The 51,610-nt window shown below is 32.2% G+C and overlaps 5 protein-coding genes and 1 pseudogene across 12 annotated transcripts in view; 4 read left to right on the top strand and 2 right to left on the bottom strand.

Annotated features, from left to right (window-relative positions):
• Positions 1-461, top strand: part of LOC129877660 (uncharacterized) — an 8,586-nt gene extending 8,125 nt beyond the window's left edge. For all 3 annotated transcript variants that reach the window (XM_055953182.1, XM_055953181.1, XM_055953183.1), the window contains one exon: positions 11-461. In XM_055953182.1, the coding sequence (XP_055809157.1) occupies positions 11-210 (200 nt within the window). In that variant the 3' untranslated portion in view covers positions 211-461. The remainder of the gene's footprint in view (positions 1-10) is intronic.
• Positions 462-2,440: 1,979 nt separating this feature from the next.
• On the bottom strand, positions 2,441-8,398 carry LOC129877451 (B3 domain-containing protein At2g36080-like). 2 transcript variants are annotated; one of them, XM_055952953.1, is made up of 3 exons: positions 7,672-8,396; positions 6,716-7,002; positions 2,441-2,918 (listed from the first exon to the last, which is right to left on the bottom strand). In XM_055952953.1, the coding sequence occupies exons 1-3, from the start codon at positions 8,276-8,278 to the stop codon at positions 2,868-2,870; spliced, it is 945 nt and encodes a 314-aa protein (XP_055808928.1). In that variant the 5' UTR covers positions 8,279-8,396; the 3' UTR covers positions 2,441-2,867. The 2 variants fall into 2 exon arrangements, with proteins under 2 accessions (XP_055808928.1, XP_055808929.1); XM_055952954.1 differs by lacking the exon at positions 2,441-2,918 and adding an exon at positions 4,616-4,747 and having other exon boundaries at positions 7,672-8,398.
• Positions 8,399-25,850: 17,452 nt separating this feature from the next.
• On the top strand, positions 25,851-33,521 carry LOC129876422 (uncharacterized). Of its 3 annotated transcripts, none has more exons than XM_055951866.1 (4): positions 25,851-25,953; positions 30,021-31,011; positions 32,183-32,457; positions 32,606-33,521. In XM_055951866.1, exons 2-4 carry the CDS (start codon positions 30,026-30,028, stop codon positions 33,349-33,351), a joined length of 2,007 nt encoding a protein of 668 aa, XP_055807841.1. In that variant the 5' UTR covers positions 25,851-25,953; positions 30,021-30,025; the 3' UTR covers positions 33,352-33,521. The 3 variants fall into 3 exon arrangements, with proteins under 3 accessions (XP_055807841.1, XP_055807842.1, XP_055807843.1); XM_055951867.1 differs by having other exon boundaries at positions 25,881-25,953; positions 29,988-31,011; XM_055951868.1 differs by lacking the exon at positions 25,851-25,953 and adding an exon at positions 25,954-26,044.
• Positions 33,522-34,149: 628 nt separating this feature from the next.
• Positions 34,150-38,032, bottom strand: LOC129876556 (uncharacterized protein At5g41620-like; annotated as a pseudogene).
• A 2,596-nt stretch (positions 38,033-40,628) lies between these two features.
• On the top strand, positions 40,629-47,171 carry LOC129877469 (secoisolariciresinol dehydrogenase-like). 3 transcript variants are annotated; one of them, XM_055952974.1, is made up of 3 exons: positions 40,629-40,956; positions 45,362-45,401; positions 46,297-47,171. In XM_055952974.1, exons 2-3 carry the CDS (start codon positions 45,364-45,366, stop codon positions 47,093-47,095), a joined length of 837 nt encoding a protein of 278 aa, XP_055808949.1. In that variant the 5' UTR covers positions 40,629-40,956; positions 45,362-45,363; the 3' UTR covers positions 47,096-47,171. The 3 variants fall into 3 exon arrangements, with proteins under 3 accessions (XP_055808949.1, XP_055808951.1, XP_055808950.1); XM_055952976.1 differs by having other exon boundaries at positions 44,997-45,401; XM_055952975.1 differs by lacking the exon at positions 40,629-40,956 and having other exon boundaries at positions 43,516-45,401.
• Positions 47,172-49,408: 2,237 nt separating this feature from the next.
• LOC129876722 (short chain aldehyde dehydrogenase 1-like) lies at positions 49,409-51,356 on the top strand. Its single transcript, XM_055952211.1, has 3 exons — positions 49,409-49,540; positions 49,709-49,980; positions 50,585-51,356. Exons 1-3 carry the CDS (start codon positions 49,497-49,499, stop codon positions 51,121-51,123), a joined length of 855 nt encoding a protein of 284 aa, XP_055808186.1. The 5' UTR covers positions 49,409-49,496; the 3' UTR covers positions 51,124-51,356.
• The last annotated feature ends 254 nt before the right edge of the window (positions 51,357-51,610 follow it).

Raw genomic sequence — 51,610 nt, 5'->3', positions numbered from 1 at the left:
TTATCCGTAGCTGTGGCTGCAAGAGGCGGAATGGAGACACTACGACCTGCACTGCAACGAGTTTACATGACGAGAGCCTCTGCATACAAAGATGCACTTAAAAGTTTCATACAAGGATATCAAGAAGGTATCCAACAAACCATGGAGAAAGCTAAAGACTCAAAATCTTCCGAAGACATTGATCCATCCAATTCCAAAGGACCAACTTGAGTTCTAGTGGACAATTTGTGAGTTATCTTTTGCAATACCAACTGCAACAACTTGTTCGATGTCCTCCCTTGTTTCTGTCGAGAGAATCACATTAGTGAGTATCTCCATTTCTAATTCTTGTACATAACTAGAATGGCGGTCATACAAGGAATGATATTTACATGAAAAATACTCGGGTATGCTACCATTTTCTGGGCACTGCTTTATTTTTCTGTATTTCATTGTACTGTTGTTTAAAGTTAGTTTGTCAATGTTCTGCCTTCGTCTCACGCCTGAAATTTTCTTAGATATTTCTAGTATCTATATACAGATGCATTGCTTATTCGAACAGTCTTGTTGGTGTACCGTGTATTGCTTGAAACCATGAGGTAACTCCACCTCTATATGCTTTACAGCATTGTTTTTGTTTAAATTTACTATATCCATTGTGGGTCTGGTTAAAATGTAACACGGAAAGGGGGAAGTGGTTTAAATTTAATATTTCTAAGACTAAGAGCGTGTTTGGATCGACTTATTTTAAGTGTTTTTAAGTCAAAATAACTTTTAAGCACTTTTTGAGTATTTGGGTAAATTAAAAAAGTGCTTATAAGCACTTGGTTTTAAGCTAAAATGACAAAAGTAAGCCAAAAGTCATAAGTTAGAATTTGTAACTTATGGCTTTTGACTTATAAGTCAAAAGTCAATTCAAACAGGCTCTAAAGCACGGAATCTTGCTTGGTTTGAATCATTAAATTGATGCAATATCATTTTCTTATTGTAAGAGTGGGTTAGAATATTGTCAGCTTATATGGACTTGAACGATTTCATCTCATTAGCTACATTTTAGGATTGAGTTAAGTCTAAGTGTCATATTTTACATATGTACTATCAAAGTTAGGTTTGTCCCTGTTTGGGCTCCCGTGTTATGTTGCCCACGTTCCCATTTGGCCGTTTAGGCATGCGGGGTGTGTTGGAGTGGGTTAAAGTTTTAGATTGGTTGAGGAACAACTATGATCTCCTTATATAGACAAATTTAAACAATCCTCCTCTGATTAGCTAATTTTTGGAGTTGAATTAGACGCAAGCGTCATATCTATACATGGTATTGGAACTAGGTTCTTTCCCATTTGGGCCCCCATTTATATTTTTCATGCTCCAGTTGGGCCTGAGCGTGAAAGAGGTTTGGTTGGATGATAGACCGGTGGTTTGGTTATATAGACTTGGACAATCCTCCCTTTATGAGCTAGCCTTTGGATTGAGTTAGACTCGAGGGCTATATTTTAGAATTATAAACAATTGTGATGATAACATAGTTTGTTCAAAAATAATTACTTTAAATCATATTATTATCAAAAAATGGGTGAGAAGACTTAGGGTTCAAATTTAACAAAGAGAAAAAAGGGACTGTGATTTCTATTCATTTGTCTAAGCATTGGTGACAAAGTTATCCGATACTCATATTGGTAGAGCAATTTCTTCTTATCTATTTGAGTTGTGTGGCAGAATTACTCGACACTTATATTGATGACAAGTAATATGTATGTAATGAAATAATTTAAATATGCACAAGATAATCCCGACACCACCATTACTAATAAAGTGGAGGGGGGGGGGGGGGAGGCTGGTTATTGGCGCCTTTGGTCCTTTGGGGTAGCTAGTGGCGCTTCCTAACGGACTGTCTAGAGTCCGACGACTTTCTTTGCTATCTCATCGACTAAATTGTCAGTATCAACAATCGACACAAAGTTCAAAATTTGGCCCCAGCATAAACTAGTTTGCTCAGTCACAAACTTGCTAAAGTTAATTTCGATAGAATGTTGAGCCTCCAAAACTTGCTTCGCACTGTTCGTAAAGTTTGATGGAAAAGGTCTTTGTTAATAATGTATCTTGTCAATTTTTACCTTGACAGACTTCTTGAGAATTGAACTTAAAGAGTTCATAGGTTAGATTGACTATTCTTTTCAACAGTTTTTCATAGGAATCATCAAAACATGTAGTAGTAGTACATTGAACACACTGTTGAACAAAATGAATTCTTCCATAGAATTAAAATCAAAATGTGAAGAAAAGCTGTTCAAACAGTTAGTTGCCTTCAATAGATGTCAAGTAATATTCCTAAGACACTATGGGTCTGTCACTGACAACAGAGTACAGCTGCCATCTTATCCAAGAAACTAGTCTCCACCATATTTCTTCTTGGTGAAGCCCTAGGAAAATCTTTACAGTAGTAACCCCCCGCCCACCCCCACCCCCACCCCCCAACAATAACAACAACAAAAAAGAAAGAACTCCTTTATCTATATGTTCTTGTAAAGAAAAAATAACAAGTATGCCTCCGTCTCAAATAAGCTGGAATCGACAAGATTTTTGCAAACAAATGGCCCAAATTATTTCATTTGAGCTTTTGTTTGCGTCAATCTATTTTTGGATTGGCCCATCTCAGCTGTCCAACTACCCAACCCCCTCAAGAATACCCTGATGTCTCTTTCAAAATTCCAACTTCTTTTCATTTACTTTCCCCCTGGACTTGGAGATGATATGCATCACCCTTTTGGGAGAGCAAGTAGCCAGAAAATCTGGGATTTTCCCTTTTGAAATTTCTTTTTTTCTTTTAATTGCTTGTTTTTTATATTCCAAGTGGCCCATAATGGTCAATGCTTATGTCACATCCACAGATCTTATCCCTGGTGATATCTCATATGGTTGACATCTCTCGAGTAATCCATATCCTGTTACAACGACCATACAGTATAATTATTAGCAATACCATAAAAGAAAGGTTTGATATTTCAAGAAACTAAAAGAAAGAAAAATAGAAGTGTAATGATTGTAGTGTGTGCATATGACCATCCCTGTCACACTCAAGGATGTGGCCTAGTGCTTAACAAAAAAGGTTGAACACCATAAGATCAAGTAACTCTGTTCTAGTTTTGATGAACAGAGTTACCGGATATATGTTTTTTTATGGAAGTTGATAAGTATTCTGTGAAATTAATTGAAGTGTACACAAGTTGATCCGAACAACACGATTATTAAGATAAAAATAAAAAATGACCATCCCTATCTGGGCCAGTGGTTATTTGGTGATAGAGATAGCTATATATTGAATACACCATGAACTTGGATTGTGGATTAGTATTTTGCTTCATGTTAAAGGCTTGGAAAACGCCATGCACTTGACTTTACCTATGCATCATTAAATGGTATGCTATACTTGTAATCCTGGGTGGAGCTAGGGTACCAGTAGGAGTTCTTTCAACTCTCTTTGTTAAAAAATTACAGTGCATATACAAGGTCAAAATTAATATTTTACCTATATATAGTAGGTGTGAATCCCTTTAAATTCTTTGGCATGTTCATTTATTTATATTTTGAATCCTCTTAGTAAAAGTCTCCGCCGCTGTGTGTACTTTTCTTATTACTGATAAGACAACAATAATCCTTGGACATCTTAGACTTTCTTTAATATTACCTAGGTACTACAAGAAGGTTCGAATTATCTTTGCAAAAACGTTGTATGATGTCACTACCCAAGCTAAAATAATACTCCTTCAATTTCATTTTATGTGACACTGTTCGACAAAATTTGGAAATCAAAAGAAAAAATCTGAAACTTGTAATCAACATATGATAATAATTATGCGAATATATATAAAATTATGTTATTTAAATATTTTCAAATATATAAAAAAGAAGGGTATTTGTTTTGAGCATGAGTTATAAAAATTAGTGTCACATGAGGGAAGTAGACATAAGTTTTTGATATGTTAGGTCACAATGTTTGATTTGGTTCCTAAATAGAAGTCAAGACTCTGGTGGTGAGCAGAAAAGTTGAGACTATAATATGAGGCTTTGATCCAAAATATCTTTTGGTTTGGTTGAAGTTTTACTTCAATTTGCCTGCTATGGTAATCAGGACCACAAACCAAATTAAAGATAGTATATGCCCACTCTTCATAATCATTTTATTCCCAATGTATTTTCCTTTCACACGACTCCAAACATGTGATAAAACACAAAAGTATATAGGAAGGAAAAAAAAGAAAAATTCCTCTCATTTGTACTTAAAAAGGAAAGGAAAATATTAGAGAATAGGGCTAGCATGTAAGGTACGAATATGGCAGAATCCAGTAATTTTGATAAAATTTTATATATTTGTAGAGAAATTCAATAAATATGCATATATAAAATAAACTTCAAATCTTTGATGCGCTTCTTTGCCAGAAGCCAGTTGAGTAGCATATTTTGTTTTTAATATGTATAGAAAAAGAAGGTCAGTTATACTTGGAAAAAAATGACCTTAAAATTCTTATTTTATCGCTAATAAGATAGTTTATAATTATATGATTCTTACCTAATATGTTCAATCAAATAATATCACATAAATTAGGATAGAAATTGTATTATTATTTTCATTAGACCCCCACAAGAGAAAGAGAATAGAGGAATATCTCACATTAAACCAAAAACATGGGAAAAGCAAAACTCACAGGGTTGCTAAGGAGTCCTCTAGAACACGCCTATTAGTATTTGTCCATATCTACTTCTTATCTTCTTTCTGGAAAAAAATAGTTTCGAAAACGACACTATTGAATAACGTACATATTGTTCATTTAAAAGCTTAATAAATATGTTTTTTTAATCGTTTAAATCAAATATTATAGTTCAAGATGCTCATCTCTGGCAAGTCTGAAAAATTTGTCCTCAGATATGGCTACAAATAAGGCACGAGAGCTAAGGATTTCTTTATCGTATACAAAAACTTAGAATTTAAAATTTATGAATTTTAAATTTATCATTAAATTTATAGCTAATTTGATAATTACTTTATTTATATATATTTAATAGAAGTCCTAACTGTAAAAATTATAGTTTTTTCATTCATATTAGTTGTCTATTTTCTTTATACACACTTAAATTATTAAAAAATATATTTTTACTAATTTATCATTTAACTTTTTTTAAATATATTTTATTATATGCCTATCCATCAGTATCAAGATTAATAATGGAGAACTTTTTTGGAACTTTACACACTTATTTACACTTTTAAAAAAATGAAAAAAAAAATTATCTTAATTTATAAATTAACAAGTCATTTGGGACAGTTATTTTGGTAATGCGGATAAGTAATATGAGATGGAGGGAGAAAAATTTAAGCAAAAGTTACTTCCGTCCCATATTAGTCATCTACTTTTTTATTTATACGCTATTTAAGAAATTATAAATAAGGATAATTTTATTAATTTACCCCTTAATAAACATTTTTATAACTTTACAAACATGTCTACACTTTTAAAAAATAAAATAATTGGAAGTGTTAAATGAGAAAAATTAATTAATTCTATCTCAATCTTATAAATAATAAACAATTTGAAATAATTATTTATAGTAAACTGGACAACTAATATGGCACAGAAGAAAATAGATTTATACTTTCTATGTTCACTTTTACTTATTTACCATTTCAAATAAAGTTATCACTTTTAACATATTAAAAAAAGATAATTATTCATATTATAATATTATTATTAATTACTTATTCTCTAAATAATTTTTTAAAATTTAATATTAAATATCAATTAACAGAAATAGTTTGATATGTATCCAAACAAAACCTATTTATAGTGATGGTGGAATTAGAAATGAGGAAGAGGAGGTCGCAGTTAGCTAGTTGAGCAAAAAAGATGGCGCAAATTCCAAAACAGCTTCATGATTTCAACTAGCAAAATTGATTGCTGCTTCAAAAGTAGCACATTACTTGTTCAACTAGACTACTATTTTTATGTTTCTTGCCCTTTTGTCATCTACTGACCTATTTACAATTTAAACTAATACAACTGTTAGCTAGGTGCATTGTATTTTAAGAATTAAAAATATTACGTAGAGTAACTGTACAGTATGTACACATCTGTCTCATTAAAGGAAACAAAATATCGCTCAGTTCATATTCAAACGCATAAAAGTTAATATTTTCATTAATAAAAGAAAAAGGGTTAAAATATGTCATTGAATTATTAAAAAAAACTCATTTATTTTGATTTATTTATGTCATTTCTGTCTGAAAAAGGACTTATCCATGCCATTATTTGAGAACTTTGAAAAAAGACTTATTTATACCATCCATTAATGATTATCTCATATTATTTGATCACTAATAGAATTAATTATTATTTTTTATTTTACTCCTATAATTAATATGGCCTTTTGAATGTAAATAATTTTCAATACTAATTATTTTTATACTTTATGTATATTACATTTCAAGGTGGGGGTTAGGTCTGCGTACACTTTACCCTTCCCAAATCCCACATGGTAGGATTATACTAGATTTGTTGTTGTTGTATGTATATTGCATTGATATAAATAAAGGGTAAAATAGTAAAGTCTTTCAATGTATTAATAATTTTTTAATTATTGTATAAAATTAAAAGTGACCATTTAATATGAAACGTAGGTAGTATCACTCAATTCATATTCCAACTCATAAAAGTTAAAATTTTCATTAATAAAATAAGGAGCGTACCGTGTTATAATGATGGTTATTATTATCGGATGAAGCTGCAGGAACAATATGAGGATTGGAATAATGGACTTGGTATTGGAAATGGTGTTGACCAGCTTGACCCTGATAGTAATCCTGACCTTGTTGGTAATGATTCGATGATATTGAACCATCTGGGGTCGATGATTCAGACCACGAAGACGAGTCATCGACCTCGCACTCTAGGTTCACCCCGAACAACCGTACTTGTTTCCTAGTGTTGTTTCCATTTGCTGCTGTTAATTGGTTGTGCATTGGTACTCCTCTACCTATACATTAATCAAAACCAAATCAATCAATAAACAAAAAATCATAATTGATCAAGTGAGATAAATAAATATGTATGAAAGACACAAGTAATGTATTTAATTATTGATTGACGTACAAATAATCATACTAAGTTAGACTTGGCCTTAGATTTTGAATTAAACTTTAAAAATTTATTTGGTCATGAAATTTGATTCTTCAAGTGTTCTCAAGTTTCCTCCAGTTTTGAAAGAAATTTCACTTTTTTTAAAACAAATGCAGATTCAAATATAATTTTAAGTTTCAAAACTCAATTTTTTAAATTTCAACTTCAATATATACGGTGAAACAGGAGCTAACACATGGAAAAAAAAGATGCGTGTAGCAATTTTTGGGAGAAAATTCACTATCACTTGTAAAACTTCAAAAAAAAAATAATCTAAATTGTATACCCAAACACAACTTTAAATTTCAAAACGTAAATTTTCAAGTTTCAAGTTTTAACTTTAAAATATACTACAATTTCGTGGAGTTAACACATGGAAAAAAATCCAAAAAAGGAAGATACGTGTAGCAGTTGTCTGCATGTTGGTGCAGATACAGTTGCAAAATCTGAAAAAAAAAAAAAAAAAAAAAAAAAAGAAGAGAGATTTTCAATGCGAAATGTATGTGATGAAGAAGAAAAACAATACCTGCGTGAAGAAAGTCAGTGTGGTATGGAACACCTGCCGACGGATACCGATGCACCTGACCCCACCCACCACCACCACCTCCCGGCGGAGCAAAGATGGTTGCAGAGGCGGCAGCAGCACCATTCTTCCTCCTCCAGCCAATAAATTGCCGGTCACCGTCTACCCGATGTCGCTCAAACAAAACAACATCACCGGCATCTAATTTCTTCTCCTTCACGAAACGACTCCATCCTTTAGTCAATACATAGCTCTGGCTACTATTCCAATACGAATAACGAAACTTCCATAATTTCCCCAATTCGTCTTCGAAACTCAGTAAAAAGCCCTTTTCGCCTGAATCATTAATCGACTCGTTAAGAGGAAAGTACTTCTCCGCGTTCTGTTTTGGGATAACTAATCGATTAAGCTTCCCGACATCGCTCGGCGTTAATGGCTTCTCGAACAAATGTTCTTTTGGAATTTCAATTTCTTCTAATTGGTTGCTGTTTTGCTTCGGAGGAGACGAAGAATTTCTAGATGATTCTTCCATGAAATAGTAGTGTTCTTGTTGTGCACCAAAAAAATAGTTCTGCTTGAAGTTTTGTGAAGAGAAGTGGGTTATGGACATGTCTCACAAGAAAGAGATGGAAAGATAAGAGGAGAGAACAATGGGGTTATAAATGACGTAGGAAACGTTAAAGAGACAGGTAGGAAGGCTGTTTTTAAATTTAATTTTCTGGAAACTCCAAAATAATTCGCAGCCCTTGTAACCTTTCTTTCTTGCAGCCGTTATAACCTTTCTTACGGCCTATGCCCTTCGATTCGGATGAGTACTCTATGATGAATATTTTGTGTGTATTATTGGATAAATTTTTACTATATAATAGTTTGTGAATCACACAAAAAATATAAATTGTACTAAGCAAATTTTATACGATAGACTCGACTTAAAAGATATTGAGAAGATTGATTTCGGACCATTCGTGAGGATGATCACCCTCAAAAATATTTATATAGTTAAATTATTTTTGAAATAAATAACAACAACAACATATCCGATGTAAGATAAAAGAAATTGATCAGATGGTATGCAGTCTCCATCTCCAACCTTAAGGTTGTGGGTTAGAATCAATAAAAAAGAATTAAAATTAATTTCATTAGTGAAATTTGAAAAGAGTAAATGTGCATACACACTTTACTCTTATCTTACAAAGGTAGAGAATACATCCGTTTTAATTTATGTGATTTAATTTGACTTGATATGAAGTTTAAGAAAAAAAAACACTTTTTAGATTTGTGGTCTAAAATAATAAGATATGTAGTATGGTTATAAGTCATTTTATTAAAAATAAATATATATTTTAAAGTTAAATTGTTATTGAATATTGAAACGTATAACTAAAAATAAAAATGAACCATATAAAAATAGAAAAAATAGAGGGAGTAACTTAAAAGGATTATAATGTGAGAATTATAATACCAAAATTAAATAATGATATGATTATTGAATATGCTTTTGGGGGTGGCTTAATTTATTGGATAGAAAATTCGTTAGAAAAAGTATTATTTAAAATATGTGTTTAATTGTATAATATAATTTTTTGGATAAATTTTAGATCTTCTTAAATGATCTTACAAGAAGAGCTTTAGACATATTGGTTATTTGATTGTATTATCTTGTGATATGTAACTAATTTCGAAATTACTTATATCGTTAATAAAATTTTAATCATATATATTTAAAATTGAATAATCTCATATTCAATCTCTTACTTATTAATTTTTTTTTGTCCCATTTTAGTTGTCATTATAAGATTTTGCACAATTCTTAAGAAAACATTAATTAAAAGTATAATTTGACTAATATATCCCTTATTAATTTTTTGTTATTTATCTATTTATGTGTGGCTTAATTCTAGAATAATTAATGTTAAAAATAAAGTTAAAAAAATATAATTAATTCTCTTTTAATTATTTAAATTAATAATTATTTTGGAATAATTATATTTAATATATATGACAATTAATATGAGATTTAGAGAATACTTTTTATCCCATTAACCAAAGGACGTCCCCTAATGTTTTTAGGTGTGGAACCAAAGGACCCCTTATTTTCTTTTTGTAGTATCAAGAAATTAATTTCACAAATTAAAGATGAAAATGAGAGTGAGATATGCAAGTACAACAGTACGTTTGTTCAAGTTATTTATGTGATGAGAAAAATCAATCATTGTATTCAGTGCAATTTAATTTACTGTTCAGCAAGTACCTTTTCTATTTCTAAAAATAAGCATAATTATTTTGATTTTTTCATGTTTATTAAAAAAAATACAAAATACTCTATCATTTACTAGGGAGAAGGGGGGTCATTTGGTAGGGTCATGGGTGTATACAAATAGTTTTGAATAAGGTGTATCACTAACCTCGCTATTAGCAATATTGATATTAGTTACACTGATATTATTATGTATTGTTTAATTTAATGTATTTTAACTAACATGCCATGCATAGTTTCTAAAAATAATTATTGGCTAAATTAACCTCCATAAATACAATAAAAAGGATGTAGAATTTTTTTTGAGTAATGATGTCTTTAATTATGATAATATTTGCATTAAAAATACTTTTTTTTGCATTAAAAATACTGCATTGCTAATGACATGATTTTTCATGTATTAGTTATATCAGTGGCATTAGCTATATTGACCCAAAAATGGTCACTCAAATATCGCTTTCATTTTTTTTTTTTTTTTTTTTTTTTTTTTTTAGCAATACACTTTCAATAGCTTCTCACAACAAAGAGATACACAGAAGTTGAACTATGACGGAAGCAACATGATGGGGAAACAAAGGTTCTTGAATTGAGTTGGCAAGTCAGAATATCGCTTTCATTGAAAAATTATATTATGCATGTATAACTAAAACTTGCATTAGTTATATTTAAATTCAAAAAGTGTATCAAATAAGATATTAATAATATATATAATTAATTATTTATCATTCGATCAACTCTTTCTTATCATATATTAGTTATTTATCTTTTATTTTATATAAAATAATATATAAATTTTCTCGTAATTTATATATATATATAGTTATTCTTTTATCTGATAGCATTGGATTCATGAACATGAGATTTAAGTAATTAGAGATTCTTTAAATTAGCAGAGTGTAGTAGTACGTACCAGTAAAAGTAGATGGATAGAGAGTCGTATAATTATATTATTTGGTAAAGAAACAAGCCAAACAGGGACCATGCTCCTATGTTTGCTGGCTTGTGGGTAGGGGGCCAGCCAGCTGACACCTGTACCAAATCCTACTAATGCAAACGGCAGGCCAAACTGATCACAAACAGGGGGTATGCTTCATTTTTTTTTTTTAATTGCATGGGGGTGGGGGTGGGGGTGGAGTAGGAGTGGGAATAGGCAATACTTCCTACCAATAAAGTTTGAATTCCTCACCAGTCTTTGATCTCTGTATATTAGAAACTCCAAAAGGGATTAGGAACATATTGTGTCATAATGTACAGTATTCGTGTTGTATTGTATCTTTCTCCATCATTATATAATGACACATATTTATAATTTGAATGATAATCTATAAAAAAAAATCTAGGGTATGAGATAGAGATATTATGAAAAGATAGGATAAATGATAAAATAGAATTATTAAATAATAAGAAAAGACAAATGAGAACAAATATTCTGATAACGATGTGTCGCACCAAATCGATCGTTACACAAAATGAGTCTTTTCGTCATTACCTAACAACAAATTTAAAGAATACAATATAATAGAATTTAAATAATAATAATCAATACAATTATTATATTTAGACTAATCATACAATACAATACAACGAATAACAATCTTCCAAACAAGGTGTGAGGGAGAATCTAATAAAAAATAGAGATTATGAATAGGTTTTCTATAACCACATTTACATAATCAAGCATAAAAAGATAAATTTAATAGAACTTCATTAGTTATTTTGTTAAACGTTGATTAAATTCAAAGAATCAATAATTAAACCGATAAATAATCTTGAAATTATTAAAAAAATTAATCGAACTTCATTAGTTATTTTGTTAAACGTTGATTAAATTCAAAGAATCAATAATTAAACCAATAAATAATCTTGAAATCATTAAATCAATAATTTGATATCGATAAATTAAAAATATTTTTTTTCAATTCAATTTATATGCACACCCTTGCTGGCTAAACGAAAAAACAAAAAGAAATAAAAGGGAGTTTACTCAAGTGAATAAAACTTATTTGGGCAGGTAGATTCCAAAATGCCTTTTTTCTTGGTAAGAGACGACTATTAGCAAACAAAATTAGGAGAAGTTCAAGAAAGATAATGTTTGCCATAAATAATCATAAGACGATTCAAAATTACACGCGTTGATCATAAAGCAAAAACCTGGTACTACCCACTAGATCTACTTACACAAAATAATTAGTAACTCTTCTAGTATTTTCCTGCAGAAATAAAATAATAAGTCAACAATTTTCAAAGTTTGACTAAAAAAATTGCCTAAAAGAAACACATAAATGGATATTACATAGGGGAGTATTCGGAATTTTGCAATGATGGGTGGTTTATTATGAAAAATTGAATCTAAGATATAAATTTGATCAATTTGACGTTTAAGTTTTTATTATTGAAAATCATAAAATGCTACTAATAACCACTTAGAAGGGTGTTATTCAATTTTTGAAAGAAAAATAAAAATAAGATATTTTGAGTGTGAGTTCACACATTTATATTTTAATATTTTTTTAAAAATATAATACTACTATATATGATTTCGAAAAGAAAGTATGAGTTTACGTGAATTCGATGACCCCCTCTACATATAATATACATAAACTATTTTTTACTTTTTTAAAAATAAAGTGACTGTTTTTGAAAAATCTAAGTGACTTTTAATTCCTAAGAAATATCCTTCAAATTTTTATAAAGGATCAAATATTGGAATTGCAGTGGGTAAATTTTGTCACGAGTCACGTGTATGACAGCAACATGATTGACATTTGGCCTTTTCCTAGTTCTATAATTAATACTCTATGATAATGAAGCAAATAAAAAGGAGAAATCCCTAGATCTACTTCACTTTCCAATAAGCACAAGGAAAATAAGTAAAGAGATAAGATATTGTCCAATAGGAACAAAAAATTGTATACTGCATTTTCCTATTTGCCTTGTTGTTTCAATTCCCTCCTCTTGTTTCTCTTTGTCGACATATTATCCTATTCACTATTCGATTCGTCTCAAAATAAATATTATTTTCTCCGTTCAATATTAGATGTAGACATTTAATTTTATATGATGATTAAAAATTTATTAATTCATTAAAAAACTTTATCATTTTATCACTTATTTATATCAATGTAATATACATAGAGTATAAAAATACCTAGTATTAAAAATTGTTTACATTTAAAAGGCCATATTAATTGTAGGGATAAAATAAAAAAAATTAATTAATTGTATTTTAATTTAGTAAGTGATCAAATAATATGAGACAAACATTTTTAGTAAGATATCAATCTAATATGGAACGGAGGGAGTATTTTTTTTTAAAAGAAAAGACACTTATTTTAAAACTAAGCAAATAATATTTTAAACTATTAAACATTGTCAACATGTATACTTTATCATCCACTCGCAAAATATGTGCTACCAACTATGTTGTTCGAACTTTCAAAAAAAAATATTATACTCATGTTGGATTATTCAAAAATTCACTATAAATTGAATTCAATACTATATGCATCCAACATTATTTTTTGTGGTCTTAACATTAAAAAAGTTTATACACAAATGCACAAAAAGTTTTAAGAATTTTTCCCATTATATTTTGCGTGTTTGAGACAAATCCCACCTCAATTTCCAGGTAGATTCAGATACTCAACTTTTTTGGCCCTTCAAAAGGGTAGCCAAGTTGTTTTTTTAAAAGTACATGTTGGGAACAGACACAAATATATATAATTGAGGTTGTTGGGGACTTTGTTCATATCTTTACGTATATATATAAAAAATTATAAAAGATCAAACAAAACAATTAAAACTTAATAATATTTGTCCCATTTGGATTTTGACCTACTTTTTAGTCAATATCAAACTAATTTATTTCAGTCAAAATAACTTTTTGAACGAATCAATAATTCTCCTAATTATAAGTTCAATTTATTTAATTAACTCAAATTTAATTTAACTTGCTCATTTGAAACTCGTAACCGTAATCATTTCGATCATCAAAATGTATGCATATTTCAGATGCTACATGTCCTTCCTTTCAACATTCTATATTTGATTAGTCAGAAATCACCTTCTTTCATCTATGGCTCCAATTCATGAGCAATTTATGGAATTTCGAACTTATCATAAATTAATATGAATATTGAATGGTGTCCGTAGATAATATCCTATCGAGAAGATTAGTGTAGTTAATTGGTTTTCAAAAATATATTTATATTGACTATGTATATTATTTAAATTCTTTAAGGATCCATTCTTTTATCTACTCTGTGTCCCATTTTGACAAGTTGTACCTTTTACTTTACGAGATTTTATCTAACGCATAATACAACAACTATATATATAAGTTATAGTAAAAGTTAAAACGAATGTCTAGTATATACTATTATAGTGCTATTATCAATCGTAATAGAATCTAAATGAAACTTTTGAGTGTCCAAAATAATTAAGATATTCATATATTTATGAGATAAGTGTAAAAAATATATTTGAACTATCATTTTTTTAAGTTTTATATCTAAACTATTGGGAGTGTGAGTTTCATATCTAAACTATCACTTATTAATTTGAGAAACTCATCTCTCTCTTTTATTACACTATCATGATGTGTGTACTACACCCTTTCTTTTATTTGAAAAACATTGTCACATCACACTCCACATGGACAAAATATTTCACTTTGACAAAAATTAAATAAATTATTAGTATTAGTTGAAGTTATATATTAAAGTATTACTATCCAAAAAAATATATATTATAAATATTTTTCTTACCCCACTCCACCACTTTCTCTCACTTTACCCCCTTCCCCTCCCATAAATTTTTAGTTTATCTTTTAATCTTTGTAAAAATTTTAAAAGAAATTCTTACTTCATCCCCCGTTCCCCCTTCATATAATAATTTAGATATTATTTTAATTTTTTAAAAAAATAATTTTATCTCACCCATCTAATCCTTCACTTTAAAATTTTTCCTCGTTTTGTTATATATATATATATATATATATATATATATATATATGTATGTATATGTAATATCTTTTACTTGCCGCAAGACTTTTTTTAAAATAAAATTTTTATTTTTGTTATATTCAACATGCAAGTAGAAAAAAAAATTCTAAAAAATATATCTACATAGCTAACACAAAACAAGAAAAACATAATAAATAAATTAGGAGCGGGGAGTTAGACGGGGTGGGTAGATTTTTTTTTTTTTTTTAAAAATAATAATAATATCAATTATTTTAGGAAGGAGTGAGGGGGGGGGGGGTTAAAAAATATAAGTGCGGGGGATTGTTGGGGTGGGGGTGGGGGATAGGGTGGATGAGGTACGGGGAGGTGGTAGAGTTGGGTTTAAAAATTATTTTAAATTTTACTTTTTTAAAAAAATATTATTTTTTTGAATAGTAATACGTTGATCTTTAACTTTTAAGTAATATTAAAAGTTTATTTTATTTTGTTAATGTGAATATTTTATTAATATGCAATGTCATGTGTCAAAGTTTTTTCAAATAAAAGAGAGAGTGTATTACATATGTGTTTTTCAAACTAATAAGTAATAGTTTAGGTATGAAACTCACACTCTTAATAATTTAGGTATGAAACCCAAAAAATATGATAGTTTGAATATGTTTTTGATATTTATCTCTATATTTATTGTATTTGTTGATGTTGTTTGGTCGTGGAGCAGGTCTAATTATTACAATTATAAAAATATTTAATTATAGGTAAGGAATCTTCCATGTTATACTTATTAATTCGTTGAGAACGTTTGTGCTTAAGAAAGAGTTTAATTAATTATTAAATTAACTACTGTCTAAATACCAGAGAAACATGACAACCTCATGAGATATTTGAGGAAAGTGAATACTAATCTCCTTCATGGTTTTACAATGTTACGAATATTTTTCTTATTTGGATTTTTTATAACAATTCTTTTAATTTATTTATTATCCACATGCATGATTATGTCCTCCCAACCCTCCAAGTGTACGCACATCATTTTCACGCCTATTCCCACTATTCCTACCCCCACCCTCACTTTCCTAATATTTATCTAGTTTATAGATACAGTAAAACCTCGATAAAGTAATAATCTTGCTAAATGAATTATTATTTTTCGGTTTCGACTTGGATCGGTTATATTAAAATAATATTTTTGCTAAATGCATTAAATAATAATTAAAAATATTAGTATTAAAGGCCCCAAAAAAATATAAAGTAATAATTACTAAAATACATCAAGAATTTATATATATTTAATCAGTCAATAATACTAGACCAATTACTATTTCTAACTTTTTTCTTTTATAGTTAACATAAAATCTCTTCATATTCTATATACATGAATACATACATATATTTTTAAAATAATATTTTTACTTACACACCAAACACACATACAATAAAATAAAATATAACTTTCAATTTTTTTGAATATTCAAAATAACAACATTTTCCTCCCCCACACCCTTCATATCTGGACTTCTCCAATTTCCAAGTAAAAAAACCATCAATCTGTGACATTTCCTTACTGAAATCCATACAAAATAATTAGTACTATATTTCTGACATTATTTTTCTAATGATAAAATAACAATAATAAGAATCAAAACCAATTGCAACAATAATGTATAATCTTTTGTTGCTTGTTACTTATATTAGATATCGATAACAATAAAAAAAGAATATTTAAGCGGTGGGGAATTTATAAACGCAACAATAATGTATAATCTTTTGTTTCTTGTTACTTATATTAGAGATCGATAACAATAAAAAAAGAATATTTTAGCGGTGGGGAATTTATAAACGTAGCAGTGTAGGTGAAACAAATAATGACCAACTCCCTCAGCTGATTTGAGACTTATTGTAATTAAAAAAAGTTTTATTATTATACTTTTTTGTTTTGTTTTTCATCCGATATCTATGTTGTATTCATATTAAAGTCCGATTAAATTTAGATTCGTGCATCACAGGATTCATTTCTGAGGCAACGCTCTAAACAAAAAAAAATTCTATTTTCAAAGCTCAAATCCGAAATCTCTCATTAATTATATATGGAGAAATCTTAACCATCCATCGTAACCTGTAATGATTTATTATAATTCATTTGCTTGTTTCTGACATGTACTAGTGAAATACAATTAAAAATAATCTGTCCAAAGATTATGTTAGACCGAGAACAATGAATCGTAATCAAAATTTTGATCAGCATCTTCTGTTATATTAATGACAAAACTAAAGATTAAAATAATGAAAAACTTTTGAATAATATATAGTAATCACTTTAGTTCATAAGTGTGAAGATAATGTAGCATCTAATAAGAACTGTACAATTAATTAGTTTTCTAACTACTATGTTTATATACTAATAACATGTGCCTCATCGAATTACTAGAAGACAGGTAAAATAATTACTACTTCCATAATTTAAAGCCATATTTAATTTTTTATTTAGTCGTCTAGCTCATAATATGTTCAGATAATTTATCATTAAGTATGGTACGATTAATTTTCTAACTTCTATGCTTTATATACTAAAACCATGTGCCTCATCTAATTAGAAGACAGGCCAAAGAATTATATCCACTATTAAAGCCATATTCAATTTAGTTTAGCTCATGTATAATTAGAATAACATAACAAAACATCAATAATTATTGTTTTGTTACCACAAGAATGGTAATGGAATGGATATAATCCCTCCATTCAATATAATCCCCCACTTCTTTTAATTAGAGTTATGGATTTGCGCCTGATTTTTTTTTGTTAGGGAGCAATTTACCTATTAATTAATGTATTATTTATATACAATATGAATTTAAATTAGTCGAAAGTTCAATATGAGAATTTAAATTGAATATTTATTTTTATTTTCTTCTTACAATTTGAGTACTTTTTCAAAATAAATATTCTTCCTTCGATGAGATAGTTTGTCTTTGAATTCGAAAATAATTTTTTCAAATCTCTTATTTATATATTTTTTTAAAAACACTTGCAAAAAAGATATGTGTGAAGGATCATTCATTCAATTAACACTATAATAAGCCGTTATTTTGGACCCCATGAAATTTAGGTGGGAGTGGGGGAGACGTGGCGGTCCGGAGGACTATATCTAAATAATAAAATAATGGTTCGTTTTTGGCATAAATAGTTAAACCCTATATTTCAGTATTTGTATATTGAACTTTTATATCTATAAATATTTAATAGGTATTCGTTATTCGAAACTTAAGAAATATTTAAAATACTGGTTGGAAGGATGAATTTTTTTCTTATAATTTTTTTTTTGAAGTAAAAGTCCATGTACAAATACAAGTCGACCAACTTACACAAACTCATTTTAAAAAGTTTTTTTTTTGGAATTTATACTCAAATATAATTTATGAGACTAGTTGGAAGGTCAAGTTTTGCTTGACTACACTTTTCCATGTTGGCTAACATTCTTGGATTATATTAATCTAATCTTGATATATGGTGATATTTTTCCTTGAGCAAAAAGACTTGATGAGTAGGACCATTATTTCCTTCTCATCATATTCCCCCATTTGGAGAAAATTGATTGAATTTTTCATCCTAACTAATTTTTAAATCTAACTTTCAATGAGGGACAAAACTCAAAAGAGGTAGTAATAGTCACTAATAATAATTGGTGATTGTATATACTACTTTATACTTAATAGATAAGTTTGAACTCACTAATTGTGTAGTTTCATTTCACATTTACAGTAGAATCAACTTATTTATTTTTATCAAAAAAATTTCAAGACACATCTCATTCATTCATTTTCTTGTATTTAATAGGTAAGCAAAGTTTATTATCCTAAAAATATTTGTATATAGTTTAGATAAATACTATAAAAAATGAAGGTGTCAGATGATAGGAATGTGGATTAAGATGACATGTGTTAAATGGTAGACATGACATGAAAATGTGGAATGTGAATAATAGAGACTGCTTTCCCTATTATCATCAGGGAGTTCAAAAGTAACTCGAATAATAAAAAGTTGCTAGAATGGAGAGTAGCTCAGAATTATGACTATTTTTCACAATATGACCAAAAAATGGCCGGTTAGTGCCTTCTGGTTATGCCAATTGCACTTTAATAGGAAGTACTATTTGTTAAAAACGTGCATCAAGTCCTCCAAATATTGGGGCCCACTGAAAGCACTAATATTGGGGCCCACAAGATCAATGAGCACCGCCAGCCCCTCTATATGGCCCACATTGTTGGCCCATTCTCTACTCTTTGGGCGTTTCTTATGTTCGTATTGGGGTGTTAAATAAGTGGGTTGAGTTGAAATTAGAGATATTAAAAAGAAAAAGAATATTTATATCTTAAAAATTGAAATTATTTACAAGCAGTGACCTTCTTACTTTCATATCCTCCTTGTTTTAAACTGTTAATTCGCGTGTACCGTTTGATACCATCGAAATATATATATTGATGGTATCAAAGTGTCACGATCCAAAATGGGTCATGAGTGACACCCACACTTAACCTCCTTGGTGGGAGAACCAATAATACAAACTTCAATTTATAAAATATGACAATAATGCGGAAGCTCAATTTATGAGTGTAATAAATAATAAAATCACTTAAGTCTATTACATATGCTTTCCTAAAACCTGAAAGTCATCACTTCAATGACATCTAATTCTAAAATACTAAGTCTGAAAATACCAACACCAGAATAAATAAATAACTTAATGCGTCTGAAAACTAAGGACATCATGACATGCCTGAGAGAATCCAACACGAGTTAGAAAGAATATCTCACCCTGGAACCTGATGTGTTGGACACTGGCTAGAGCTAAGGTCGAGTCAAAGTCGATGGAACACTCGCTGCACTCCACAAAATAAAATAAAGAAAATTACAAATAGGGGTGGCATAAATAGAAATCAATATGCATAAAATAATAGCGGAAAATCAACCATAACACTTAACAGGTGGCAACCAACAAGATCAAGATCAAGTGACAACACAATGAACCATTACATAATCAGTCAACAATATCAAAAGTATACATGAGGATCCATGCCTCCACACTACGGTCTTTTGGAAAATGAGTTATTTGAGATTGAGCAGTATTAAGTCATATTAATATGTTTTCCTTTAATATTATCCTGCCGGAATGTGAAAACCTATCCAAATATACCGTGTCAAAACGTGACACCCGATCCAAATATATCGTGTTAGAACATGACACTTGATCCAAATATAATTAATTTATCTTTTTTATTATCACATCCCACTTCATTAACAATATTTCATCAAGCCTTCTTTATTCAAGACATCACTTTTGATAGGGCAAGTTCAAGATTGTGGATTTCACGGTCTTGGGATTGCAGACCAATCACAACAATATATCAACCATCCAAACCACAACAATTAAATGCATATTAAGCTTCACACATTACTCAATGACTATCAATCACTATTAAGGTCTATCTATGATATAGAATAAACCATAACCTACCTCAATCGAAGAACCGAAATAAAGCAAGCTAATCCACCAATGCCTTTCCTTTCTTCAATGCCTCACATTTTCAATCTATCAAGTATACAATATTCTCAATTAAACGAGTCCGTAGACACCCATATTACTATAATCAATTTTCTAAAGTCCAAGCCTAAGGTTAAGTCTCAATTCCTCCAATATCATAACTTTAACGGTATTCATATAATACAATACACTTAATATTTAATTACCTATCTCAATTTATCAAAACTTGAATTAAAATATAATAATTGTAAGAAATTAATTTTTTTTATCAAAGCCGAATTACAAACTACTACATCAGTTCGCTGGACAACACAAACTCAATTCATTCATCCCATACTTCTCTATATTACTTCCAAACAACTATTATTCAATTATTAGCCTCAATCATTCGCATCATTAATTAATGATTAACCATCAAAATTGTCACAACAATATGAACTCAGATTGCAACAGCAAGACATTTCAATTTGATTTTCTTTCTTTCTCACCACCATTATAATAATCACACCAATATGATCATCTATGTTCGTAAAGAAAGGATAGGCGAGTGATGATTTTACCTGAACACTGAACTACGACGTTCTCTTCTCGAAGTCGTCCGCGAAGGCAAGTTTCTACCCTGTTTTTTTCCTTTTCTAAATTAATTATGTATTAAAAGTCACAAACCCAATAACTTAATTTAATATATATGGAATAAGTGGTATATGATATTAAGTAAATTACCACTTTACCCCTCAACTAAATAACTCTATTCACCGATTAGTCCAAAATATCTATTAAAAATTTACGGAATGAGTCTTTTATGAAATAAAAAGCTCTAGTTCTCAAAACGTCCTAATGGGTCGTTACACAAAGAGAAGTAGAGAACACTACTCAGTTACTCATTGATATCATTAGAGTATATATATAACATGCAGTATTTTAGTGAAAACACTATACAATTATTGTTTAATACCATCAGACTATATAGATACTATCAAAATATATATATAAATATCATCAGAGTATATATATATATACTCCGAAAGTATCAAGAATGAAGAAAAAGTAGTTCAGTGAAAAGAACAAGGGGGCTTATATTCAATTATTATTTTCACATTTTGAATTAAAAGGTCTATCTAAATAAACACTTGTTCACGGTTTCAATTTATGTAATAGTGTTTGATTGGACTTGCAGTTTAACAATAAAATGAAGATCTTTAAAACTTGTGATTTTAAAGTAATTCATAGGTATTTATATGACTATAAATCATCTCATAAAAGGGTGATATACACGAGTGAAATTTATAGATTATTATTGATAATCTATTATAAGAGTGGTCCCTTACGAGGCCCATGACTTCTACAGAGGTGAAATTTAAGGGTATGCACAGTTTTGCATGCCTCTTTTAAATGATAGTAACGTCCCCATCAAGTTGATAACTACTACTTGTTTTTAAAAGTTTTTTTCACATGGTGTCTAGTATTTGCATACGAATCCGACTTTATCACGATCACGCGTTGCATGACCATTTTTAGTAGCAATAACACTCTCAATATAATTTTTTATATTTATTTTTAAGGCTTAAATTCGATATTTCTAATTAAAAATGGACTTTAACTATCATATCACAACGCATGTCAGTGACTTTGCTATAGAGTAATTACCAAGGGTCTTCAAGATGTCAAATTACATGCCGACTTTGGGCTTTAGTTTTTCTTATTCAAACATTTTTGCTGAATTGGATCGTTCAGTCACCAACCAAAGTGGAAAAATTCGAAAGAAAAACAAACATCAAAACAACATGTCACGATATTCTTTGTATGCCTAACTTTGAATGGAAAAAAGAGAGTTCAACAAAAGACGGCTATTTTCTACAAAATGTTTCACATATCACTTCAATCTACATGATGCTCCTTCCATTTTGACTTGTTTCATACATCATTCTATTTTTATCACGTTTTCACAATTTCTAAAGTTACGCACTCAGCTTTCAAACCTTAATGCTAAACTAACTTTTCAACTATTAGAATAATGATCTTTTTTTTTATTATTATTAATATATACTCCTTTCACCCTAAAATAATTGTCATGTTTTGTCTTTTACGAGTCATTTGACTAATTTTTGGAATTGAATTGCATTAGATTAATTCAGATTTTAAAACTAAAATCCAGGTAATAGAAAAATTATATGAAAAGTACGATAACTTGCATTTTTTCTCATATTAACATGATAAAAAATATCTTAAAATATTGCTCATTGTTAACGTAATTTGACTCTCAAGCAGCGAAACACAATAACTATTTTGTAACTGTCAAGGGCTGTGATGGAATGATAGGTACTTTTTAATCCAATCCATGGCTATGAAGTCTCCTTAATAAGGTACTTTCACTATAAAATTCAGATTTAAGGGGCGTTTGAATTGACATTTCTTAAGTGGCTTAAGCTAAAAGCTAAAAGTTATAAGTTGGAACACAAACTTTTGAATTTTGGCTTTTTTGGTAATTTTTTAACCTAAAAGAAAGTGGTAAACTTTACCTAAATCCCATAGTGAAAAAGCTCAATTACAATGCATCCCTTATTTTTCTTAAATTACCCGATTTCCCTTTTTTTTTTCAAATTTCTGATACATTACTCACCTTCCTGATACATCAGTTTTTGGGTGTAAAATAATTAATGCTTGTGAGTTATTTATGGATAGTAACGTAATTTAAGTTATGATTGATTGTTTCAATCAATTAAAGTGCTAAATAAGGTAAAGAATCCTTTTAAGAATAAAATAGTTATGAAGATCAAGAAAAATTCTAAAAACAGAGCATCAGTGCGAAAAAAAATTCAATCAGAATCATGAGATGTATCAGAATCTGATACATAAACATGATGTATCAGAATCATTATATTTTGATACATGAGAATTTTAATACATAAACAAGATGTATCAGACACATTAAAGGTTGGTACGTGAGGTGTTGATACATAGACAAGATGTATTAGAAACATTAAATATTGATACATGATAATCTGATATATAATCAAGATGAATCAGATTCATTAAATCTGATAAATGAGATTCTGATACATAAATAAGATGTATCAGAATCACTAAATCTTGATACATGAGATGCTGATACATATACAATATCAGAAGAATTCAAGTTTGATAAATTAGAATCTGATACATTAACAGTATGTATCAGAAACAATCAAGTTTGATAAATTAGAATATGATACATTAACAGTATATATCAGAAGCAGTCAAGTTTTATACATTAGAATATGATACATTAACAATATGTATCAGAAGCAGTCAAGTTTTATACATTAGAATATGATACATTAATAGTATGTATCAGAATCAAGAAGCAGTCAAGTTTGATGCTTGATAATATGATATATAAACTTTCATCTTATATTAGAGTTTCATACATGAGAAAAACTTAAAAGTCTGGTAATTGTACATTCTTCTAATACAAAATTCAAAAAAAAAAAACTACTCGACGTCCATCGGTTCTCCTTGACTAGAAGATATGAAATCTCTCTTAGATTTTTTAGGATCTTCGGTATCGCTAACATAACCATCCTTGGCCTTTCGACAACCAAAATTCCACAATAGTGTGGCATATCTTGAACGGAAGAATTCGACATGTAGTCCAGTATTTGGAATAGAAATTCCATCTTAAATAACTTTATACCTTCTTCACCTATTGATGATTCAAAATCATCAAGAAAATTAGCCCTATATGCCGTTCCGAATCTCAATGGGTGGGACGGGATCTTCTTGATGACGTATTTCATTCCCTGCATTGGCATGAAAATGGTTAAATACAACTTGAACTTTATACATAAATACGATGTATCATATGCATTAAAATATCTGATCCATGAGATGAGATTCTGATACATACAGAAGATGTATCAGAAACAGTTATATATTATATTCTGATACATAAATGTAGAAGTATCAGAATCATTAAAACTTGAAACATCAAAAAATGACACTTACACATGATGTATCAGAAATGGTAAATCTCCAAAAAATTGTATTTGAAAAAATATTATGTATCTGATACATAAATGTATATGTATCAGAATCATTAAAACTTGAAATAACAAATACTGAGACTTAAAGATGATGTATCAGAAATAGTAATTCTCAAAAAATTGCATTTGAAACAGACATTATGTATCTGATACATAAATGTAGATGTATCAGAATCATTAAACTTGAAATAACAGAAACTGAGACTTAAACATAATGTATCAGAAATAGTAAATCTCAAATAATTGCATTTGAAAAAGACATTATGTATCTGATACATAAATGATATGTATCAGCTTCATTAAAACTTGAAACAACATAAAATGACACTTAAATATGATGTATCAGAAATAGTAAATCTCCAAAAAATTACATTTGAAAAAGACATTATGTATCTGATACATAAATGTATATGTATCAGAATCATTAAAAATTAAAACAACAGAAACTGACACTTAAACATGATGTATCAGAAATAGAAAATCTTCAAAAAAAATTCCTTTTAAAAAGACATTATGTATCTGATACATAAATGATATGTATCAGAATCATTAAAACCTTCACAAAATTTTCATTCTAAAACAAAAACTTAATTGAACACATACCTTTGGGAGATTAGGGCATGTTGTAACCCCTTCAATCTTGTTGTCTATTTCTTTGGGTGCATGTTTAACTGTAGCTTTCGACTTCAATTTCTCACGTAGCTTATTCATCACTGCTGGATCGTTACGATGTTTGGATCTAACTTCGTCGTAACCTTCCCAAGACGAATCAGAACCAGGAGAAACAAGAATTCGTTGATTTTTATTGGACTGTTTGAGACCATGAACGGATTCCATATGTATCATTGAAGGTATGAGAAACAAAAATAGAAAGATTTACAGAAGAAAGCAAATGATAAAAATTTAGAAGATTTTTCAAAGATTTTCAGAAGAAATCAAAATATACAAATTTTAGGAGAAATCAGATTGAATGAGGATGAAGTAAAATTCCATATAAGGGAAGATTGAAATATACCTTATTTGGAACCTTGAAATTGATTAACAGTTGAAGAATAACAAATTAACTAGAGCAAATTAGGGCAAGGATGAAGGAAGAAGCGGATGTATCAGTGAGGTATAGAGAGAGAAAGGAAAAAGAGGGAATTTGGAAATTTTTTGATGTATATGAGAATAAAAGTAAATATATTAGGGGAATATGTGTAAAAGGGTAATTTACCGCCTAAGAGAAAATAACTTAAAAAGCCGAAAGCTATTTAAAATAAGTTAATTCAAACACCACTTAATCGGACCATGCTTTTGCCGGATATCCATGAGCTGAGCCCATTAAAAAAATAGTTGGGCCTATTGGAAGGAAGGACTCGTGGATCTCAAATTCCCAGGCCCAAGTTTCCTTCTTGCTGAACAAATGGGCTCCAAATGATCCAAATTGCAATTTCAGTTTCTTCGTCTACGTTGCCACCATTTCCCTGAGCTGCGAACTCCGTCTGCCGGCGACGAAATTGAGTCGTAAGTTCCTTCTAATTTCCATATGATTCTTTTTACTAGCACAATAACTGGAAGGAAGTGTCCCAAGGGCTTGTATGGTACTTTCTGTGCGGTAATTTTTCATGCTACACTGTTTGTGATTGTCTTTTATCCTATGTATTTTAGTCAGTACCTTTTACCCTATCTGTTGCTTACTATTAATTTCGTACTCTTCCGAAATTCGTTGATCGGAAGCTGAACCAAGTGATGCATTGTGGCATTTACACTAATTATATTTCACCCGCTATTGTTGGATTAGCAATATAAACACTGTTCCTGATAAGGTAGACAGTAGTTTAGAAAAGATTAGGCAGTGAATCACAAAGCTTGCATCACTCGTGATCTAGAAGAGCTTGACCATAAATTTATGACTTGTCTTATAGTACTTTTCGACCTTCTCTTTAGGAAGAAGACGGAAACCTTGATCTATTGTCTTCTCTTAACTTCAGTTGAATGATTAATGAGGCCAATACTTAACAAAAAATCAATTATTAGATGCCAATGACATGAAAACCGCAATAGCACATAATTGTTATCAAAATTGACCTTACACCTGTCTAGGTCGTGTATGGGTAGAAGGCTAGTAGGTTTAGGAAGGTTTAAGGTTGTTCATAAGACTATTCGTTCCTTTATAGTTGTGTTGTTGTTGTTGCTTTTCGATTATCACATTATTTTGCTACTGTTATTGTTTGTATAGTGTAGAATTTACTTTGCTCTTCGTTTTAGCTGTTATGCTATATCTATTGCTTTCCTCTTACTTGGGGTTGATACATTTGAGCCGAGGGTCTTTCGGAAACAGCCTCTCTACCTCCATAAGGTAGTGGTAAGGTCTGCGTACACTTTACCCTCCCCAAACCCCACTAGTGGGATTTCACTGGGTATATTGTTGTTGTTTGTTCTTTTTACTAGCACGGATGATTGTTTTTTTCGCTTATCAATTTGATAATGGCTCCAAAGTTGTTGTGTATTAATATTGTACAACGTATTTTAGTAATCAATTTCTGAATTTTTCTACAGTAGGAAAAGGAAAACAACAGTAAGACCATAAAAAAGATGGAATGTGTATCATTATAATTTTTAAGCCATTTACCAAATCCTTTTACTCCCCCGTTTGAATTTGTTTATCTGGTTTTGACTTGCCACAGAGTTTTTAGTCTTGTAGTCTTAAATTAAATATACGTAGATGTAGCAAAATGCCATTTAATATTGTAGTCTTAAATATATCATGTGGAAAGTTGAAATTAAAGTGTTGCTAAAAAAAAATAGACAGTCTTTTTGGAACAGACTAAAATGGAAAGTAAAACAAATAAATTGAAATGGAGGGAGTAATAAACAAGCTCGTTACCATATGGAGTTCGGAACCCAAAGACAATCGTTGAGTGAACTGTATCTTTTCTGTGTTAGTTGAACTAAGCCGCACCCTTACTGTTGGGGTGAGGCTCAAGTGATTTTATTCTGAACATTCCAAACCTAAGCATTTGAAAATTACATTTGTAAGGATTTTGTTAAAACTCAAATCAGTGCATTGACACAAACCCTTGGGTTAAGCTTAGCAGCTTATTATGTAAGAGGACACGATCAATGCGAGTGTTAAATAACAACTAAGTGTGTTTGTTATGACGGAAGTCATTTAAGTGTCAATCCTAGTTGGTATCACTTGGATGTTGGAGAAATTGATTGTTAGTAATTGTTGAGGGTATTCTTATATTTCATTAATTTTGTGCGACATATGCAAACATGTTCAATAAAGCATTATAATTCTAACAAAATGGCAAAGTTCATTGTAAAGGCCAGTGAGATCTTTTTCTTTTTACATTTTGGGGGTATGTCTTGCTGGCTCCGCCATCATGATGGATTTAATAAACTAGTTGAGTCTTCATGATTGGTTTGTACTTTGTAGTCTTAGCTTGAGCTACATTTCATGAAAGCCCTTAAGATTTACAAAGAACTGCGCTTATATGAATAAAATATAAGAGATCCTTGCAAATTTGCCATTTTAAGTTGATTATATGTCGACACTTGCTTAAATTTATGTCTACATTTCTTAAGTGCAGTTTTGACCTATTTTTAATGTCAATATACATGTTTTTGTTAAGGAGTAACTTAATTGGCTATTAGAATAAGGGAAAAAGTGCATCAAGAGCCATGAGCTTTCATACCTGTGAAAATGGGAACTTTTGAAAGTTCTCATTTAGGAGTTTTCATGTTAAACTTGACATACCTCCATGAGACAGGTGTACCATGGATAAGTGTACGTACTGAAGATCCTTGAAAATACACTACAGACTTGCCAAAATTTGATGGCAGGAGGTTTAGATTTATACCTGTACGGTTGTACCTATATTCATACTTGAATCCGTGTAGCATAGTTAATTTTCATTGAAAGAGTAACTTGGAAATATTTATGTGTGCTATGTGTAAATGCAATAATGCATAGAGTCAACACAGTATAATTGAAATAGAAGGAATAGAGCAATTTCAAGATGACTCAAGGAACTAGAAAAGAAGAATAAATAGGATAGAAGAAAGGGAAGACTTAAATGGAAGATAGAAGAATGAGAAAATAAGTGAGCCTCTGCTCCAGTCTGACTTGGAGGGAGGGAACTTTAGCAGGGGCTTTAGATTTTAGAGCACAGTTGACACCAACATGGAGGGGAGTGCTTGGGGCTGGGATCGAAGTGGTGTATTAAAACCAAATTTTGGGGTGACACAACTCTTCTAGGGGTGGTGGGGGTTTGACTGGTGTAACATTTTTTTCTTAATGAAATTGACTGGGATATGTCCTTTGATGGGTTTTGAAGAATAAGAAAGGGAGGGAGAAGTAGAATAAGAAGACAGAAGAAGAATGGTAAATTGGGCCATATAATGGGCTTATAACCCAAGTAGGGGCAATCAGGTGATGCAGCATAAGTGAATGCATGAACTGAATTGGCCAAGCCGTTGTGGGATGCCAATTGAGAGGAGTGATGCCATCATTTGTTTACTGGAAAGGGCCAATGCCTCTGTCGTAAAATTAGCCCTGCTTTTGCTTACCAACAACGAGAGAATAAGTAAAAAGGAAGAAGGAAGCCAAGGGTGTCCGTGACTTTTGAAGGAGGAAGTAGAAGATGAAAAATAAAGAAAGAAGGGTTTGTGTCATATTCCTATGCTGTCTATGAATGAAAACTCTAGTACATAAACCTTAGAAGAGCAATTTCTTGTTTGTAAAAGTTCAAGGGTTAAGTTGCCACAAAAAAATATTTTTTTCGAGAGCTAGCTTTTTCAATGTAGAAATTTACAAGGGCGCAGCTGTTCACCAATAATTAGGATTCAAGACACATTAAGCTTTTCAGTGCTTAAATATAATAACAAATAAATGATTAACTGTCCAGCATAAAATGCTTCTTTCTTTGAACTACAGAAGAATCCTGTGTGAAGATGAAAATAAGTACTTAAAGTTGTGTGTCTTTAAACTTTGAAACCATATATGCTGGAAATTTTGTAGTTTCTGCAGCTGTGAAGTTTTCCTCAGCTTGTCTGCGATCATTTTAGCAAGGATTTTTGAATAAGTGAAACATTTGTAATTTCCCATTTCCATAATTTGGTCCTGATCCACAGGAGAAGACACCTCTTTTTCTGCTTGGTGAATGACCGAGTATTCTCTTTCTGGGTGTTTCTCTTATCAGGTTGAATATTGTCAAAACCTTTTTCCCCCTCTCTGTCTGAGGTTTAGACTAATATGAGGTAGTATGAAGTGGTTTGAGCTGCTCGTCTTTATTAAAATGTATCCTTACTTCGAAAAATAACAAACATTAAGCATGTATTGTATTATCGCTTAAGCTAAATTAGAAAAAAATAATATTCTGCACATTCTATAATATTGGAAAGGATTTTTTACTGCTCTCTTTTTGATGTATCTCTTTGTTCATTTTTATGTACCTTTTCCATCTCTTCATTTTCGTCGGCTAGAGTCAAGTTTGGTTTTTATATAATTTTTTGTTTAGCTGATTATGTTTTAATCCGGGACTTCTGCACAGCTCTAATATTCATGTCCTGCTAATTCTTGTTAGTACTGATGGATCGACAAGCTCCTGATTATGCAGCTGCTATGGCGTTTGCTCAACAGCAGCACCAAGCAGCTAACACTCAACAGCAGCAACAGTTTGGTTTTCATCCCCAACATCAACAATTTCCTCCAATTCATGGTCCTCCATTTCTAGCCCCGCATTCTTCTCTTCAACAGTTCCCTTACCCTCACCCTATGCAGCAACCACCACTCCATCCGCATACACCCCCTCCACATCTTCTTCACCTTCAGCAGCAACAACAACCACCTCCTGCTTTTCCACCACACATGCCTCCTCACCTTGCTTCATCACCTTTCTTCAATCCGTATGATTCTCCCCCACCTCCTTCCCCTCCACCATCTGATCCTGAACTCCAAAAGCGTATTGATAAATTAATTGAATATGCTGTCAAGAATGGTCCTGATTTTGAAGCCATGATCCGTGAAAAGCAGCAAGACAATCCAGCTTACAGTTTCCTCTTTGGTGGTGAAGGTCATTATTACTATCGCTATAAGCTTTGGATGTCCACTCGGCCCCCTGGTGGGGCCTTCAATCCTCCTTTCCCATCCTCTTCTTTGCCTATGATGCATCCACCAAATCCTATGATGAGTCCGTCACCCTTAACTCCATATAATGCCTCCAATGCTTCTGCTGCAATGTTAGGTCCATCCCATTTGCATCGACCTCCTTTCCCGCCATTTTATGATCAGCACCATTCTCAGCCTTTTAGCCGAGCAGATTATGATCATTCATATGGGTCTTTCAAAGGTCTATCTAGGCCTCTTCCATCAGATGTAGAGATGGAGCTAGGTAATGTTATAAATAATCTTACTGGTACGAAAGAGTCAATTAAAGGTGCCAAGAGTTGGTTTATGCAGAGATCTCCATTTGTACCTGCTTTGGCTGAGGCGCTCAGAGACAGGGTGTTTTCCATAGATGATTCGGAGAGGCAACTGCATATAGTCTATCTTGCCAATGACATCTTATTTGATAGGTAACATTTGATATCTTGGTACTTAATGATTTACTGCAAACTCCTAGATACTCTGAGTTCTCCTTAACTTTTTGTCTATGCTTTCCTTTTTCTTGTTAAACTTCAAGTGCAAAATATTTCTTATTGCTTCTTTGGTGCATGTTATTGACTTTCTCATATTAGCTAACATAAATAAAGTTTGTCTTGTAAATTGTAATAAAAAGAAGACACACTGAAATTACTCTTGATTGTCAAAATGAATAGGGACCATCACAGATTCTTGCGGGCTAATTCTTGTGATTAATGCCTTGCTCTGTGCCAACCTTTAAATCTCTTTGCCATTTTTTTGAATAATATTTTTAGCAACAACCTGTTGAAGTAGTGCAATAGAGTGGAGATGGTGCATACTGGTGTTTAGGATGAAATGCTTGGTCTTTGCTTGTAGAAATTTGTTACTGCTGGTTGTATATTGGTTCAAAGGTGGTAGCATGGGCAGTTGGGGTTTGTTAGATGGTAGAAATCTTGCCAACATTTGTAATTTGATGTCAACAAGAACTAATGAACTCTGAGTGGACGACATCCAGTTTGAAGGTGGAGGTAGCAGTTGTAGTGGTGGGTGCACATAAGAACCCTATGAGAAAGTAGCCTATAGACATCACTTTTCTTTATGAGGAGTAGCCTATAGGCATCATTTATTTTGATGTATTCAGTGTTCGTTAGCTTTGGAGCACAATTTACTTTTGTCTTTCTGAACTGTTCTCTTTATGTATAGAAGATTGGGTTTTGTTCGAAGAAAACCATATCGTTTTTTAGGTTTTCTACCTTTTGGTATGCTTCTTTATATGGGCGCTTTTTTTGCCCAAATAGTTTATTCAATTAATAAAACAGAGTATATCAGAAAGGGTAAATTAATCTTATCACAATTTTTGACGTTAATTATAAAATCTATTAAAAGAATGTTACAAAGAAATCAAAATTAAGGGAAATAAACATAATATCGTCAATCACAAGGGAGGTAAGTGCTCCAAAGCCAAACCTGACGGGAGGTTCTAAAAATATTCCTACATTTTTTACTTTATCAATAAAACTATTGGGTTTAATACACACTTGATCCTCTCACTCTCTCTTTTGGTAACCCCTACTAAGAAATGATACTCAACTATATTCTCCTTTTATTTTCTGAATTGTGCAGCTTGCAGCGACGAATCAATCCTTCTGAGCTTGACAATGAGGCACTTGCTTTTAAGCCTGTTTTGGGTCCCATGCTTGCGAGGATATACCATAACCCTCAAAACAAGGAAGACAATCAATCTCGGCTTCAAAAAATTCTACAGTTTTGGGGTACGAAGGAAGTTTATGATCAGGATACTATTTGTGCACTTGAAAAAGAGATGCTAGGTGGGCACCCTGCAAATTTTTCTGTTCCTCCAAAGGAATTAATCACGCCAGATACTTCTGCTGCTGCAGGTAATTGTTTGCTTTTATAACTGGAGTCAGGAGTACCAAGATGTTGAATATCAGAGATTCATTAAAAAAATGATTCTGCATTGTTAGTTGCATATGTGAAAACACACTCTTGTTTGTATTTCTTACGGTTTTGTTTGTGGTTTCCTAGGATTAATGCACCAGGCAGCAAATCAGAGTACTTTTCAGTGGAGGCCTGACCAGCAAAGTTTAACAAATCTAGCTGATCAAGGCAAACAAGTTCCTCTTATACCATCTGTTGCACCACAGCAATTTCATGCTGGTGCTGTTCCGCCTACTGGATTTCCTGGGTTAATGCCTATACCATCTTCTGTTCCACCAGCAAATCTACAATCGGCAGCTCATCTGACACCAGCATCAACTGCAAATGTTGGTGAGAAACTACCTCCGTATCCCTTGTTCCCTCCTGGTCTTATTCCTGGTATGGTCAGGAAGATGCAGATTGGTAGTGGGGTGCCTTACTCTCCCATGAGCCCCTTGGATATCCCAACTGCCATACCACCCTCCACTGTGTCCGAATCTGAAATTCTTGAAAGGGTGTCTAAATTTTTTAGAGATATTGGAGAAGTTAATCCATCAGAAGGACCTATTAAACAATCTGATTCAGCCAACAATTATGATGACTATGAGAGAGACTCCCCTGTCCGGAAGGGAGGGGCTTGCATTCCTCCACCTCTGAACCTTCAAGTTGACCCGGAAACTGGGACTTATCCTGATGGAAGTATTCCACAGAAACCTGGGTCGGGACGATTAGGACTTGGAGCTACAGCTAATCCAAACGAACCAAATCAATATGATGATGTTTACACTTCTTACAGGAAAGATAGAAGCACCAATTATCATACATCAATGAGTGCAAGAACTGCTACGAGGTGATCTAGGCGATAATGTTAGACTAATCCTTTTTCCCTTTGATCTACTTTTGAGTGGACTAAGACTGTATTTTGTCTATCTATGTTGTAAATTGAGATGAATATTGAATGACATCGCCACATGTAACAAAATGAGTGCTGTATTGCAACGGTATTCGTCTATTTGATCTTTCAGATGTCTTTTCCCTCCTATTTTTGCTGTGGACGGCGATGCTATTGATATTCTTAGAGAAATGTCTTACGAGGATAGTATATTGCCATTTCTCCTTGAGCCATACCTCCGAGGTAGGGGTAAAATCGGCATACACTGCCCTGTCTAGACCCACTTGGATTATATGGGTAAGTTGTTAATGTTGTAGTGGTATATTGCGACTCATGTATTATTTAGGTTCCATGTTTGATTGAAGTTCACGATAAGATGTGACAATGAGTAGAGGCGGACCTAAGATTTGAAGACAATGGTGCCTAATTAAAGTTCATGTTAAGATGTGACAACGAGCAAAGGTGGGCCTATAATTTGAAGATGATGGGAGTTAAAGAATTGACAAGTAAAACGAAAATTCAGTTTATATGTTTCTAATTCTATTTTTAAAAATTTATTAAATTGACAGGAACACTAAACACAATAAGTAACCTGGTCATGACATCTTTCTCATAATCTGAAAGATCACTTGCGCAATTACATATATTATTAAACGAATGTAATTTCATTTCAATTAAATTAAATTATTAATTTCTGAAGTACACAACTATCTCAAATTTAATACTGTTGGCTAACAAAGCTCAAAGATGACACAGTTCATAAAGGCGCATGTTTTTACCTTACAAGGGAAAAGTACCTTCATAGAAGAGGAAATGTGTACAAGGGTGAAAAGCATTATAGTAGTAGCTGGGAACCTTTTATACAGTGAGCAGTTGCTAAAATTAGCACAACTTTCTACAGGGATTTCGACTACTTCAAACACGCCTTAACAAAAAGGAGTCATGTAAAAAAAACTGGCAGAAGAAAACAATTGAAAATGACATCTGAAGTGTAATCAACAAGATGTTAACCTCTTTTGGAAATGTCAAAATGTATCGCGCAATCTTGGCTCCTCTTGAAGTTTAAACTGTTAAGTGAGCAGATAACTTAGGCTATAGTGGAACCAATTTAGCAAGTTCCTATAATTAGAAGGCCCCTTCTCCTTGACAAGCTTACGCACATTCAAAAAATCTCACCGTCTTGATCTTCTGATACTTTGGCCTTCTCCTAGCCTTGATTTGGTGGCACTCCCCTGAATTATGCTCGATTTTTCCTGAATTGTAGCACAAGGATCTCTAGAAGGCCAAGGTTGCTCCCACTGTCGGATGGGACTGGAAATGTCTCTGCAAGATCCTGTCCCAGAACTAGCTAATAAATGATCCTTAAGGCCCTTCACTGCTTTAAGTCTCTGTGCTTCATCCAGATAACTATATCGTTGGCCTAGTTTCTCGAGTTCATGAAGTCGTTCCCTGTCTAATCCATCTCCTGAGGTTGGAAGATTTGCAGCTTGATTGACATACTCGACAACTCCACCAGAAATGCTCCTTTGAATGGGAGTGCTTCTTCTGGGCTGCCCAGCGATGGAGTTTCTTGCTCTTCTTTCATCAACTGAAATTCGTTTTGACTCACGAACTACATTAGATGGATAAGCCCAATTATAGCTCTTATTGGAGTTGTCCATGTTTAGTTCAATTGAATGAAGATCACTTTCTGCTGAGTCTTCTCCACAGTCTGCAACATTTTCCACTTCTCCATCATCGTCTTTTTCTTTACTCAAGGATGCCGTCATCTCTTCATTATTTCTGAAATTTAGGGAACCGTTTCCCTTACCTTTGGTCTTTTTCTTTCCCAGGAATCCTTCAAGCTGCTTCCTTAGCTTGTCAATAGCAGAATTTTTTTCCTCGAAATGATTCTTGGCTTCTGAGAGTTTCATGTGAGCCCTTTCCTCGCGCAATCTGTCAGCTAACTGGAGCATCTCTCTTTCCTGTTCAATCTCTTCTTGAACTTTTGCAGATTCCCTCTTCATCACTTCGGCTTCAGCTCTGTCTTCACCAATGTCTCTAGCTAATTCATCGCATACCTGTTCCATTACTTCTCTAGCTCTTTTCTCGCTTTCAAGCTCTTTCACTGCCTTCATAAATGATGCTTTTGTATCCGATAACTCTTTGCCAAGTTTTTTGTTCAAGCTCTCAAATCTCCGCCTTAGCTTTCTCTCTACCTCAAGTTCATTTGCAACGGACTCAATTGCAGCCTCAACTGCTTGTTGCTCTTTATTTTTCCAAGCCGCTTTCTCTTCAGCAAAGCATTTAAGGAGATAATTAATCTCATTTTGATCTGAGCGCTGGTCTTGAATAAGCTGGTTCACCTGCAGGCGGGCCCTTTCCAGCTCAGTGTGTAACGCGGAGACAAGTGACGTGCTAGATGAAGGTTGATCAGCATGTGCCCAAATTCGATTGATTATTTTCAGAAGCTCTTTGGATGTTGTCAAAGCATTACTAACATCCTTCAGACGGCTTCCAAAACCAGCCACTGATCCCCGTGGAGTCTGGGCACGAGATCTGGTTTCAAGCTGCATTACAGAGTTATATAAAGCATCACTCTTTTTTAGCAACATAAGTATTCACAGCCAGTCAATGCATTTCAAATCAATCCCTTCACAACCTAACCGTTGATTTCCATTTTTACTTGCACGAACACGAAGAAACAGAGAGTGTGACTTAATACCAAAAGTAAATATGAACTAATTTGCATGCTAATGAGGTATAAAGAACAATAAAATTGATCAACAGGAAGGAATTGGTTTCCACCTCCATAAAACTGGCGCTGCTTAAAGAATCTAACATTCCAACATTATGGTCCGTAGTCCTTGGTCTACGGGAAGTTGTTGATGACCTCTTCTGATAGCTTCCTGTTCCAGATCGATCCATCCTCTGCATAATCAATGCAAGTATGGATTACCAAGTACCAACAACGAACTTAAGTAACTAAGATCACCCAATTTGTCATTATGCATCGAGAAAATGAGTATGGTACACTCCAAGTGGAAAACAAAAAACATATCATAATCTTTGCAAACTGCTGTTAAAGCTGTTTATGTCAAGTAAACTATTTCATCAACAATACTCAATAAAGCAAAGTTCATTCTATATAACATCCACTTCTTTTCTCTCTGTTGGATTGAGCAAAATCATCAGTAGGACAATTAAAAGAATGAAAAAATGTCACTTTCACTATATCTCTACCTTACAAGCTACAATCAACCATATATTAATGTATTTGGGAATCACCTAACTATACTAATATTTGACAATTGACTAATACAAACATCAAAAACATCATTTTCTCTGGATTTCTAACAACCACAGGAAACTAATCAAATTGAATTCAGCAAAATATAGTTCCCACATCAAGATACAACACTTTGGCAAAAAATAATAGTGTGAAGGGTCAAAAACACACCTAAAAGTTTCCTTGTTTTTTCGAGTTTCATTCCTAAACTAACAGGTGTGCGAGTTTCATACCTGAACTATAACCAACTATTTATCAACACACACCTCAACTATCAATTGAACAATGGTGATATTTCAAGTAGGAAAAGGGAACAACCGATAGTGAGATGATTTTTGATAAATAATTAGTAATATTTCAGGTGTGAAACTCGAAAAACTAGGATACTTAAGGTGTGTTTATGACCATTATACTAACATATTCCAAAAGAAGAATTCAATCATATAACATAAGAGAGATAAAAGAGTGAGCTCACTAGCTCACCTCAGAAACCGGGCTATGAGATGGATCACACAAATGTGGAGGCAAAGAGCCCGAAACATAGCCCGAACTCGGATGACCAGCCCGAATTTTCTCCTTCTTCATCATCATCTTCTTTTTCTCCAAGTCCTCAGTCATTCTCGGTGAAGGCATTTCATTCATTTCCCACAACGTGGCAGCAAGTTTTCTAGCTGACACTGGCTGTGATATCCCACCACCACCACCACCAAGGGACTGTTTGGGTGACTCAACAACGTTTCTCAATGGAGTAGCCCTCCAACTTGGCACTGGTGTACTGGATCTGGAACCTCTAAGCCCGAGCCCGAGCCCGTTTCTTGATTTCCCAACTAGAATAGCCCGTTTAAATCTGTAGTTGTACACTTTTGATGATGCAGATGAAGAAGATGAACAACCCCTTTTACGGATCTTGGGTACTAAACCCTCCACCATAGCCTGATTCTGCCTTGGCATTATCAATTTCCCTTCCCAAGAATTACCCCTCTAGCAAAATCTGTACGATATGAAGTGAAATACATACAAAAAACTGCTAGATTTTGGAATATTTGAACTGGGTTTTCAAGATCTTGATCAGAAAACTCCTGGATACTAAAAAAGATCGGATTTTTCAACTTGGGTATGGAAAAAGATTGAATTTTTTTCACTTAGAAGTGAAAATGACATTCAAAATGGAAAAGGGAAAAGAAGGAACAAAGTGATAAGGGAGACAAAATTGTGTTTGCTTATACTTTTGATATGATTTTGATTTGAAATGATTATGCACATAGAGAAGAGCAATTAGCAATGTATTTTTGACAGCTTGACTTTTGATTGCAAATCTTTATACATTTTTGTAACTAGTACATGGTAGCCATAAGTGTACCTATAGGTAAATTGATTAGTATTCATTCATCCTAAATTAAATGCTAATACTGTAAATTCAAATTATAGATATGAAATCATTTTTATTAGATAACATGTTAAACAATTTAATGCAAATTAAAATTAATTGAGCCTTGGGTGGAGGAAAAAAGGAGAGTTCACTGTGCATGTGAGGCTAAGAACGTGCAAAGGAATTATTGGTGTTTGCTACCATCACAATATTCTGATACAGTAGCTTTTTTGCTGCTGTGACTAAAAGAAGAATGTTTTATTTTTTTTCTTCTGATTATTTTTAGGTTTTTTGATCTGTGATGATCTTCACTGTACCACTGATGTTTCTCTTCTATTTATTTTTGTTTGCCTTTGGTCTCCTGCTTACCTGTTTCCTCCTCAACAGCCGCCTTAAAAATATGTAATAGATCGTCATCATAATTTAAATATATAATTAATTAAATTTTTTTTTATTTTTTTAAGATAAGTTCCTGCTCAATATTTGATACTCAAATTAAAAATCTACTAATTCAAATTTACTCATTACAAAGCTTATTTTTCAAAACAGATTCCTAACATAATTTTTTCCATATACAAAATTTAAACATGAGACCTCACCTTAAAGGTCGAGGGTCTCGTACGGTGCTTTGATGATCAGTTGGTTTTTCTTGTCGTTTTATGTCTTTGCAATTTTTTCTTTGTAAAGAATATTGTCCATTTTTTATATTTTCATTTATTCCATTATTGGTTAAACTTTAAGTAGTTGAAAATTCTGCTGTTGGTGGAATTATTACATATTGGTAGCTATTTTATTTTGTAAAGTTGTTCAAATACCATGTGTTTTTCCTTTTTTTTCTTGTACATCCTTCTTGTGTGGTTCTTTTCGTGGTATAGTTTTGGCATTTTCCAAGTAGTTTGTTTTTTATTTTTAAAGACAATATCATTCATATTAAAAATTATGTTTTCCAAATTAAAATTACTAGGAGCTTCATTTATTGTAACACGTAAAAGTATTTCTTAAAAATATTAGTCAAACACCCAAACAAAAACACTTCTCAAATATTTTTAACCAAATATTAAACTACTATTCCCTTAAAAAAGAAATCGACAATTTGATCACACTATGACACGTAAGATTGAAATGTGGTCAATGGGTGTCCTACCTTATTATATAAAATGAAATTACAATTTATTTGCTTTATCAAAAAGGTACAAACTTGACCAACTACAGCCTAACGATGGTGTAGAAAAGTGGAAGGAAAAAAAAAAGATAAGTGGGATTTGAATAATGATGACCAAGAAAGATTCGATAAATTTAAAATGTGGTAAAATCATTCTTGGTTATATTACAAGTCACTATTATTATTTTACATTATATATCTCCTTATAGCTCCGAAGGATTACATTAATGTGGGATATTGTTTTTAGACGATTCCAAAAAATATAATTATTTTATATTTGAAAATAATTTTATTTTATTTATAAATGGAATAATTTATAATCCTATCAATATCCAAGACTTATTTTAGTTTAAAAGTTTTGAAGTTTTATTTTCTTAAATTTTATATCTAATTAAACAAAGAAATACTTGAATGAGTTTATTTTTTGTGTATCACACTTTATATAAATGATATGTATAGATTCAATTATTTATAAGATAAATATAAATATTCGTAGTGTGAGAATGTCTATATAACATCCAAAATAGGGGAATGGATCAAAGAGAAGTAGAAAATAACAAAAATGTTCTCTTGTGTTTGGAGTAAAATTTAAAATAATTCCTCAAGTATAATCATAATTAAATTTGATCCTTTAAGTTTAGTATAGTTGGTATTTTTGTTTGCACTAAATATTATCAAATTCTAGTTATTGAATTTATTGAAGATTGTGAAAAACAAAAAAAGGATTTAGCAAGAAATCACATTTTAAAATGCATTTTTCCCCCTCTTTTTGGTGTTGGTATAATTATTTGAGGTGCAATTCCTTCTTATTTTACTCAATTTTTTGGTGTTTTTTTAAAAAGTTAAACTTTGTCTTCATTGATCATTGATTAGAATACTTTCCTTGTACATCTTAATACACGGTCATTGAGATGACACTCCAATTGTTTATCTAATCAAAATAAATAGAGATTGTATATAATATTTAAGGCGCGATCATATATATCGTGTTAGATAATTTGACTTTTTTGATTTAAAAGGAAGGAAAGTTTCAAAGATTGATGTTGATTAGTCCTTGACTTGGTTGGAGAGTTTAGTGATAAAAAATTTCTCATGTCACAAAGTTTAGAATTTGATGAGATTTTCATGGTATTTTTAGTTAAATTTTTCGTTATTAAAATTCTCGTTAAATTTAATAGGTATATTTGTTAATTTTTGATAAAAACAAAAAGTGCCTAATTTTGACAAACTTAAAGAGTCAAGACTATTTTAAACTTCTCGGACCATTTTTCTCATTTTCTCTATGAGTTAGAGCCTATTTAAATTAATTTATTTTAATTTATTTTATGTTAAAATAGCTTTTAGACACTTTTATAATATTTGAATAAAATAAAAAAAATATTTTTAAACGAAAAAGGTAAAATTAAATAAAAAATAAGTTAAAATTCCTAATTTTTTAGATTCACCTGTAGCAGAATTCTCCAACAACATAGAAGAAGATGGTGCCGAAGCAGCTCAAATTCATCTCTCCGGCGATACCGCCGGCGCTACTCTTATCGCCGCCGCCGGCTACTTATCCTACGCCAACATTGGGCCTCAACAAGCCCGCGCAAAGGCCCGAAATGATTACATTAAAGCCCGACTCAGACAACTTCTCCAAGATTAATAATCCCTTCATACGTGTTTAATACATCCTTTACTACCAGAAATTTCAACCCTTTTGGTTCTCTGGGTAATGGGTATTCGTCAATTATTGCTGAGGAGTTCAATTTACTTCTGTATTTCCTGGGTAAGAATCTTTTTTCCTTTCTTAAATTTGTGCATTTACACACTTTTTTTCTGAAATTTTGTGCTTTCATTTCCCGTTTATTGCATTTTTTTTCATGTTGTTTTTCTTCTTCACTTCCTGCTTTTAGATCCCATTTGGCCATAGATTTTGAAGTTAAAATTTGAAAAATCAGAGTTTTTGAAGAGGTAAACAACACACCCAATATAGTCTCCCAATGTGGGGTATGGGAGGGTGGAGTGTTTCCGATAGATCCTTGACTTTAGTTTTTGAAGTTGTGATTGTTGGAATTTGAAGTTGTATTTGAACATGCATTTTACTGGGGGAAAAAATTGAAGTTGTGTTTAAACATTCATTTTACTTGGAAATTTTTTGAAGTTTTGTGAGCAGAAAGTCCAAAAACTGGTCTTTAAAGATCAAATTTTCATGGCCAAACGAATGTTTGAAGATAAATTTTCAAAAACTACTCCCAAAATCTTTGGTCAAACACTAGTTTACTCTTAGAGAAGGAATCAAGTTTGCTTTTTTATGCAAATGCAGTTTCTAAAGGCCCCCCCCCTCCCCCTCCCCCCCTCCTATTATCTTCTATTTCGTTGTTGGGGGATTGAGAGCAGAGGTTTTGTGTCTTTGGAAGTAAGGACTAAGGAGGAGAGTGCTAGTAATTATTGGAAGTTATTTAAAAAGTAGTAAGGCTTATTCATGTAATGATTGTTATAATAGATAATGAGGGGGAATCCAAATAAATAAATATAAAAAGAAAGAGAACATGTTGATGTTAGGAGGAATTTATCCCAAGTTCTTGCCAGTTGCTGCAAATCATTTAGCCAGTCTATTAACAGAGGAGCTAAAAAATAAAACATTAAAATCAGATAAGTAAATTAAATAATAGAAACGAAGAAGTATGTGGTCGCCACTGTTGGTTGCAGATGAAAGCGTACTAGTTCATCTGTTCATGAAATTGATTAAGATGGTTCCCAACAGAGAGTGACCGAGGATGTTTCCTTCATAAACACCACCGCCTTGCTTGTGAAACCTGGAGAAGCTAGCTACAAGTTTTCCATTTCCTTACCTTACTGACATTTTCATTTAAAAAGCCTTAAGTTTTAGCTTCTTGACGAGTTACTACACCACCTCCCTCTCCATTAGCAAGCTGGGTGTGATGCTAAGATGCTTTTGAGGTCTCCTGTGAATGCCATAGCTTACTAGTTTTGTATCTTAGTTCTCACACGACTCAGAGAAATAGATGTGTTATAAATATTTGATGAGATAAACTTTGTGCGACTGCCTGACAATGTATAAGCAGCTTTGCTGTTTGTAAAACCATGCATCCAATAGTCAGGACCAATTACAGTTGTAAAGTAGTAATAGTCTATCCTGATGCTAAGATTTTTACCTACTAATAGCAAATTTGTTAACAAGTTAAGATGAGTAGGTAGCTGTGCCTCCATATGCCTCATCAACAGAATATTTTATTTTGACAGTATGAGCAATTTCAATATAGATGTTAGTGCCAATGCTATAACTTGGTAAACTTTCATTTCAGTAGGTTGTAACCTTGAAGTTCACTAACAAATGGTCTCGGTTTTGTGCTATGTAAAAATACTGGTCCCTATCACGACCCGAGTTACCCCTAGACGTGACACGGCGAATAGGATCCCGAAAGACCCTAAACAAGCCTCTTAACATAAGCATGACTTAAGATAGCAAGATAATCAAGATAAAATGAAAGCGGAAGATAAGTCTCAATAGCAATCTTATCATAGCATAGAAATATCTGGAAAAAGACCATAAGCTGAAACTAAGTCTGACATAAGCCTCTACTACCATAGGTGAGAAGCTAGGACATGTCCCTAGCTAACTAGAAAATCTGAAAATTGAAAATATAGTCTGAGTGAAGATCATATGAAACACATCCTCGAAGCATAAGGACTCACCACTCAAGCGACAACTGATAAGAATCCAATACTAACCGCGAGTGTGAGAAGGAGCATCGTGACCTATATTATAAAACAATATAGGCAAAGGAAGTATGTGGTCAGTACTATGTAATATACTGAGTATGGAGAATGTGCAACGCATGACATAAAACATGATAATGCAATGACCAAGCTAAAGCATAACATAATCTCTTTAAAATATCGTTTGAAACATCAAACATGGTCAATGCAACAATCGTAAGGAAACTGTAACCATAACATAACATAAGTAAGATATCATTAACTGATATAAACCATGTGAGCTATAACATGGAGTCTAGTATCTTCCCCACACCGAAAAGAGGTTGACCTACTTGTCAGGTAAGGACCATAAACATGAGCTATATGTGGATAGCTAGGGCCAATTAAGGCAAAGTCCTATGGGGGCACGTAGTTCTCAGACTTGGGTAATCGCTACTAGACCAACTCGATGCTAAGTAATTCTCTCAACAAGAATAGTCATAATCATAGCGTAGTCTTTGAAAATGGTAAGAATCTATAAATACCAAATTCATCATATCATACATAAATCATAAGAATAGCTCCTTTAACAAATCATGATTTCATAACATATTCATAAAGACACTTATATAAGCATCTAGATCATGATAAGCTTGTTCATAGAAAATCATGGAGATCCTTTATGATGAGAATGCTTCACTTTGAAGCAACCTTGGTTTCATAAATCATAATTGATACTTTATCTGAAAGCATTCTTAAAATCATAGTTCTTTAATTCATGATGCATGCATAATTCTCAAAGCATAGTTCATAAATCATAAAATAGGCATAATGCATGGGTTCATGAGAAATTTATCAAAAAATACGTATTTAAGATAAATCATGCATAATATGATCAGTAGAAGTGAAATAAATCCTAATTGATTGAATCCAATGCAAGATCATCAAAACCTAGGGTTTAGGTAGAGATCATAAAGTGAAATTTGAAGATCTTTTGGGACTCCATGGATGGAAAAGGATCCATGGATAAAATTCTTACATACCTCAATGAATTCTAGCCTTGAAACTTGAAGAGGAGACTTGAATCCTTGAAACCCTAGCTTGCTTGAAGGAGAAGACCTTGAGAGAGAATTTTCTTGAGAGCTTTAGGGATTTTGAGTGAATGAGAGGGAAAAAGGGTAATGTGAAGGGTAAAAGTAGTTATAGGTCTTGGGAATTAGTCCAAAACGACATAGCTTGGACATTAAAAGAATATTAAATGACTTAATTGTCCTTGAAAATTAAACTAATGGGCCGGCCTACGGGTGCTTCTACAAATCGTAGAAGCTTATACAGCCCATAGAGAGCCGCCCGTAGAAACCACCCTGAGTTTTCTGAGTTTCTGATCCAAGTTCCACGGGACCCTTCTACAGCCCGTAGGACTTTATACGACCTGTACAAATCATCCGTAGACCCAAGTACTAAAGATCCATGTTTCAGGGGTTCCTTTCTACGACCAACTTCTATGGTCCGTAGAACGTTCAACGGATCATAGACCCTCTCGTCCTGTACAAGTTCAAAATTCTAAGTCTCTGAATCTCCATCTACGGCCACTCTTACGGACCGTAGGACCTTCTACGGACTGTCCTGTTGGTCCGTAGGGAAACTTCTGAACTTGATAATTTCCTCAATCTCAGGGTCCCTTCTACGGACTGTAGGACCTTATATGGTCCGTAGATAGGCTCGTATAAAAAATCAGTGGCTAAAAACTTCCCAAGTCTCAAACCCCCTTCCCACGACTGGTTTCTACAGTCTGTACAAAGGGGCCGTAGAACCAGTTGCACCAGCAACTTTTGCACTTCCTTTTCCAACCAAACCTTCCGACTTCCAAGGTGTTACAGTACCAATGCCAACGGCTAACCTATTCACTGCCAGCTTTGAAAGGTAAATTTATGAATTTAGTCTGTGCTGAAGTGTCTTAAGAGAGTTCCTTTTTTGTCATCTCCAGTGCATATACATTTGAAGCAGCTGTCTCCAATGTTTGTTGCATATTTTAGAATTGAACTAAGAATTAAGGTAATTTCAATCTTCCCAAGAATAATAAGGTTATGCCGACCTCATTTTCAGAATCTAAAGAAAGAAAGGGCAAAAGGAAAATGCAGATAAATGGAGTTGGAATATCATGTCCTTATGAATTAGTAAGTTGAAATGATACCAGGAAGAGGAAAGAAATGTAAATAGCTTTTTTGAATTATTAATTCATGGATTCCCATAGAGATCAAGACACAGGTTGTCTTGTTCCAACTTTTGTCTGCACTTCCACTATGCAGTATATTCTATTAGTGTAGCTGCCAAAAATGCTCAGCAAAAAAGACAAAGCTGTGTAGTCTCTCCTTGTATATATCAATATATTTGCTTTATCAATGTAGAGTGCATTTTATTCACATTTCTCCTCCTAAATCAAGTTTGTGTGCCCCCCCCCCCCCCCCCAGTTATGGCTTCTGCTTCATTCCCTTCAACAATCGGCAAAAGGTATGTATCACAAAGCCTTCTCTGTGTATAACATCATATGTTAACTATGGATGAAATTCGATTTTCTTTAATTCATTTAAAGCATTCTTTTGAAAAACCATCCTTAATTCCTTCATATACTTATTTCAAGAAGCTTGTGGCAGTGTGTCGTGAACCAGCCTGTATACGATAATTTACTGTACTAAGGTTAATTCTGGAAACTATTAAGATGATGTTTGTTATTCCTATCAAATAAATTAAGGCTTTTTTTTTATCTTTCAATAAGATCCATTGAGATCAATCTCTTGTTGCCAGCGCATAATCTGCAGAAAAATGTTATTATCAGTTTCGAGTAAAGGGCATAAGATCTTGCTCTCATCCAAATTTAAGTAGACTTGTCACTATTATAAACTGATTTTTTCTATGATTATCATAAGTATTTTTTAAATACTTTATATTATAGGAAGTTATTAGATCATATATTCTTTGACTATCATGTATTGTAGTAAATAGTAATCGCGTAGTTTCTTATTCTTCAATGTGTTTTTCTTGGCTATATGCTACTCCATTTTGCTCTGTCTTGATATTTTCCTGTCATCTTTTTCTTGCTACCCTTCTCCGAATAACTTCTCCTTTTTTGAGCCGAGAGTCTGTCGGAAACAACCTCTCTACCTCACAAAGGTAGGGAGAGGTAAGATTTGTGTACATCTAACCCTCTCCAGACCCTACTTGTGGGATTACACTAGGCATGTTGTTGTTTGTATTATAGGAAGTTAGATGTATTCACCTCAAAACTTGAACTTGTTATTCTTTAAGAAACAAAGAGAAAATTCGTTTTGGAGATCAGATTTTCTTTCTAAAGCAAAATATGCAATGAAATTGAGACCACTATAACTTCCATTTTTTGTATATGAAGGCTAGAGGGGAAAGTAGCAATAGTAACCGGAGGAGCTAGTGGCATCGGTGAAGCAATTGCAAAGCTCTTCTCTGATCATGGAGCCAAAGTGGTCATTGCTGATGTCCAAGATGAACTCGGCAACTCAGTCAGCAACGCCCTCGGAGGCTCATCCAACTCCATTTACATCCACTGTGACGTCACAAACGAAGACCACGTCCAAGAAGCTGTCGACAGAACCATCGCCACGTATGGAAAACTCGACATCATGATCTGCAATGCTGGCATATGTGACGAGACCAAGCCAAGAATCATTGACAACACAAAAGCAGATTTCGAACGAGTCCTTAGCATCAATGTGACAGGAGTTTTCTTGAGCATGAAGCACGCCGCTCGCGTCATGGTCCCAACGCGTAGCGGCTGCATTATCTCCACCGCTAGCGTAAGCTCCATGGTCGGAGCTGCAGCATCTCATGCATACTGCAGCTCCAAACACGCCGTGCTGGGGCTAACCAAGAACCTGGCAGTGGAGCTTGGGCAATTCGGTATACGTGTGAATTGCTTGTCACCGTACGCGATGGTCACGCCGTTGGCGACGAAAGTCATTGGGCTTGAAAATGAAGAGCTTGAGAAGGCAATGAGTGCGGTTGGGAACCTTAAAGGAGCTACTCTGAGGGTGGATGATGTTGCAAAAGCAGCACTATTCTTGGCAAGTGATGATGCCCAGTATATCAGTGGGCACAATCTATTCATTGATGGGGGATTCACTGTGTGTAATCCAGGACTTGGCATGTTCAAGTATCCAGAATATGATATTTAATTTATTTTTTTATACAACTAATGTTGCATAACAATAACCACATATCTATTGTAATTCCACAAGTGGGGTCTGAGGAGAGTAATGGTTTTAGAATTGATGATAATTGATACCCATGATTACCTTATTTGATGATCCATTTCTACAATGTCGCTCATATAAAATTTCATAAGGAGATATCTAGATGTTAGTATGATAGTCGTTATAAGCAAACTTGACAAACGAAATTAATTTGATTATTTTTATATTTAAACTATAATTGATAATAAGAGATCATTTCCTCGTTATTTTATTTTATGTAAAAATTAAATAAATGAAAAGTAAATGCCATGGTTGAAAGAGATCTGTAATATGGAGACTAGCCTTCAAGCAGCACATGGCAAATTGCAATATACTTAAGAGGCATGTGCCTCAATTTGGAAGTAGTTGGATCTGCATTCTATTGCTTTAAATTTTTTTATATGTATTTCAGTTCGTTAGAGCATTAACTTCACCAATAATTTTTGCCAACCCAATCTGATCCCCACCTTAGTCTTCGCATTTTGTTGAGACGGATTCAAAATTTAAAGTGTGTATGAATATATTTTGATTGTTTTTAATAAAGTTTTTCAAATATAGAAAATAAATTGTAATTACAAAACAAATGAAAAGAGTTATTTATCAAAATTACGATACAATTCTGTGTATATTCTTGATTCTTTTTTCATAATTTGTTTTTATAATTCGACAATTGTTAATAGCATATTTAAGGATGATTTGGACCTTCTTGTGATATATTTGATCAGCAAGAACGTAGGTGGTCCAGACTTTCTTGTGATGTATTTGATCTTCTTGAACATTGATCATCACTTAGATATTTCAAGTTGATATCGAGGAATATCGTCTCTTGTTCATTTTGGCTCTGAAAGGAGACAATGTTTGATCTCTTTATGAATAGTCAAGAATATATGGGGGTATTTGAGATGTCTCTTCACTAAAATATGTATCCGTTTTTATAGGCATTAGCTATAGAATTTATGATATAGACTTAAAGAGTAGCCTACAAGAAACTCTAACGAATCTTAGAATATAACGAATATGAAATGAGCTTGCTCGGTTGATGCCTAATTTAAATTGGGTAATTTTTTATTTTTATTTTTATTTTAATTTTTATGTTTATACTCTCTGATCTTGTCATTGAAAAAATATATATTAGGTTTTACTAAACAGTTTCATATATTACACATTTGCCTCCAATCCTTAAGACTTGACCTTTATAGTAAAAGAGGGGGAAAATAAAAAAATAACAAAATCACATTTTTGTTAGGTACAATACTTTCTCTTTATTCTTATTCGGTTTATGGCCTGTTTTCGATCCAAAAATGAAATTCTTAATGATGATTGGTTATGTTTGACAATTTTCACAATAATAGCTTTGGTTCATAGCAAGAATAACAATATTTTATATATTTCAAATATATTTACTTACTTTTAATTAAAGAGCATTTTAAAAAATCCTTTCTATTCAATATCAGTGTACGATCCATCCAACATTACTAATACAAATTAATAGGAAGGTACTTCATGGCTATTGGGGTTAATGTAATATTTTTTTTCTTTTTAATTTATTTTGAGTTTTCTAATATTCAAAAATCATTTAGTTTTAAGGTTTTCATTTTATTTTTACAATCTGTTTAGACAAATTCATGAAGCCAAAAGTGTTTACGTCATAAACAAGTAAAAATATTTTTTTAGAGAATAAAGGTATTTGGCTAAACTTTATTAAATAAAAAGTATTTTGTATAGTAATCAAAGGCCAAAAGCTAAATAAATAAATACAGTTTCTCTCCAAATAATTGCCTTTGTTTTTAGAACAAGATTTTCGGTATTAAAAATTCATATTTATCAGATTAAAACTAATTCTAATAAATTTCTTTTTCCATAATTTGACACATAGGATCACTTTTTGAAAACAATAACCAAACGCCAAAAACAAAAGCACTTCAATTCTCAAACTATTAATCAAACATAGACATTGTTATTCTCACAAAATACTTTTAATTAAAAGTACTATTTCTCAAAATAAGTTAATTTCGATATACTAGTTAAATATATTATTAATATATAAGATAATTTATAGCTAAAAATTTCTTTATTTTTCTTTTTCTTTTTTAATTTAATATTCAATCAAACATTATCACACAAATTCCAACCAATCAATTACTATCAAAACTTAATTATAGCAGCAAAGCATGTGCCCATATAACTTGGTGTCAAACTAATTTAATACCATTATATAATAATACAATAACATTATAAGGGGGCCTCATTTGCTCTCTATAAAATGCGTCATTTTTCTTTTTTTGGATAATGAAATCTCATTGGCGTAGAACTTCCTCTGTCATTTCCAAGAATTTTGTTAAAAATGAATGGCTTCTCCTCCTCTCCTCTAGCTCACGCAAGCAGAAGGTAAACGTATAAATTTAAGTGAATTTAATATCTTTTGCCCACATACTATATATATTACGAGATTCATAAATATGTGATTGCGAACTCAGTTATTATTATTTATTAATTTTGAGATTATTATAAGAATCGATAAATTTTAAATTTTGAATCCGCGTTCTTGAAATACAGATTAGAAAGGAAAGTAGCTATTGTAACTGGAGGAGCTAGTGGATTTGGAGAAAGTACAGTGAGACTTTTCTTACAAAATGGTGCAAAAGTTGTAATAGCAGATGTTCAAGATGAAATTGGACAATCCCTTTGCAACAATCTCCTCAATTGTAACGATAACAACGATGTTACATACATACATTGTGATGTAACAAAAGCCTCCCACGTTGAAAACCTCGTTGACACGACAATTTCCAAGTATGGCAAACTCGACATCATGTTCAACAACGCAGGTAAGTAGGAATGTTAAATGGACGGTTAAATTGATTTTAGGCAAGTTAAATTGAGCTATGTTGATCCTTAGGCAATGACCTCCCAAAGGTTTCTTGAGTTGAATGAACTGAACAAAATGAGCTAAACAATGAGTCATGATTGAAGTACATTTCTTATCAAGTTTTTTATTACATAGTTAAACAAGTCAAAATGGAGATATTTTTACTAGTTATCTGTTTTTGGAGAGTTATTTAAGAAATGTTTTTTTTTTTCTTTATAACTTATGAAACTTTTAGATTACGATCTAAAAATCTCTTTTGAGCAAACTAGAAATACGAGAAAATGTTGAGTCTTTTTTGTTAGTTATTCAACAATATAATATTTTGTTAGTAAGAAAAACATACGACCAAACATTTGAACCATTATTCGGAAGACTAATTTTTCTAATAGTTGTATTTGCACTTTTTTTTTAAATAGAGACAAACTCTAAATAATGACCTAAAAAGAGATATTTGTGTAAATCGTCTATCAAAATTAGACGTTGATGAATGGGTAAGTTAATGACTCATCCAAACTTAGATAAATTATATTTTCATGAACTAATTTTATCACTCTTGAATTCAGGAATTCCGGGGAATCTCGATTTTAGCATAATCGATGCGGATAACGAGAATTTCAAAAAGGTATTCGATGTTAACGTGTACGGATCTTTTCTCGGGGCAAAATATGCTGCACGGGTAATGATTCCGGCTAAGAAAGGTGTCATTCTTTTTACATCTAGCTCGGCCTCTGTTTCTTCGGGCGAATCGCCACATTCGTACACCGTCTCGAAACACGCAGTTGTCGGACTAATGAAGAATTTGTGTGCTGAATTAGGACAACATGGGATCAGAGTGAACTGTGTTTCACCGTGTGCGGTGGCGACGCCGATGTTAGTGAAGGCAATGGGAGTCGATAAGAGCGTCGTGGACGGAATAATTTGCTCGTCGGCGAATTTAAAAGGGGTGGTGCCGACGGCGGAGGATGTGGCGGAGGCGGCGTTGTATTTGGCGAGTGATGAATCTAAGTTTGTGAGTGGAGTTAATCTTGTGATTGATGGAGGTTATAATACTACTAATATGGCTTATATTAAAGCAATCCAAAATGCATTATCTTCGGTGTAACTTTTTTATTTTATGGTCATAATATTCAGTATTCATTATGAGGTTTGATTATATTAATTCAGAACTGCATGTCATAAGACGTGCGCATTGAAGGCGAAGCCCTTTCATCAAGTATTTTTTCTATTCTCAAAATGTCTTTGTGGAGAAGAAGATTGTTATGATTTATGATTATTGAATGACATTTGTATGAAATATTTGAAGAAATAAAGTTTTGTATCAATTTATTTGGCTGATTTTCCATGTATAGCCTTTTATCGAATGCAAATCAAGAGTAAGAATACACTGTCAACACAAATAATTTTTGCATGATAAAATTAATTTCATATTTTGAAAAGGGCTAACTTATTTTTAAAAAACATGTTAATCGCTAGCTAAAACACATTTTTTCCACATTAAATACAGAAAAAAGATGTGGAATTTCTTTTGTTGACTATATTAAATTGGACAGTTATATAAGTACACGAACTAACTCCTCTTTTTTTAAGAT

The sequence above is a fragment of the Solanum dulcamara genome, chromosome 12, assembly GCF_947179165.1.
Source record: "Solanum dulcamara chromosome 12, daSolDulc1.2, whole genome shotgun sequence".
Lineage (NCBI taxonomy): Eukaryota > Viridiplantae > Streptophyta > Magnoliopsida > Solanales > Solanaceae > Solanum > Solanum dulcamara.
This window is presented reverse-complemented; position numbering and strand designations above follow the sequence as displayed.

What these genes read in the sequence shown, in the direction of transcription:
- LOC129877451 (XM_055952953.1), bottom strand. Translation starts at nt 8,278, where the DNA reads ATGTCCATAACCCACTTCTCTTCACAAAACTTCAAGCAGAACTATTTT. An exon ending in CACTGACTTTCTTCACGCAG is followed by an intron (nt 7,003 to 7,671) that starts GTATTGTTTTTC and finishes ATTAATGTATAG; the next exon opens with GTAGAGGAGTACCAATGCAC. An exon ending in ATAACCATCATTATAACACG is followed by an intron (nt 2,919 to 6,715) that starts GTACGCTCCTTA and finishes TCGTTGTAACAG; the next exon opens with GATATGGATTACTCGAGAGA.
- LOC129876422 (XM_055951866.1), top strand. Translation starts at nt 30,026, where the DNA reads ATGGATCGACAAGCTCCTGATTATGCAGCTGCTATGGCGTTTGCTCAA. An exon ending in AATGACATCTTATTTGATAG is followed by an intron (nt 31,012 to 32,182) that starts GTAACATTTGAT and finishes TGAATTGTGCAG; the next exon opens with CTTGCAGCGACGAATCAATC. An exon ending in AGATACTTCTGCTGCTGCAG is followed by an intron (nt 32,458 to 32,605) that starts GTAATTGTTTGC and finishes GTGGTTTCCTAG; the next exon opens with GATTAATGCACCAGGCAGCA.
- LOC129877469 (XM_055952974.1), top strand. Translation starts at nt 45,364, where the DNA reads ATGGCTTCTGCTTCATTCCCTTCAACAATCGGCAAAAG. An exon ending in CCTTCAACAATCGGCAAAAG is followed by an intron (nt 45,402 to 46,296) that starts GTATGTATCACA and finishes TTGTATATGAAG; the next exon opens with GCTAGAGGGGAAAGTAGCAA.
- LOC129876722 (XM_055952211.1), top strand. Translation starts at nt 49,497, where the DNA reads ATGAATGGCTTCTCCTCCTCTCCTCTAGCTCACGCAAGCAGAAG. An exon ending in CTAGCTCACGCAAGCAGAAG is followed by an intron (nt 49,541 to 49,708) that starts GTAAACGTATAA and finishes CTTGAAATACAG; the next exon opens with ATTAGAAAGGAAAGTAGCTA. An exon ending in CATCATGTTCAACAACGCAG is followed by an intron (nt 49,981 to 50,584) that starts GTAAGTAGGAAT and finishes TCTTGAATTCAG; the next exon opens with GAATTCCGGGGAATCTCGAT.